The following is a 60,948-nucleotide window of genomic DNA, read 5'->3' as shown; positions in this document are numbered from 1 at the left end:
GATGCCCAGGTTATACCAGCATGCTCCATATCACTATATACAAGAAGATGTATAACTTATACCAGCTGTACATATATAATTATATACAGGAGATACCCAGGTTATACCAGCTGTACATATATAATTATATACAGGGGATACCCAGGTTATACCAGCATGCTCCATATCACTATATACAAGAAGATGTATAACTTATACCAGCTGTACATATATAATTATATACAGGAGATACCCAGGTTATACCAGCTGTACATATATAATTATATACAGGAGATACCCAGGTTATACCAGCATACTCCATATCACTATATACAGGAAGATGTATAACTTATACCAGCTGTACATATATAATTATATACAGGAGATGCCCAGGTTATACCAGCTGCACATATATAATTATATACAGGAGATACCCAGGTTATACCAGCATGCTCCATATCACTATATACAAGAAGATGTATAACTTATACCAGCTGTACATATATAATTATATACAGGAGATACCCAGGTTATACCAGCTGTACATATATAATTATATACAGGAGATACCCAGGTTATACCAGCATACTCCATATCACTATATACAGGAAGATGTATAACTTATACCAGCTGTACATATATAATTATATACAGGAGATGCCCAGGTTATACCAGCATGGTCCATATCAGTATATACAAGAAGATGTATAACTTATACCAGCATGGTCCATTGAAGATTTATAACTTATACATCTACTTGCATATAGTGATATGGACCATGCTGGTATAACCTGGGCATCTCCTGTATATAATTATATATGTACAGCTGGTATAAGTTATACATCTCCTGTATATAATTATATATGTACAGCTGGTATAACCTGGGTATCTCCTGTATATAATTATATATGTACAGCTGGTATAACCTGGGCATCTACTGCATATAATTATATACGTACAGCCGGTATAAGTTATACATCTTCTTGTATATAGTGATATGGACCATGCTGGTATAACCTGGGCATCTTCTGTATATAATTATATATGTACAGCTGGTATAACATGGGCATCTCCAGTATATAATTATATATGTACAGCTGGTATAAGTTGATTATTCTTAGTTCTGACCCAATTGGATGGGATAATGGTCTACTGTAGTGTTTCCCTACCAGGATGCCTCCAGCTATTGCAAAACTACATCTCCCAGCATGCCCTGACAGCCAAACGCTGTCTGGGCATGCTGAGAGTTGTAGTTCTGCAACAGATGGAGGCATCCTGGTTGGGAAAAGTTGGTCTACTGTGATAATATGAACAATGGGAGTTCTACAAAAGAGCTATTGTGGGGCAAAGTTAATATTCGTGTTTTAAAATGAATACTTTCCCCTTTTATAAACAAGTAAATAATGGCCCGATGCTGTGGTGTGCAACGTTTTCCAGGGCTGGTCTTTAACCCCAGTCCGGCCCTGTGCATACCAATAGTGAAAGTAAAGGTAGACGGCTCAGAAGATCATGGCCACCTCACGCGTTGTCCTCCTTCTCCTCCTTCTCCATTCAGGTATGTCTTATATTTTATCTTGTTCGCAGAGAGGAGATCATGGAGAATAGAACAGTATCACCGAGCTCAGCGCGACGCCAGAAATACTCGTCTGCAGCGCGGATGGTGACATGTAATAGACTGTACAGCGTGTCCCAGCCGGGATCCCGGCTTCTCCAGCTCCTTGTACGATGTCTCTCACTGCATTAACCCCGTGTGTGCGGTAACTCGCTTTGCTGTGACACAACCAGTGAACTGGAGGGATTTCTGTTTGTGCAGGAAAGAAAAAAAAAGTTTTTTTTCTAATCTCGTATAATGCATTTAACTCCTTGAGGTTGAGCGGCATAACAGTTCAGGACAGGCAGGAATCCTTAGTAAGATGTAGGTCCCATCTGTGAGAGGCGGACTGGGTCTATTACAGTCTGTCATTACTAAAAACATCCGAAGTCGATTCGCATAAAACTTAGTTCCAATACTGTACGGAGATCCCGCTCTGTACAGTATCAGAATGTATCGACTCCGATGAGCCGAAGTTATTACTTTGCGAAGTCTCGCAAGACTTTGCATAATAACTTAAGAAATTGATTTATACTGTAAAAACCATTTCCCGAACTCGTGTTCGGTTCCAAGACAACCAACCAGAGAAAACTCCAATCTCAGCCTTTTAAGCCTCATAATTAGAGATGAGCAAATTGAAGTTGACGAGTTTCCTCATGCTCCGTGGTAACGAATGGCATTTTTTCGGCTGCTGCACGTGTTAGGACATGGAGCAAAGAATTCTGGGAAAGAGGGATCACCCACAATGCCATGCATGCAGCCAATCAGCAGCCAGCCCCTGTGATGTCACAGCCCTATAAATAGTCTCAGTCATCTTGGATTCAGCCATTTTCCAGAGTACTTAGTGCAGGGAGAGGCATCAGCAGGCGCTAGGGACAGTGCTAGGAAAAACTAAATTGTGCTGAAAAAAAGATTTACAAGTTCAGGGAAATATTATTCAAGGTGTAGGGAAAGAATATCCACACTATAAAAGGAGAACAGGGTCCAATAGGAGAGTGTACAGCCTTGGTAATAGGAGCAATTCTGTTACACCTTGCTGCACTAATTGGGGAACCAAATTGGTGTTTTACTGCTGCTTTTAGGTTGTTTGCACTATATGATACATCAGTAATTGCAGAAAACCTTGCTTATAATTGGGATACAAGTTCTGTGATACAGCCATTTACGGGGAGTCATAATTGCCGTTCTGTGGTGAAGTTACATTGTACTACAGCCATTTACAGGGGGTATTAATAGGATAGATACGTACGTCCTATTAGCCTTTCTGCGGTGAATTGTGATTGTTCTATTTTTTTGGGGGGGATTTATTAATCAGAAAAAATATATATATGTATTATTGCAGTTCAGTGGTGAAGTTACATTGTACTACAGCCTTTTTTTGGGGGTATTATTTTAATTTATTCTATTATTATACAGTATGTCAGACAGACAGGTGACAGGCCCTTCAAAGGGAACGGGCAGTGGCCAAAATGTTTATGTCGCAGGCAGCAGGAGTCGCAGCGAGAGGCCTGATGTCACTACCAGAGCTTTGAGAAGTTCTCACAGCTCTGTGTCTCCACCCCTGCGATGATGTCACTTAGAGCTTGGAGGTGTTCTCACTGTTCTGTTTCTCCGCCCCTGTGATGAGGTCTTTACTCTCAGCTGTTTCTCCTGCAGTTGATTTTCCTGCCTTTAAATCACCCCTCCTCCTGTTGCAGGGCGTGGATTATATTTCTCATTTCAGTTGTAGCTCTGGCTTGAGTAACTTCACTTGTAAGCTATCAGTTCACTGGACCTGGTTTCTGCTGCAGCAAGCACTCCGGATATTGCCAGCTGTCCTTGGATCCGTCTTCTCTGCGGCTGCATCTCCTTCAGCTAAGTGTGCAGATATTGTTGTTTACCTGATTATTTTCTGACTGGATCTGAGGTGGCCACGGTTCCCTCCATATACTGAGTAGGGCACCGGTGGCCGTGCCCCTTCCACTATTGTAGGGGTTACAGTGGCCATCAGTCTGAGGTACGCGGGCATGCCTCCTTCCACCATTTGGATCCAGGCATGTGCTTTAGCAGCATAGGGAGAGCTTTGAGGGTCTGACAGGGGTCACCCCTTATCTTCCCTAGTTTGGGTCCGGTCAGTAGCTCTTTTCACTGTGTTTGCTCTTGTTACCCTCAAACAGCCGTGACATTATAATCCACCAAAACCGTCCTTTTTTGACATGGATCCGCTTTCTGGCCTGGTTGACCGCATGCAGGGTCTTTCTTTGGAAGTAGCGGATCTCCGTCAATCTATGACTCAGTTACAAGCATTAGGCTCTGCTCCGGCTCATGGAGTCTGTTGCGAGCCAAAGGTCTCACTTCCGGAGACGTTCTCCGGGGGCAGTGAGAATTTTGTTCGCTTCAGAGAGGCATGCAAACTCCATTTTTGCTTGTGTCCCCTTTCCTCTGGTAATGAGGAACAGAGGGTGAGGATTGTCATCTCCCTGCTCAGGGGCAATGCTCAGACTTGGGCTTTTTCGCTGCCATCAGGGGATCCCTCCCTTCGATCCGTGGAAAGATTTTTTGTGGCCCTGGGGCAAATATATGATGACCCGGATCGTGTTGCTCTGGCCGAATCGAACTTACGTGCTTTATGCCAGAACAAACTGTCTGCGGAGCTTTATTGTTCTGAATTTCGGAGATGGGCAGCTGATTCAGGTTGGAATGATGCTGCACTCCGGAGTCAGTTCTGTCATGGTCTCTCAGAGAGATTGAAAGATGCGTTTGCTTTCCATGAGAGACCAACGTCCTTAGAGTCTGCCATGTCATTGGCGGTACGCCTTGACAGACGTCTAAGAGAAAGAAACAAGACCTCTCTGTCCAGCCATTGTCAGTCTTGGGGCAATGGTGCGGACTCATTCAGTATGCAGGGGTCTCATCCTGTCTCGCTCCCCTCTGAGGAGGAGCCCATGCAGCTAGGCCGACTTGCCCCTGATAAAAGAGGGTTTAGTCCTCAGAATATGGTGTGTTTTTGTTGTGGGGGCATAGGTCATTTGGCAAATGTTTGTCCGTCTAGGAGATTCCTGAACTGTACTAAGAGCGATAATAAGAGAAAAACCTCAAGAGGTAGATCATCAAGTTCTACTTCATCTGCTACTTTGGGCAAACTTGATGTGGGAATTGATGCTTTTCCTCTGACCTGCAGTTCCCGTTTTCTCCTGTCTGCCAGGGTGGCGCTAGAGAGCAAAGTCATTTCTTGTGAGATTTTTGTCGATAGTGGAGCGGCCGTCAATCTTATTGACACTCAATTTGTAGCCATGCATGGTTTTCAGGTTTGTACATTAGAAAAGGATATACCTGTTTTTGCCATTGACTCTGCTCCACTCTCGCAGAGATCTCTGAAAGGCATTGTTCACAATATCCGGCTAGCTGTAGGTGACACTCATGTGGAGGAGATATCTTGTTTTGTCCTTAACGGATTGCCTTCTCCTCTAGTTTTGGGGTTACCCTGGCTCACTAGACATAACCCCACCATTGATTGGCAAGGAAGGCAAATAAATGAGTGGAGTGACTTTTGTAGAGAGAATTCTCACAGCGACTTTTGCAGAGGTGTCTACTAAAACTGTGCCATCATTTCTCTCTGATTTCTCGGACGTGTTTTCCGAGAGCGGTGTTCAGGAGCTACCTCCTCACCGGGAGTTTGACTGTCCCATTAACCTCATTCCCGGCGCCAAGCTGCCAAAAGCACGCCTCTACAATCTCTCACAACCGGAGAGACTCGCAATGCGAACCTATATCTCTGAGAGTCTCGAGAAGGGGCATATTCGTCCCTCAAAGTCACCTGTTGCCGCGGGTTTTTTTTTTGTTAAAAAAAAAGATGGCTCTCTGAGACCTTGCTTAGATTTTAGGGAGCTGAACCGTATCACGATTCGCGATCCCTATCCCCTTCCTCTGATCCCGGACCTCTTCAACCAAATTGTTGGAGCCAAGGTGTTTTCCAAATTGGATCTGAGAGGCGCGTACAACCTGGTCAGGGTCAGAGAGGGGGATGAATGGAAAACGGCTTTTAATACCCCTAACGGGCATTTCGAGAATCTCGTTATGCCTTTCGGCCTGATGAATGCTCCGGCCGTCTTTCAGCATTTTGTTAATAGTATTTTCTACCACTTAATGGGGAAATTTGTTTTGGTGTATCTTGACGATATTTTGATTTTTTCCCCTGATGTTCAGACCCATCAGGATCATCTTTTTCAGGTTCTGCAGATACTGCGGGAGAATAAACTGTATGCCAAGCTAGAGAAATGTCTTTTTATGGTATCGGAGATTCAATTTCTTGGTTTTCTCCTCTCTGCTTCTGGTTTTCGCATGGATCCTGAGAAGGTCCGTGCTGTACTTGAGTGGGAGCTTCCTGAGAATCAGAAGGCATTGATGCGCTTTCTGGGTTTTGCTAACTACTACAGAAAGTTCATTTTGAATTATTCCTCTGTTGTCAAACCCCTTACTGACATGACAAAAAAGGGGGCGGATTTTTCCTCTTGGTCGGAGGAGGCGCTTGCAGCCTTTTCTAAGATTAAAGAGAGTTTTGCGTCTGCTCCCATCTTGGTGCATCCCGATGTTTCCTTACCTTTTATTGTTGAGGTGGATGCTTCCGAGGTGGGTGTGGGTGCAGTTTTGTCCCAGGGCCCTTCTCCTGCCAAATGGCGACCCTGTGCCTTTTTCTCTAAAAAACTCTCCCCGGCAGAGAGAAACTATGATGTGGGAGATAGGGAGTTGTTGGCCATCAAGTTGGCTTTCGAGGAATGGCGTCATTGGTTGGAGGGGGCCAGGCACCCTGTCACCGTTTTTACCGACCATAAGAATCTGGCATACTTGGAGTCGGCCAGGCGTATGAATCCGAGACAGGCCAGATGGTCTCTGTTCTTCTCCAGATTCAATTTTGTCGTTACATTCCGCCCTGGGATCAAAAATGTGAAGGCTGATGCTCTCTCTCGCTGTTTTCCGGGAGGAGGAAACTCCGAGGACCCGGGTCCCATTTTGGCGGAGGGGGTAGTTGTTTCTGCTCTTTATTCCGATTTGGAGGCCGAGGTCCAGGCTGCCCAGACTGAGGCACCTGCCCGTTGTCCTTCCGGGAAGTTGTTTGTGCCTCCTGAGCTACGTCACAAACTCTTTAAGGAGCATCATGATACGGTTCTTGCTGGTCACCCCGGAAGTAGAGCCACGGTTGATCTCATTGCTCGGAGATTTTGGTGGCCGGCTCTTCGTAAGTCGGTGGAGGGTTTTGTGGCTGCTTGTGAGACGTGCGCTCGCGCTAAGGTCCCTCGTTCACGACCTTCAGGTTCCCTTCTCCCGTTACCCATACCTTCCCGTCCTTGGACACACCTGTCCATGGACTTTATCACGGATCTTCCTCGTTCCTCGGGGAAGTCGGTGATCCTGGTGGTCGTGGACCGTTTTAGCAAGATGGCTCATTTCGTTCCTTTCCCTGGTTTACCCAATGCTAAAACGTTGGCGCAAGCTTTTATCGACCATATTGTTAAATTGCATGGCATTCCCTCTGATATTGTTTCCGATAGAGGCTCGCAGTTTGTGTCCAGGTTCTGGAAGGCTTTCTGTTCTCGCCTGGGGGTTCGGCTGTCCTTCTCTTCTGCTTTTCACCCGCAGTCGAATGGTCAGACTGAGCGCCTCAATCAGAATCTGGAGACATATTTGCGCTGTTTTGTGGCAGAGAACCAGGAGGATTGGTGTTCTTTTCTCCCTCTTGCTGAGTTTGCTTTGAACAACCGTCGTCAGGAATCTTCTGATAAGTCACCATTCTTTGGTGCATATGGGTTCCATCCGCAGTTTGGGACATTCTCGGGAGGGGCTCTTTCGGGTTTACCTGAGGAGGAGAGATTTTCCTCGTCTTTGTCTACCATTTGGCAAAAGATTCAGAGTAATCTTAGAAAGATGAGTGAGAAGTATAAGCGTGTGGCTGATAAGAGACGTGTGCCTGGTCCGGACCTGAATGTGGGTGATCTGGTGTGGTTGTCTACTAAAAATATTAAACTGAAGGTTCCCTCCTGGAAATTGGGTCCCAAGTTTATTGGGCCTTATAAAATTTTGTCAGTCATCAATCCGGTTGCCTTCCGTCTTGATCTTCCACGGGTTTGGAAGATACATAATGTATTTCACAGATCTCTCTTAAAACCATATGTCTAGCCCCCGGTACCCTCCTCTTTGCCTCCTCCTCCGATTTTGGTTGATGGCAATCTGGAGTTTGAGGTTTCCAGAATTGTGGACTCTCGCATTGTCCGCGGTTCTCTTCAGTACCTCGTTCATTGGAAGGGTTATGGTCCTGAGGAGAGGATGTGGGTTCCGGTGTCGGACATTAAAGCCACTCGCCTCATCAGGGCATTTCATAGGGCTCATCCTGGGAAGGTGAGTCCTGGGTGTCCGGAGTCCACCCGTAGAGGGGGGGGTACTGTCACTACCAGAGCTTTGAGAAGTTCTCACAGCTCTGTGTCTCCACCCCTGCGATGATGTCACTTAGAGCTTGGAGGTGTTCTCACTGTTCTGTTTCTCCGCCCCTGTGATGAGGTCTTTACTCTCAGCTGTTTCTCCTGCAGTTGATTTTCCTGCCTTTAAATCACCCCTCCTCCTGTTGCAGGGCGTGGATTATATTTCTCATTTCAGTTGTAGCTCTGGCTTGAGTAACTTCACTTGTAAGCTATCAGTTCACTGGACCTGGTTTCTGCTGCAGCAAGCACTCCGGATATTGCCAGCTGTCCTTGGATCCGTCTTCTCTGCGGCTGCATCTCCTTCAGCTAAGTGTGCAGATATTGTTGTTTACCTGATTATTTTCTGACTGGATCTGAGGTGGCCACGGTTCCCTCCATATACTGAGTAGGGCACCGGTGGCCGTGCCCCTTCCACTATTGTAGGGGTTACAGTGGCCATCAGTCTGAGGTACGCGGGCATGCCCCCTTCCACCATTTGGATCCAGGCATGTGCTTTAGCAGCATAGGGAGAGCTTTGAGGGTCTGACAGGGGTCACCCCTTATCTTCTCTAGTTTGGGTCCGGTCAGTAGCTCTTTTCACTGTGTTTGCTCTTGTTACCCTCAAACAGCCGTGACACCTGAGCTCCCAGTGTCGTCTAGCGGTCATGTCTTGACCAGCAACCTAGCGGTGCTTGAATGGTTGACTCGGTCTTCGACTTTGTCGCAAGTGACATCAGACACCCTTAGCCAAGAGTCGGTGGGTTCCTTTGAGACGACGCTTAGTTGGCATGGCTATGGCCTGGGAGCAGGCCCTGTGCCCCACCTGTCCTGAACCTTTCTCTGTCATTTTCAGTTCCCCCAGCGCGAAAAGTATTATATGCCGTAGGCTTGGCTCCACTTTTTAGTGAGGACGAGCTACTAGAGGAAGTCAGCAGCTACTGCCCAGCCCAGATCTGGAGGAGACATCTGCCACTTCCTCCGGTAGACAGACCAGTGATGATGAGAGTCACGTGGGAGCAGGTGTTGCAAAAGGTCAGGCTCCTGGCCCTAAGACAGTTGAGGGGGACATCAGTAACGTGCAGACAGTAGCGGATGATGATGATGATGTAGCCGATCGCACTTGCGAGCTGGGTGAAGAAGGGGCTTCATCATCATCATCAGGAGAAGAGGGTGGCAGCTTGCGTGTGAGGCAGTGGCTGAGCCAGCAGGTTGGCAGCGTGGCTGTGAGTCAGCAGGGTGACAGCAGTGGGAGGTCGGGAGCCAAAACGTGCCCGGGGTAGACCACCAACTTTGCAGGAGCCTACTGGCCCGGAAGGTACAGGTGCAGGGATTCACAGAGGCAGCGGTAGCAGGCAGTCAGCGCAGAGTGTTGGGGGGGGAAAATGCCATACTCAGTGATGTGGCAATTTTTTGTTAGGCCGCCGGAGGAGGTGAACATGGCCATTTGCAGAATTTGTGGGCAGAAGGTGAAGCGTGACCAGGGTGCCAATGTTGGCACCACGGCCCTGCGTCAACACATAAAGCATCACCATAAAGTGGCCTGGGAGAACTGTGGCTCCGATGTGGTGGTCCAGCCTGCCGCAGCAACCACTGCTCACCCAGTGGCATGCACCCAATTTCATGCAGTAAAAGTTCCACCACCCCAGCCGAAGGGAGCTGTCTGTCCTTCCCATCATCTGCTGGTCCTGATGATCCTGCTCCTCGTCCTCCTACTCCTCGTCTGTCATTCCGTCAGCAATCGATCACCAAAGCGATTGCCAAGAGACAATAGTATGTGTGCACTCATCCAACGGCGCAGAAGCTAAACGTGCTCCTGGCCAAGTTGCTGGTGCTGCAGTCCCTCCCTTTCCAAGTGGTGAATTCTGCACCTTTCAGAGAATTGATGGCTTGTGCCGAGCCGAGGTGGAGAGTGCCAAGCCGTAATTTCTTTCCAAAAAAGGCAGTACCAGCCCTGCACACATATGAAGAACAGAAGGTGGGCCAGTCCTTGAGCCTGTCGGTGTCTGCCAAAGTGCACGGCAGCGCCGACGTGTGGAGCTGTAAATACAGTCAAGGACAATATATGTCCTTTACGGCCCACTGGGTGAATGTGGTTCCTGCAAAGCCACACCAGCAACTTGGTCAGATGAGGCCTCTTCCGCCTCCACGTTCTCACGCCATTGGTGCTGCGACAATATCCGCCTCTGCCTCCTCATGCTCCACTGTGTCCTCAGCCTCCACTGCAGGGACAATTCACAGTGCTCCTCCAGCATACCACATGTGCAGGGCACGGCAGTGTCACGTTGTTCTGCACCTAGTTTGCCTGGGCGAACTGAGTCACACAGGGGAGGGACTACTCTGCGTCCTTCCTCAAGAAATAGAATCCTGGCTTTCTCCTCGACAACTCAAAATCAGAACAATGGTGACCGACAACGGGAAGAACATGGTGTCGGTGCTGCGTCATGGAGGGCTGATCCATGCGCCTAGAGATGAGCGAATCAAAGCTGACGAAGTGGAATTTGATCCGTATTTCATGAAAAATTTGATTCACACCGAAGCCGAATTTCCTCGCGCTTCGTAGTAATGAATACATTTTTTTTCTAAAATGTCTGCTGCACTTGTGAGGACATGGAGAAAGGAACTCTGGGAAGGCGGGATCACCCATAATGCCATGCATGCAGCCAATCATCAGCCAGCCCTGTGATGTCACAGCCCTATAAATAGCGTCAGCCATCTTGGATTCTGCAATTTACCAATGTACTGTCATGGATGCGGTATGGGTGGGAAACTCCACACCGAGCACAGGAGGGAAGGGGAACGGAACGAGGCCTGGAAACTAGGGTACAGGAGAAGAGATTCTAAGAGCGATGCCTATCATATGCATGTCATACTGACTCACAGTATTATTTCCCTACCACAGCAGACTCCCTATGCGTGTTCCTGCAAGGCACAGTGTTGTACACCACTATGAAGGCTCTCTGCAGCCAGGAAATAGCCGTTTTCTAACACGATTAGCCGCGATTAAATTCGGATGAAACCAAATTTTTTCAAAAAATTTGGTGAAGCGGCCCAATCGAATTTTTTAAAAATTCGCTCATCTCTACGTGCGCCCTGCATGACGCACGTGTTTAATCTGGTTGTAAAGTGGTTCCTGAAGTCTTCACCCCATCTGCAAGACAGCCTGAAAATGGCCAGGAAACTTTGCCTGCACTTCAGCCACTCGTACACACCCTCCTTGAGCTGCAGGGGCAGAACGGCGTCCACCAACATAGGCTGATATGCAACATTTCCACCCGTTGGAATTCCACCCTCCATATGTTGGACCGATTATATGAACAGAGAAAGGCCATTTACGATTTCTTGATGATATAGGCGGACAGAGGTACTCTCCTGTGTACCTTCGATGTTAGCCAGTGGCAGCTCATGCGTGACACCTGCCATTTGCTCGGGGCCTTTGAGGAGGCCACTTTATTTGTCAGTCGCCAGGACTACAGGATGAACAACGTCATTCCACTGATTCATGTCCTGGAACAGATGCTGCTAAATCTGGCTGGCCAGGGGACAGGAGACGTGGCGACTACATCTTACAGCCACATGAGCCCTGTGGGGGCTGAACTAGAGGAGGAAGACATTTGAGCACAAGCAACGCGTAGAGAAATGGGTGGTTTTTCTATACGGGTGACAGGAGAGGAGGAGCAGGAGCAGCCAGAGGAGCTACATTGCGATGATGAACACAAGGTGGATTACTTAGACACACCGTGACACTATGCAGTGGAGCTGGAGGCAGGGATTTCCTCCGAGTCACTTGCGCAAATGGCACGATGCATGCTCAGTTGCTTGCGTAGTGACAGCTGAATTGTCACCATTCGGCAGAGGGATGACTACTGCCTCTCCACGATGTTAGACCCTCGCTACCTGTCCAAAATGGGGGCCTTTTTTTATACATCCACTGAGAGGGAGGGCAAACTGAACTACTATCGAGACATCCTATGTAGTCAGTTGGCCGCTGCCTATGTGCGCCCATCCTCATGCAGGTCTGACTGGGGGGCCCTCTGTGCTCATGTTCCACTACCATGGCTGCTTGGGTGGGTTGGGGTCCATCAGCAGCAACTTAAGTCTAGAGTCGCTTGTGAACAGTTTTCTACACCCACCTACTGAAGAAACTACTCACCAGCAGCAGCAGCTAGACATAGAGCAGAACCTGAACCAGAAGGTTGTGGCATACTTAGGGTACTTTCAAACTAGCGTTTACGTTTTCCGGTATTGAGTTCCGTCATAGGGGCTTAATACCAGAAAAAAACGCTTCAGTTTTGTCCCCATTCATTTTCAATGGGGACAAAACTGAACTGACCAGAACGGAGTGCTCCAGAATGCATTCCGTTCTGTTTAGTTGCATTCCCAGACTGGAGAGCAAACCACAACAGGTATTTTGCTTTCCGTCCTGGGATGCGGAGCAAGAGGGATCCAGCATTACCCCCAATGCAAGTCAATGGGAACGGATCCTTTTTCTCTGACACAATCTTCCACAATAGAAAACGGATCTGTCCCCCATTGACTTTCAATGGCGTTAATGACGCATCCGTCTTGGCAATGTTAAAGATATGTTAAAGATAATACAACCGCATCCATTCATAACGATGCAGATGGTTGTATTATCAGTAACGGAAGCGTTTTTGCTGGACCCTGCCAGATCCAGCAAAAACGCTAGTGTGAAAGGAGCCTTAGAGTGCACCCTGCCACCCCACATTGAAGATCCCCTAGACTACTGAGCAACCAAACTAAATTTGTGGCCGCAACTGGCTGAGTTTGCCCTGGAAAAGCTTTCCTGCCCGGCCAGCAGTGTGGCATCAGAGCGGGTGTTTAGTTCGATGGGGGCCATAGTTACCCCAAGGAGAACTCGCCTGTCCAGCCAAAATGTGGAGTAACTGACCTTTGTGAAGATTAATAAGGCGTGGATCAGCCAGGATTTTCACACACCAGTGCGTGATGCATCAGACTAGATCATCCATTGTGCCATACCTACACTTTGACAAAAGAGACCTGCTTCTTCGGGCTACATGCCTCAGCTACTATTCTGATGCTGCCACCTGCCTGATGCCACACCTGCTGCCAGGTGCTCCTACAGCCACCCACCATCTTCAGCTTGTACTGGTATTGCCCCCCACCTCCCCACTATGTCACTGGGCCACTCTGTGGTCTCCTCATGCTTCTGCCACCACACCACTATGTCACTGGGCCATTCTGAGGTCTCCTCATGCTGCTGCCACCTCAACACTATGTCACTGGGCCACTCTGTTGTCTCCTCATGCTGCTGACAGCTCACAACTATGTCACTGGGCCACTCTGTGGACTCCTCATTCTGCTGACACCTCACCACTCGGTGGTCTCCTCATGCTGCTGCCACCTCACCGCTCTGTGGTTTCCACATGCTGCCGCCACCTCACCACTATGTCACTGGGCCACTCTGTGGTCTCCTCATGCTGCTGCCACCTCACCACTATGTCATTGGGCCACTCTGTGGTCTCCTCATGCTGCTGCCACTTCACTACTATGTCACTGGGCAACTCTGTCATCTCCTCATGCTGCTGCCACCTCACCCCTCTCTGGTCTCCTCATGTTGCTGCCACATCACCACTCTGAGGTCTCCTCATGCTGCTGCCAGCTCACCACTCCTCATGCTGCTGCAACCTCACCACTCTGTGGTCTCTTCACGCTGCTGCCACCTCACCACTCTGTGGTCTTCTCATGCTGCTGCCACCTCACCACTCTGTCATTGGGCCACTTTGTGGACACCTAATGCTGCTGCTACCTCACCACTCTGTCACTGGGCCACTCTGTGGTCTCCTCATGCTGTTTCTACCCTCCCCACTTTATGACTGGGCCACTATTTTGCCTTTTTGGCCTGGTTGACATCATCATTTATTTGACCCTTCTGATCTGTCAGAATAAAGGAAAAATGAAACGCACAATGGATCCTGTCTATGTAGCAGCTGTAAGGCCTGTATGACATGGTCCCTATTTTGCATCAGAATTGGCTTATGATTTGGTAGCCAAAAGCAGGAGTGGGTACAAAACACAGAAGACATGCAAAGATTCCATTCACGTGTCATCTCTGTTTTGGATCCACTCCTGTTTTTTTGGGCTTTATCAATACTGATGGATTACTAACCAAATGCTGACCGAGTGAAGGCAGATGCTCAACAGACAGGATCCATTTTTTGCTGGTTATTGTTCTGACGGATCAGAGGAAGGGCAAAATAATCAGTGACATCAACACAAACTTACTGCTGACACCCTCTCTGCTCTGTCGGTGGGGCTCTACTTGTATAAGCGTTTAATAGAACAGGTTCTGTAAGACATCTATGTGGAATCAGCTGACGACGGTGTAAAAGGAGTGCGCTCTTGAGTTCACACTTGAGTTATTTGGTCAGTTTTGGCCCCGTAATTGACCAAATGAGTGAAGTGTGAAGTGATTCTAAGAGCGACGACTGTCATCTGCATGTCATACGGACTCACAGTATTATTTCACTACCACAGCAGACTCCCTATGCGTTTTACTGCATCACTTTACAGCCTCTCTGCAGCCAGGAAATAGCTGTTTTTTTTTACGCAATTCGGCACGAATAAACTCGGATCGAATCAAATCTTTTTGGAAAATTCGGCCAACCGATTGAATTTTTGAAAAATTCGCTCATCTCTACTCATAATGCCACACTTAGGCTACTTTCACAGTAGCGTTAGTCGGCTACAGCCCCATTCACTATAATGGGGATAGGCCAGAGGTCCGGCCACCGCACGGCAAACATGCCGAGAGGCGGCCGGACACAAAAAGTGCCATGTCCTTTAAAAGAGTCTGTCACCAGTTTTATGTCCTTTCTTAAGAAGCATATACTGGTGACAAATACCATGAGGAAAACGAAGGGCCACTTTCTAGAATTAGTAACATAGGTTTAGGAATTAATCCAACCTTTGTGCTCAAATCTGTACTTAGCAAGCCAAGTATTGGGGCTGTGCAATACACAGTGCACACCAGAGAGTCCTCAGATTCATGACCCCCCGGAGACCCTCTTCTGGAAATTTCTGATCTTTAGGCACCATGTCCAATCAGCGCGTTCCTTACACATTGTTATTCTTGTTTTCCATCAATGTTTTTCTATTTCTGTCTTGTTTTCCTCTTGCTTTCTTCTGCCTTTAGTAGACATCTTAGGGTACGGCCACATGGTCACACACGGGAGTAGTGGCAGTGGCACAGAGGGGGATTGTAGTCCTCACAGTTGCAATCCTGCTCCAGCATTTACTGACTCTAGCGTGAAGTGATGGCAGGGGGAACACTTCCTTTCCCTCTGGGCACACCCTGGTTTAGAGGCTCCTGCCTGGTGGTGGCTGGGGTGCCCTTGATGGTGGATGGATTTCAGGGTGCAGGGCAGGAAGAGGGGCCAGCGGCGGAGATGGTGGCAAATAAACAGGCCGGCTTGATTATAGCAAGTAGCAGTCTTTCTTTTACCGAGTGGATAATGGGTGGTGCAGTACAAACGCAGGTGATAGACACAGTTTTCAGATAGATCACAAGGGAGAATGGTCTCAAATGCTGTGTATAGCGGCTAGTAACTCTAACAGTCCTCTCTGAGTCTGTTTCACTAGCGGGGGGTCATTTACAAAGACAGGCTTTTATCGCTGGTCTTTATTTCGCCTCCGCTGTTGTAGCTTGCACCTAATTATGGCAAAGCGTGTGCCTCGTCATAAATCAGGTCTATCTCCGGCATTGTGCGCCTGTCAAGTAAAATGTCTTCCTAAATGGGGTAGTCTTACATCAACATTTACGCTAGCAGTTAGTAAATTTGTCAGGGTCCATTTCCCAGACCCTTGCACGCCCCCCTTCACCCAAATGTGGAATGTGGTGAAAACACGGGCATTAAAAAAGTTGCGAAACAGGGGTTTACAGCTTTTTATACACTTAAAACAGGCATAGCACGTGTCATAAATTACCCCCAATCTTCCCAAATGACCAAAGGTGTGCAATTTTCTCTCAGTCACATGTACTATAATGCTCAACTATGCAGTGTAGTCCTTTAACAGATGGCCGTCCATCTCAACAGTGTGGCAGGCGCCTGAAGCAATATACCCTGACACATGCAGTAAAGTATACAGCCATAAATATGTGTTACTGTCACTGTCCTTATCCATGCACTGTCCTTTTTATGATCCTCAACTTTCTGCAGAGGTTTAATGTTTCTCTCCCTCAGAAGTGAGCTTTGAGTACAGTTTTTTCTGGCAGCTTTTCACAGGAATGGTGTTTCCCTGGATAAGGATTCTCTGTTACCTCAAATGCTTGTACACATACGCAGGATGCTGCTCTCACACTGGTATCTGTTACACGGTCCTGTACACCAGCAACGACTATGCACAGCTTCTCTCTTGATAACTCGGCAGCAACTCACTAACCAGAGGGATGGGGTGAGCCCACCACCTGGCAACTGTCTTGAAAGTCTAGTAGTTAACTATTCCCTTCCCATATACAGTCATGTGAAAAAATTAGGACACCCTTTGAAAGCATGTGGTTTTTTGTAACATTTTTAATAAAAGGTTATTTCATCTCCGTTTCAACAATACAGAGAGATTAAAGTAATCCGACTAAACAAAGAAAACTGAAGAAAAGTCTTTTCAAGATCTTCTGTAAATGTCATTCTACAAAAATGCCTATTCTAACTGAGGAAAAAGATAGGACACCCTTGCCCCTAATAGCGAGTGTTACCTCCTTTGGCTGAAATAACTGCAGTGAGACGGTTCTTGTAGCCATCTACCAGTCTTCGACATCGGTCTGAGGAAATTTTACCCCACTCCTCAATGCAGAACTTTTTCAGCTGTGAGATGTTTGAGGGGTTTCTTGCACGTACAGCCCTTTTCAAGTCACCCCACAGCATCTCAATGGGATTCAAATCTGGACTTTGACTTGGCCATTCCAGGACTCTCCATTTCTTCTTTTTCAGCCAATCTTTGGTTGATTTACTAGTATGTTTTGGGTCATTGTCATGTTGCATGGTCCAGTTCCGCTTCAGCTTTAATTTTCTAACTGATGGTCTCACATGTTCTTCAAGCACCTTCTGATACACAGTAGAATTCATCGTGGATTCTATGATGGTGAGCTGACCAGGTCCTGCTGCAGCAAAGCAGCCCCAAACCATGACACTTCCACCTCCATGCTTCACAGTTGGTATGAGGTTCTTTTCTTGGAATGCTGTGTTTGGTTTACGCCAAACATGTCCTCTGCTGTTGTGTCCAAATAATTCAATTTTGGACTCATCTGTCCAAAGAACATTATTCCAGAAGTCCTGGTCTTTGTCAACTTTATCTCTGGCAAATGTCAGTCTGGCCTCGATGTTTCTCGTGGAAAGCAAAGGTTTCCTCCTTGCACACCTCCCATGCAAGTTAAACTTGTACAGTCTCTTTCTGATTGTAGAGGCATGTACTTCTACATCAACAGTAGCCAGAGCCTGCTGTAGTTCTCGAGATGACACTTTAGGGTTTTTGGAGACCTCTTTTAGCATCTTGCGGTCTGCTCTTGGGGTGAACTTGCTGGGGCGACCAGTCCTGGGCATGTTGGCAGTTGTTTTGAAAGCCCTCCACTTGTAGACTATCTTCCGGACAGTGGAATGGCTGATTTCAAAATCTTTTGAGATCTTTTTAAATCCCTTCCCAGACTCATAGGCTGCTACAATCTTTTTTCTGAAGTCCTCTGACAGCTCTTTTGCTCTCACCATGGTGCTCACTCTCACTTCAACAGTCAGGAGCACACCAAACTAAATGTCTGAGGTTTAAATAGGGCAAGCCTCATTCAACATGCAGAGTAACGATCTACTAATTATGTGCACCTGGTGTGATATACCTGTGTGAGATCTGAGCCAATTTAAGAGGGAATACATGTGAGGGTGTCCTATCTTTTTCCTCAGTTAGAATAGGCATTTTTGTAGAATGACATTTACAGAAGATCTTGAAAAGACTTTTCTTCAGTTTTCTTTGTTTAGTTGGATTACTTTAATCTCTCTGTATTGTTGAAACGGAGATGAAATAACCTTTTATTAAAAATGTTACAAAAAACCACATGCTTTCAAAGGGTGTCCTAATTTTTTCACATGACTGTACAGCCTTTTGAGATTCAAGTGCATAGATAAAGCCACATTAACCAATTTGTACTACTGAAAGTGCATACTTAGCAGTTCTGGCGCAGATTGTGGTACAACGGTTAGTTGCTCAGCAATCTGTGACTTTTCCCAGCTCGTGTCAGGTCTAAAATAGTGGACGTGATGGGGCGAGGACAGGCCGTCAGGCCCATCTCATTCATCATAACTTCGGCTGATCCACCGCCAGATATAGGGGTTATTAAGACCGGTGTTTAAAACACTGGTCTTAATAAATGACCCCCTTAGTTTCTGCAGGGAACAGCTGATCGGTGAGGGCGTCATTAATCCAGAAGTCTTGTTACACACATATACCCTGTATTCTGTGCCGTCCCGCGCTTTACCCAGTATTGGTCAATTATATTGTAGCATTCGTCTCATTTGTATCATACACAGGTGCAGCTTTGGAGATCCGGGGTCCTAGCACTCATCAGGCTACAGTCGGCTCCGCTGCTCTCATTCCCTGTCACTACACAGTACAGAAACCTCCAGTGGATCCCAAATTTTTTGCAGCGTTTTGGCACTTCCAGGGAAAAGAAATTCTGAGTTATGATGATGAAGTAAGAACAACGGATGCCAGATATTCTCTGAACTTAGAGAAAGCACTGAATGGAGAGGTGGATCTTTCTATATCGGAAATATTCCTATCAGACGCAGGGGTCTACACCTGTACAGTGATCTACAGCCCAGAGCGGGGGCAGAAGGACATCACACTGCACATCACAGGTAACTCAAACCTTGTCCGTGCCGTGTGTACAATATCATTCCTCTGAATCCCTCTCGGGCCTTTTTCACATGATACAGATGTATGAAACAGCAGGCATGGGTATCCGTCAGTACCGCATCATATTCATTAGTATTTAGTTTTGGGCAAAAACAGATCCTTTTTTGTCTAAATACTGAATGAATAGTACCAACAAAGGCAAATTCGGATGTAAAATTGCAAAACGTATACATCCATATGACTTAATAGGATGGAAGAACTTCCTCCGTCTGTTCCTGCAAACCTTTACCTTACAATAACCACACCGACACCTTCTTTCTTTGGAGAAAAATGACCATGACGGCCGAACTTTATTATTCATATACAATGATAATAATCACAATAATAATCACAATAATAACAACAGACACTTTAACACAACCTTCAACGTCATGACCCGCTACACCATAACAAGGATCCTGGAGGGCAACCCAAACAAGCGTCATCTTCCTCAACCGTCTCACCATATACTTCAAGGTTACCCCTGGCCGCACTCACCGACCCAAGAGCACCAAATCCTTGAAGTATCCACGCAACTCCTCCTGTAGGCCTTTTAGCCCAAACAGGAGCCCCATCCTCAGCATTGCCAAACCACATGAGATGCAGGCTCCAACATGTCCCGCATCTCTTAACCATTGTATTGCTCCCCAGGATCCCATATAACTCAGCCCCACAGTAAACACAACCCAAGAAACCCAGCTAAAAAGAGGGCGGGAGGGTGGGAAACGCGCTTGCCTTTCCTAAGACTGCCTAAGCCCCTCCTATACCCACATCTATATACTGCCCGCGAATCTGTCGACCCTCCTCTTCCTCCCTTAAACCGACCCCTAGCCATGATTATCCTTAACCCTTTCCCATCCTGCGGTCTTCCCCCTAAGTCAAGCCGCACTCCATTATGGCTGCGCCTCATTCCGTCGCTCTCATGACTTAATAGGATGGAAGAACTTCCTCCGTCTGTTCCTGCAAACCTTTACCTTACAATAACCACACCGACACCTTCTTTCTTTGGAGAAAAATGACCATGACGGCCGAACTTTATTATTCATATACAATGATAATAATCACAATAATAATCACAATAATAACAACAGACACTTTAACACAACCTTCAACGTCATGACCCGCTACACCATAACAAGGATCCTGGAGGGCAACCCAAACAAGCGTCATCTTCCTCAACCGTCTCACCATATACTTCAAGGTTACCCCTGGCCGCACTCACCGACCCAAGAGCACCAAATCCTTGAAGTATCCACGCAACTCCTCCTGTAGGCCTTTTAGCCCAAACAGGAGCCCCATCCTCAGCATTGCCAAACCACATGAGATGCAGGCTCCAACATGTCCCGCATCTCTTAACCATTGTATTGCTCCCCAGGATCCCATATAACTCAGCCACAGAAGACCACAGGCGACACCTCACCTGTGGGCGTCCTGCCACACCCTCAGGGCCGTCTCCAGACCCTCCTGAATGCCCAACGCCCACATGTCCATTCCAACATCATTAAGGTGCACTCCATCCGTTCTCAAGAACTGAGGCGACGCCGCCTCCAATTCCCTATGACGCACCACTATCCCACCTTGCCGGCGCACAAACCGTCCAACCTCCTTATTCAGTTTTGCCCGAGCCTTATTAATACGCTTCACCGACCTAGCAAACCGCCAGCTGCTCCTCGCCACCACCTCAGACCATACCAACAAAACATCCGGAAAATCCGCCAACAGCCGCAACACATCCAGCTTAATATCCCGAATGACGTCACGCGAACGACGTACCCCCAAATCATTCCCACCAACGTGCAAAACCAAAATATCCGGAGGCCGATCCAACTGCACATTCAAATGAAACTCGGGCAAAACCCGCCCCCACAGAAGACCCCGCAAACCAATCCACCTAATCTGCAGCACATCCGCCGAGAAGCCCAATTGACGTCCATTCCTCCGGACATCCGCTCGCAAGGCCCCCCAATGAACATACGAGTGCCCGAAAATCCAAGCCAAACAAGGCGCCGAACCTGCAATAAAACAAACACAATTAACCACAACCACCAACCAAACAACTCACATCAGCCCCACACCCCTCACAACAGATGAGGCCGAATATAAGAACGAAAACAATCAGACTCCCAGCGCCCAATACGCCGAATAACCTCCTCCCCCAGGCCCCACCTGGCCGCCTCGGTCGCAGCCCCAATCCTAAACGAGTGAGAGGCATACTCCATGGCAGGTAAACCCGCGGCCGCCAAACACTTCCGGAAAACAGCGACAAACTGAAAACGCGACAACCGCGAACCATCCCGATGAACCAACAACGTCCCCGAGCCACCGGGCCTAACCGCCAAGAAATTCCCTACACACCGCACAGGACAAAGCAAGGACCCCACCATCGGCCTCAGCCACAAAACCACCCCTTTACCCTCCTGATCGGTCTTAGACCTGCGAACATAACACCGCAAAACACCATCCACCTCTACTACGTCTTCCCATAACAAACCCCCGTCGCCCTTGCGACTAGCCGCCACCAATTCCGATATGCGAAAAGCCCCAAAAAAGGCCAACGTAAACGCCGCCCTAAACAGACACACCTCGAACGCCGACTCACAAATCGACCCCGCCGCTGTCCACAGCATCTGCAACACCGCCAAGGACACCGGCCTACGGGTGTCCTTCCGCACCCGTCCCCGGCGATAACCCTTCAACGCCTGCCTCACCATAAAACACCGAGACACATCAGCGATGCCCCGCAACCGCAACCAAAACGCCACCGCCGCCACCCTCTTCGACGCCACCGAAAAGGACAGACCATCAGCATAACACGTGCCCACCCAGAACACCAACAACGTCCTAAAATCCTCCAACGAGCTACAACCACCCACCTGCTCTATCAAAGCCTCCCACAACGACCACACAGAAGAGTAAGCCGACCACGTACCGCTACTAATCGACCTCCTAATCAAGTCCGCTGAAACCCCAAGGCCACGCTCCAGAGCCACTGGGGACAGGGCAACCCTCGGACCTCGGCACCCGGCGCCAGACCTCGAAAACGCTCCCACTGAAATCGAGAAAGGGAATCAGCAAGTGAGTTATCAACACCCGGAACATGAACTGCAACAAAACAGGCATTCAACTGCAACCCCCGTAACACCAGATGCCGCAGTAGATTCAACACCGGCGGAGAGTTGGCGGACTGACTGTTGATCGCCTGAACAACCCCCATATTGTCGCAGTAAAAGCGCACCCGCCGATTCCTAAGCCAGTCCCCCCACAATTCAGTAGCCAGAACAATCGGAAAAAGCTCCAACAACACCAAATTGGAAAGAAAACCAGCCCGTTCCCACTCCACCGGCCACGCCTCTGCACTCCACTGCCCCCTGCAAAAAACACCGTAACCACACGAACCAGACGCATCCGAAAACAAGTCCAAATCCACATTACTAACCCCCGCATCCATCCACACAGACCTGCCATTGTAAGTCGTCAAAAAAGACTCCCATACCGCCAGATCATCCTTCACAGTCCCCGGCAACCGCAAATAATGAAAAGGCACAGTAACACCCGCAGTCGCCAGAGCCAAACGACGGCAAAAAACCCGCCCCATCGGCAAAATGCGACAGGCAAAATTCAACTTACCCAAAACCGACTGAACCCGCTTGAGCTGAACCTTCCTAGCCCGCCTCAAAAACGCCACCTCCTGCAACAGATCCAACACCTTGTCGCCAGGCAGACGACATTCCATAGCCAAACTATCGATCTCAATCCCCAAAAACTTAATGACAGTGGACGGGCCTTCCGTCTTATCCACGGCCAACGGCACGCCAAAACGCGCCGCCACCCGCTCCATAGTATGCAGCAAGACAGCACATACCCTGGACCCGGCCGGGCCCAAAAACAAGAAATCATCCAGGTAGTGCAAAACAGAGCTCCACCCCGCCTCCTGCTTCACCACCCACTCAAGAAAACAACTAAACGACTCAAACAAAGAGCACGAGATCGAACACCCCATGGGCAAACAACAATCCACATAAAAACAACCATCCCACCGAAAACCAAGCAGATGGAAACTATCCGGGTGAATGGGCAGCAACCGAAAAGCCGCCTCGATATCAGTTTTAGCAAGCAGAGCGCCGTGCCCAAAACGCCGCACCCAACGCACCGCCTCGTCAAAAGACGTGTATGACACCGAGCACAACTCCTCCGCTATACCATCGTTCACCGACCCACCCACCGGAAAAGACAAGTGGTGAATGAGCCTGAATTTATTGGGCTCCTTCTTAGGGACCAAACCCAAAGGCGAAACCCACAAATCCGGCAAAGGAGACTCCGCAAAGGGGCCAACAACCCTACCGGCCGCAACCTCCTTCCCAATCTTCTCCCCTACCACTGCAGGAAAACGCAAGGCCGAAGACAAATTCCGGGGCGCAACCTGAGCCCCGACCAAACCACAAGGAATAACAAATCCCACCGTAAACCCCTCCAACAACAACCGAGCCGCCTCCCTATTTGGGTACGTCCTTAAATACGGCTCCATCTCTCCCACCCTCACCGGCGTCACCCCTTTTCTGCACAATCTCGGATCCCTTACCCTTCCCCCGCCGGAAGCACCGAGACAGGCTATGGGCCCCGCCGCAACCGGAGCACTCATGCTTATACCTGCAGTCGGACAAAAACCGGCAATGTCCCTCGTTGAACTGCCAACAACAACCCTTTCTAGCCCCCCCTGGAGGCTCCGCAGCCGAGGCACCCCCGGCCGCTCCACGAAAGGGCTGAGACCCCCCCCGGGGCGCCGCCATCAACCGCATCCAGAGACCAATATCCTTATGGTCCCAACGAATGCTGGGCCTGACCGCCTTCCGCTGCCGGAACTGCTCGTCATACCGCAGCCACGCCACACCCCCATACGTCCGATGAGCCTCCCCCACCGCATCCATATAGCAAAAAAGAGCCGAGCAGTGCTCAGGCGCCTTTTCCCCCACCACGCTAGCCAAAATCGCAAAGGCCTGCAGCCAATTCTGAAAAGTCCGCGGAATCAACCGATACCGCCTCCTTTCCTCCTCCTCCTTTCTACTCTCATCCGGCTTACCCCTGTCCAAGTTAAATTTCTCCAACGGAAGCAAGGAAAAAATCTCCACATATTCATCTCTCCATATCTTCTCTCTGACCTCCTGCTTCAAATGAGCCCCCAGCGGCCCCTCAAAACACACGTAAATCTCGCCTTTCGCAGCATCCGCCAACCTAACACCGTCGCCCACATCGCCCCTAGGCCCAGCCGCCACTCCGGAACCCGAGGCCACCACACCAGCCCCTGCGCCCACGTCACCCGCTCCCGACACACCCCGCGCCGCCCCTGGAACCAGCGCCACCTCCGGAGCAGAAGACCACACCGCCGCCGGCGACCCAGCAGAACCCGGACCCAACCGAGACAGCAACGCAAGCATACCAGACAACACATCCCGCACCAACACCTCAGAACCCCCCCCAGCATGCACTACATCACCCCCAACAGGAACCGGACACGAAGATCTCTCACCTGGCCGTCCCCGGAAAGAACCACCTACAGCCGCAAGCGTTCCTCCTGGCCCCACCGACGGGACGTCACTCCTGGATGGCTCAGCGTCTCCCCCGGAGGAGCCGGACAGACCACCAGCCGCAGAACCGTCTCCCGGGTCCACTTCACCGTCCTCCAGCGGCGACGACTCCCCCTCGGACTCAGCGCGCAGGAACCGGACATCCTCAACGCCCGTCGCAGCAGAGGCCCCCGCACCCGGCCGCAGATCCCTCTCCAATGCCAAATCCGGACTTCCAAGCTCCACAGCAGGGAAACTGTGAGCTGCAGTACCCCGGCCACCACCAGAGGGCGCTGTCCCCTCAACAGTCCTGGGCAAGGTGCCATGACGCCGACCCACCACTAGAGGTCGCGCCGCACTCCTCACCACAGCAGCAGAAGGACTCTGAGCCACGCTCCCTCCGCGATGAAGCCGCCGGTCAGAGGACCCCGACCGCGGCGCCTGCGACACGTCCCCGCCGACACTCTCAAGGCCCAGGCCAGCCGCAGACCCAGCCGTTCCGTCCCCGCCGACAGCAGGTAAGTCGTGACCCCGCGCTGCCCGCGGCCCCTCCAGCGGCGAGGCAGCCGCACTCCTCCTCTCACTCACCCTTGGAGACCGGGAGGCGGAACCCGGACCGGACCGTCCTTCCCCCGCCAGCCGACCGCATCGCGCCGCATTCCTCCCGCTGCGCCTGGGGAACGCATCAGCCCTCGCAGACCGCAGCGGAGGGTGCCTTGAAGGACTCCGGACCCGCCGGCGCACACGCGGTGTAAGCTCGGGGCTCAGGCGCTCCGGAGGGACCGACCGCCTAGCCCGGGCAGGCCGCACAGCTACATCCGACACAGGAGGGGGGTTCAGGGCAGCGAGCACAGACTCCTGCAGACGCTCAGCACCGTGTACCTGCACCGCAGCCCTAACCGCAGCCATCAACTCCTCCAGGGAAGACATCCTAAAACGCGCTTGCCTTTCCTAAGACTGCCTAAGCCCCTCCTATACCCACATCTATATACTGCCCGCGAATCTGTCGACCCTCCTCTTCCTCCCTTAAACCGACCCCTAGCCATGATTATCCTTAACCCTTTCCCATCCTGCGGTCTTCCCCCTAAGTCAAGCCGCACTCCATTATGGCTGCGCCTCATTCCGTCGCTCTCATTTTCAGAAAGAGTGAAAATCTGCTTCAGCTTTCCTGCAAGGTGTAATTTAAGGGAACAGCCACGAGGTGCATTCGCGTTGCGGTCATGCTGCGGTAAGGGAACAAATGCGGCTGCCCGCATGCGGTTGCCACACGCACAAGCATGATTTTAAAGGGGTTCTCTGGGAATTAAGAGAATACTTAAAGGGGTTCTGCACTTTCATTTAACTGATGATCTATCCTCTGGATAGATCATCAGCTTCTGATCGGCGGGGGTCCGACACCCGGGACCCCCGCCGATCAGCTGTTTGAGAAGGCAGCGGCGCTCCAGCAGCGCCACGGCCTTCTCACTGTTTACCGCCGGGCCGCCCGCCCACTGACGTCACGACTTGTATCAACTAGAGTGGGCGCGGCTAAGCTCTGTTCACTTGAATGGAGCTTAGCCGCGCCCACTCTAGTTGATACAAGTCGTGACGTCAGTGGGCGGGCGGCCCGGCGGTAAACAGTGAGAAGGCCGTGGCGCTGCTGGAGCGCCGCTGCCTTCTCAAACAGCTGATCGGCGGGGGTCCCGGTTGTCGGACCCCCGCCGATCAGAAGCTGATGATCTATCCAGAGGATAGATCATCAGTTAAATGAAAGTGAAGAACCCCTTTAAATATTACTTCATTATAAATATACAGTATTACCAAATACCTTTCATTAGTTATAATGGCTCGTTTTACTCTCTTACTTGTCAGGGATTATGATCCTGAATACAGACGATAAGATCTTCAGATGAATATCTGTAGGAATGGAGTTCATGAGGAGACATGAGGTATGAAGAGGAGGTGGGGATGTGGCTGATGAGCAGCAGCTCTTGTATGCAGTCCCCATTACCTCAGCCTCACATTACCTGTCTTGTCCGTCCTCTCTGCACTTCATGTCTCCTCGTGAACTCTATTCCTACAGAGATTCAGCTGAAGATCTTATCTGTATTCAGGATCATAATCCCTGACAAGCAGAGCAGAGAGAAGGATGAGGCAGCTCTTTAGCTCAGTGTTGTAAAGTAACTTCTCCTGCTGTGTGATTAGGACAGGTTTTGTGTGGACTAATAGGACGGCGGCCATTTTCTTTCTCCTAATGATTGCTCCCTAGACAAAATGAACCATTATAGCTAATGAAATGTATTTGGGAATATATTTATACTAAAGTAATATTTAAGTATTTTCATTTTCTTAATTCCCGGAGTACCCCTTTAAGGTGCGTTTTTTGCCTTCGATTGTTTATGAATTGTTGAACATTTTCATGGTTCTTTAGCATTTCTGATTAATTTAAATTTTAATTAGTGATCCATGTAGTAAGATATGTCACACATACACCAAAAGTGTCTGATCAGCACACACACTTGATTCTATGGAACCCTCATCGAGGTGTATTGCACTGTAAATTAATGTGGGTTTGCGGGACATTCTCCTCATGGACATAAGATGGCTGCTGACGTCTGCTATCTCCAGGTATCTAAAAAATACAGAATATTTTTTCAAAGCTACAATTGACATTTGCCTTCCTAATTATTTGAGACAGGTGAGGAATCGATGATTTCCAATTTTGTGCAATACGTTGGAGAGAGGCTGTTAAAGTATGACAGAGCGGACCGAGTACCTATCGATATCAAGTCTTAACAGAAAAGTGTCGGGGTTAAATGGTAGATTGATCTTAAGAGACGAGTAGATTATAAGTGCAGTATGCAGCCCTGAAGGGTGAGGCGAATGGTGAGGTCACAGGGGTAGTTACAAACCGAGGGTGGTTATAGTACTCACAGTCCTTTATATACCCTGGGCAGGCATACAGCAGTGATGGAGAGGCTGGCACAGGGGTCCTCTGGGGCACTCTCTGTGTATAGGGACCAGGCCTGATGGTAGGTGAGGTGCCCTGGATGGTGCAGGTTTAATGTGCCTGTGGCAAGATCCCTTTAAGTTCATGATGCCAGTGCCGGTAACGGTGGCACACCGATTTATGGTAGGAATAATTGAGGAACACGATGTTGTGGGGAAACAAAACTTCTGTTTACTGAAACAGTTAACTATATACAGTCTTTGCTCGGTTCCACACATAAAAGGTTGAATACAGGTAGGCTTTACAATAATGGCAGGCAATGTCTTTGCAAGATACTCAGAGGGTTAAACACTTACAGATTAGGCTGCACTTTCCTCAGAATCCTGTCTGTCTTTATCCCAAGGCCCGTATGCCCTATTGCTGGCTTTATCCTTGGTTAGGGAAAACTTCCTCAGGTATATGTCTCCTTGCTTTAAATAGATCCTTCTGCCCTTCAGCTCTCTGTTTGGCTGGGAATACACTTGGCTCTGCACTGCACCTTTAAGGGAACTTGGTTTTTCTCAGGAGGCAACTCTTCTCCTGGTTGGCAAGCTAGGAGCCTGGGTTATCTAGCTGCATGTCAGAAGCTCCACTTCAGCAGCTGCCTAGCTAAAGCCCACACTGACTTCTGACTCCACAAACCCTTTCCTGAACAGGACCTGACTATTTATACTAAGGGTTCCCTATCTCCCTCTACTGTCTAGGAGGAGGAACTACACCCTAACAGGCCTGATACACAGATAACAGGGAAAAATACACATAAAAGCATTATATAAAATACAGTGACCCTGTCCCGCAGGAGGTCGAACAACTTGGCCCAATTGACCCTTGTGTAGTGCCCACATTTACCTAGTGGGACACTACAGAAGGGCAGTTTCTTTCCAGAAGCCTGTAATAATTGGGCATTTCCAAAATGTATGTAGTAATGTGCCGACCTGATTACAGCCTCTCCAGCATAGACTGAGGGAATGGAGCCCATGGTCTACATCGAGGTACTTCTCATTATTAGACAGTTACATTAGGTTGTGATGTACACTTTTTCCTTTGCATAAGGGACCTAAATAGGTTTTCTACGTTCTCTCTAGTTATCTATCTTTTTGTTTATTTCTTCTCTATCTTCATCTACCAGTTTATGTTTTCTTCGACACTTTACAGTACACGATACCTCTTTGGCCACACGAGGCAAGAACCAACTAGAAGGTTCATTGCTTCATTGAAGCACAATAAAGAATAGGATGATGCTTTACATAAATAAGGAATGTTATCTGAATAATTGTATTATATCGGAACTTATATTCTCCTTTGATTACCTGATTATAATGGTATTCTGCTTGACACCGTAACAAACCAAACTGTAATGTACTTTTTTTAACCGTTTGAAATAATAAAAAACAAAATAATACAGAACATTTTTTTTTTCCATTTTTAGTTCAGACAGCTCGGCCGCAGATTGTGATCACTGAATATAATGTTACTATAGACAAGAAGAGCGTCCTGCGCTGCTCCGTCACTGGATTCCACCCTATGGACATTGATATTGAATGGTTCAGGGGCACGGAGCGGATGACTGATGTTACTATAGATAAGCCCTGGAGGAATTCAGACGGAACGTACAATGTGAACAGCACCGTGGTCATAATCCCCGCCGATGAGGAGAAGGAGCGGATCTTCTCATGTAGGGTCCGACATGAATCTCTACCAGAGCCTCTCCAGGAAGACTTCCAGCTGACATATGGAGGTAATGACGATCTGAAGGTAAACACCACCCCGGCTCCTGCAACACATAACTAAGGTTTTATCACCATTTTGAACTTTGTGCTTTTGATGTAGCTTTGCCTCGAAGGGCATTTGTCAGCAGAATCTACTCTACTAAACCAGTTAGACTGACCCTGCTGATGAAAAACATAGCTTTCTTCCTCTGATCCATGGCTGCATTAAAAATAAATGTTTTTAGAAGTAAGCAAGTAAGGCCCCTTTCATACGGGCAAGATTTCTGCGCGGGTGCAATGCGTGAGGTGAATGCATTGCACCCGCACTGAATCCGGACCCATTCATTTCTATGGGGCTGTGCGCATGAGCGGTGAGTTTCATGTATCACTTGTGCGTTGCGTGAAAATCGCAGCATGCTCCTCATAGAAGTGAATGGGGCTGCGTGAAAATCGCAAGCAAGTGCTGATGCGGTGCGATTTTCACGCATGGTTGCTAGGAGACGATCGGGATGGGGACCTGAGCTTTATTATTTTCCCTTATAACATGGTTATAAGGGAAAATAATAGCATTCCTAATACATAAAAAAATATTTAACTCACCTTAATCCACTTGCTTGCGCAGCCCAGCTTCTTCTTTGCTGTGCACAGTAAAAGGACCTGTGGTGACGTCACTCTGGTCATCACATGGTCCATCACATGATCCATCACCATGGTGATGGATCATGTGATGGACCATGTGATGAGCGCAGTGACGTCATCAAAGGTCCTATTCCTTAAAGATGAAGACAGAAGAGAAGCCGGGCTGCGCGAGCAAGTGGATTAAGGTGAGTTAAATAATTTGTATTTATTTTTTAACCCCTCCAGCGCTATTGTACTATGCATTATGTATTAGGAATGCTATTATTTTTCCCTTATAACCATGTTATAAGGGAAAATAATAAAATCTACAGAACACCGATCCCAAACTCGAACTTCTGTGAAGAAGTCCGGGTTCGGGTCTGGGTACCAAACATGCCGATTTTTCTCACGCGCATGCAAAATGCATTACAATGTTTTGCACTCGAGCGGAAAAATTGCGCATTTTCCCGCAACGCACCCGGGCCAAAAACATAACGCCCGTGTGAAAGAGGCCTTAGGGTTTAAGTGTAAGGGTGGGCCCGAGCGCAATTTAGCACCTGTGCTCTGTATCCACGGACGTTCCCCTCCTCACCTGGATCTGTCAATCAAGTGAATGGAGAGTGTCCAGGGCAGCAGAGTGGAGGAACCAGGGAGCACCGAGTGGCTACCGAGTGTACCCTAAGGCTACATTCACACGGCCGTTGTTTAGGTCCGCATCTGAGTCGCATTTTTTGTGGCTGCGATGCGGACCCATTCCCTTCAATGGGGCCGCAAAAGATGCGGACAGCTCTCCGTGTGCTATCGGCATCCATTGCTCCGTTATGTGACCACGCAAAATAATAAATAAATAGAACATGTCCTATTCTTGTCCTTTTTGCGGAAAAGAATAGGCATTTCTATAATGGGCAGCCCGTTCCATTCCGCAAATTGCGGAACGCGCACTGACGGCATCAGTGTTTTGCAGATCCGCAAAACACGGTGCAGTCGTGTGAATGTAGCCTTATATACATATTTTTAAAACATGTATTTCTTATATGGATCGGGATAATAAAGGTTAGTTTTTAATGAGCAGGGTCAGCCCTACAAGGCATAATGGCTGGCTGTATAGGGTTTATCCTGCTGACAGATTCTGATCTAATAAAGTCCATTAGGCTTCTGTATGGGGTGAAAGGACATAAGGCCACATCAGTTTCATGGCATTCACACCAGCCACGTTGAATATTGCAGGACATGTATATTTCTAACTAATCTACCTATAGTTCTATATTTTACAGATAAAAATGTGATGTCGCCGAATTATATCCTTCTTATCTCAATCGTGGCAGTTCTGGGGATTCTGATTCCAATTATTGCAGTTATAGTCGTATGCTGCATACGCAAAAAAATAAGTGAGTATCAGTGAGTACCCGCTGTATTCATGTGGCAGATCTGTGTTATTGGCTCGCAGCCTCCTATTAGGGCATGCTCACACGGGGCAGCCACGACGCAGATATTCTGTCCAGGTCTTACGGGCAGTTCCGTACCACCGAAGTGAATTAGATGTTAATTCTCATCTCCACGTTAGAAAACAAATCTGCATAGAATCCATTCAGAAATGGACCTGCGTTAAATCTGCAGCATGTCACATTAGGTCGCAGTTTTTTACCATTTGTAGTGCACCATATATTAATATGTAAGGCTTTACTGCATCCGGGTCAGGTATTCAGATTCCCCCCACCCCCCCGCGACTCAAATTTACATAAAGAGGGGGTAGTTAAGCAGCGAGCGCAATTTTTTTTTTACACTAAGCCACTCCTCTAGCTCCACCCAATGCATAACTGTACTCACCGATTCCCACCTAATAAAATCTATCATAGGGTATACGGCAGTACCAATACACCTTAAGATAAAAGAAAGACCAAACTGGTCCTACTTCATCCAGGGTGTCGCTGGCATCGGCGTGATGTCCTCTGGATCCGGATAAGGTCCCTGTGGTGATAGAGGAAAAATAATAATTACATAAGGAAGGGATGGTGACTGGTAAATACCTACGAGGGGCACTGTGCTGCCCTGCAAGACCGAGGCATCCCCATGTATAAGAGGGTAATCTAGGACATTTCCCCCTAGTGCTACCACACAGTACTAAGGCCTACATTGTGCCCCCTCACAGTAATTATGCCTACATTTTGGCCCCTTCACAATAGTTATGTTTTCCTTGTGGCCCCTCACTGTAGTTGTGCCCACCTTTGTACCCCCTCACTGTAGTTATGGCCACTTTTGTGCCCCCTCACAGAGTTACAGTTGCGAACCCTTTGGAATGATATGGATTTCTGCACAAATTGGTCATAAAATGTGATCTGATCTTCATCTAAGTCCCAACAATAGACAATCACAATCTGCTTAACTAATAACACACAAAGAATTAAATGTTACCATGTTTTTATTGAACACGCCATGTAAAAATTCACAGTGCAGGTGGAAAAAGTATGTGAACCCTTGGATTTAATAACTGGTTGAACCTCCTTTGGCAGCAATAACTTCACCCAATCGTTCCCTGTAGTTGCAGATCAGACGTGCACAACGGTCAGGAGTAATTCTTGACCATTCCTCTTTACAGAACTGTTTCAGTTCAGCAATATTCCTGGGATGTCTGGTGTGAATCGCTTTCTTGAGGTCATGCCACAGCATCTCAATCGGGTTGAGGTCAGGACTCTGACTGGGCCGCTCCAGAAGGCGGATTTTCTTCTGTTTAAGCCATTCTGTTGTTGATTCACTTCTATGCTTTGGGTCGTTGTCCTGTTGCAACACCCATCTTCTGTTGAGCTTCAGCTGGTGGACAGATGGCCTTAAGTTGTCCTGCAAAATGTCTTGATAAACTTGGGAATTCATTTTTCCTTCGATGATAGCAATCCGTCCAGGCCCTGATGCAGCAAAGCAGCCCCAAACCATGATGCCCCCACCACCATACTTCACAGTTGGGATGAGGTTTTGATGCTGCTGTGCCTCTTTTTCTCCACACATAGTGTTGTGTGTTTCTTCCAAACAACTCAACTTTGGTTTCATCTGTCCACAGAATATTTTGCCAGTACTGCTGTGGAACATCCAGGTGCTCTAGTGCAAACTGTAAACGTACAGCAATGTTTTTTTTTTTGGACAGCAGTGGCTTCCTCTGTGGTATCCTCCCATGAAATCCATTCTTGTTTAGTGTTTTAGGTATCGTAGATTCGCTAACAGGGATGTTAGCATATGCCAGAGACTTTTGTAAGTCTTTAGCTGACACTCTAGGATTCTTCTTCACCTCATTCAGCAGTCTGCGCTGTGCTCTTGCAGTCATCTTTACAGGACGGCCACTCCTAGGGAGAGTAGCAGCAGTGCTGAACTTTCTCCATTTATAGACAATTTGTCTTACCGTGGACTGATGAACAGCAAGGCTTTTGGAGATACTTTTATAACCCTTTCCAGCTTTATGCAAGTCAACAATTCTTAATCGTAGGTCTTCTGAGAGCTCTTTTTTGCAAGGCATCATTCACATCAGGCAATGCTTCTTGTGAAAAGCAAACCCAGAACTGGTGTGTGTTTTTTATGGGGCAGAGCAGCTGTAACCAACACCTCCAATCTCATCTCATTGATTGGACTCCAGTTGGCTGACACCTCACTCCAATTAGCTCTTGGAGATGTCATTAGTCTAGGGGTTCACATACTTTTTCCACCTGCACTGTGAATGTTTACATGGTGTGTTCAATAAAAACATGGTAACATTTAATTCTTTGTGTGTTATTAGTATAAGCAGACTGTGATTGTCTATTGTTGTGACTTAGATGAAGATCAGATCACATTTTATGACTAATTTGTGCAGAAATCCATATCATTCCAAAGGGTTCACATACTTTTTCTTGCAGTGCACTCTCCAGCTACATGAAAGAAAAAAAAACAAATACTTACCCATTTCCCTGACGACACACTCCCATACACACATCACGCTGCTGGTTGTGCAGGAGGCAGATTCCCGGGCTTTCAGTGCTCCTCACACAGCCAGATGTACGGCCTGAGGGGGGAGCGCCGGCAGAACAGTGAAGCAGGGAGCGGACGGCTCCCTGCTTCACTATGGATATGAACTGCCCGGGAGTGAAAGGAACTGCCGGCGGGTGCACCCCCCATCCACCGCCCACCCGGCCTCTTCTCCCAGGGCACGTGCCCCGTCTGCCCCCTCCCTTGTTACGCCCCTTCCTAACCAGTCCCTATCCGCTCTATGCACTGGCTACAAAGGCTTACAGGGAAGATTGCCAGCAATCAGACAATAACCCGTGGTATCACCTTGTCAAAATGTCGGCTCGGAAGGTCTAATGTCTGGAACAATCTTCCTTCTCTATACAATATACTTTCAATGCAATAACCTATTACAACGTGAAATGCGGGTACAAGAGACATTAGCGCAAGAAATGCAGTCTGTACTTGTAGGTTTGCACATGTGTCTGTATTCTGATGTATATGTACAGGAGCTCAGCCTGACCTGCAGAATCAGAACTGACGGTCACCGGACAGCACATTACAGAATCATCACTCCACACAATGCTAAGAAAAGAAGATGGAAACTGATGAGGCAAAGCGTAGGCTCGAAACGCAATTTCTACAATTGTCATCTGCATGGGATTCACTCAGAAACTGACCTGCGGATTTTAAATCTGCAGTATGTCGCATTATGTCACGCTTCACTATTTGTAAATCCGCTGCAAATGTGACAAGATCAGCATAGAAACATGGATTTTGCTGAGAATATGAATGAATATTTATCTACTGCAATGTAAAGGGGTTGTGCGGCCATCCTCAGGATAGGTCGTCAATGTCTGATTGGTTGGGTCCGACACCCGATCAGCTGTTCGAACAGGAGGTGGCGTTCCGTGTGAGCACTGCTTGGGTTGTCTCATTTTGGGACAAGACATATTTTTAAAATTGGCAATTCTCCGACAAGCCAAATTTTCAGTTTATTTTATCAATATTACTTTTAGCTAATGAGGAGATGTCCTGAGGAGGACGGCGGATGAGTAGTTACAAATACAGTAAGAACCTCCATGACGAGCCAAGTATTGCACCAAAGTCACTGAAATATCCAATGTATTCCTATGAGGCTACATGAAATAGCAATTGTGTAAATCTGATGTTCCAAATCATTATGTGCAATTTTCTACCCAACTGGAAGAAGCAATATTAAAGGGGTTATCCGAGAGTATAAAATGTCCCCCATGTGCCGGCCCCCCACATTTAACATACTAACCTTGGTCCTCGCTACCTGCACCGCCGCTGCTGCTTCTTTTCGTGCACGGATGGAAAGATCCAGTGTTGGGGGGGGGGGGGGGTTTGGTAGCAGCCAATGCCAGGAGGGGACGAGCTTCCCTAGCATTGCGGGTGACGCTAGGAAGGCTCGTCCCTGCCGGCCATTGGCTGCTCCCCCCGACACCAGATGTTTTCATCCATGCACGAGGAGAAGCAGCAGCGGCGGGGACCCAGGTAAGTATATTCAATGTGGGGGGCCCGGCATATGGGGGACATTTTTATACTCTCAGAAAACCCCTTTAAGTTATTTATCAAGAATTGAATTAAATATTTTTTTTGAAATTCACTCAAAATACCTACTGCATGTGGTAAGTCACCATGGAGCGCGCACTTCAGGTAGTAGAGAACAACATGGCAGAACGTGAGCAGTGGAATCTCATACAGCTATAGGGTTGTCAGGAAAGACAGTAAATGTCACCAGACGGCTGAGGCTACAACCAACACGTGGTCACAGAGAGATACGTGGCAGACAGGAATGTGTCTGATACTTTCCCGTATGTATGACTTTATTACTATTACATCGCCAGGAACGCCTCATCCACAGAGCGGTGCTGTTCCTCTAACCAGTCCAAATATATCTACCACGGGGAGTGACAAAAGCACGGGCTCGCCACCGGTGACAGGTGAGTACCAGTGAACGGTACACTGGAGGTCTGTGCTTACATATGCAACATGCCGGTCCGCAGGGGAGAACACGCGAGGTGCACGGTGGGTGGAAGTGTACAAACAGTTCATCGGGTACTCACGGTTTAGCAGTCGCCTCCCTGGGCCAGCAGTGCAGTGAAGGGGAGAACAGCACTGGATTCTCCGGGGCACACTCCATTACAGGGGACACCGGCCAGGTGGTGATCGAGGAGCCCTTGATGGTGATTGGGTTCCTGAGTGCTTGTGCGGCTGGGCCCCTGAATTAAGTAATGTCGTGACGCCAGCTCCTTGATGGTGCAAAATGCTGAGAGTAGTAGTAGTATGGAGTTAGAAGAATGAGGCAGGTTTCAATCCAACTGAGAACTTTACTATAACCAGGTTTACATCCAGTTATATAACAGCAGGTTGGATGTGATGAATCCCAGTAACAGGCTGTGCATGTAGTTATGTCTCAGGCTATAGTAGTTAGTTATGTAGTCACTGATACTCAGCTCTCGCCTTGCTTCAGTCTCAGTTGAGGTAGATCAAGTCTTTATCTTCTACACACAAGTGATGCAACAGAAACCTTATCTGTCCTTAGAATAAAGCCTGAACGCACACAACCGTTTTTCGGGTCCGCATCCGAGCCACAGTTTTTGCGGCTCGGGTGTGGACCCATTCACTTCAATGGGGCCGCAAAAGATGCTGACAGCACTCCGTGTGCTGTCCGCATCCGTTGCTCCGTTCCGTAGCCCCGCAAAAAATATATAACATGTCCTATTCTTGTCCGTTTTGCAGACAATAGGCATTTCTACAATGTGCTGCCAGTTCCGTTCCACAAATTGCAGAAGGCACACGGACGGCTTCCGTTTTTTGCAGATCCGCGGTTTGGGGACCGCAAAAAACAGAACGGTCGTGTGCATGAGGCCTAAGGGTGAGGCTGCTGGAAGCTAATAAATCCTTCACCTAGATACAAAGGAGCCTATAATAATGGCTTTGTCCTTCCTTTGTCTTTTCCACAATAAACTTGACAAAATCCACTTGCTACTCCGGAAGAGTGAATGGTAGAATACAGACTTCACCTCTGCCTATCTTCCTGGCTTGGCACTGAGATACAAGTTGGCTCCTCTGGGCCGAGGAGCCCAAGAGAAAGCTGAGCGGAGAGGGGACCTCTCCTTCCCCCTGCTCCTCACTCCATCTCCTTCTTCAACTCCAACACTCTGAACACCAACTCCTACATTTTACCAACTGACTAACTAGGCCTGAACTGAGCTATATATACTGTGGTGCTACCCCCATCTAGTGGTGGAATGTATGTAGTGCACCTGACAGCCTGGTAACAGGGATTTCACATCAGAAAGAAGTACAGCATGATATGTGACACAATAAGCTTTTGCAGTGCCCACGTACACTAGTGGGACGCTGCACATACTGGACATGAAATGATAAAACTCCATCACATAAAAGAACACAGTTAAAAGCAGGAAAGTGCGGGCACCACACAGATGAATAAGGCAATTGTGTAAATCAGATTTTCCAAATTATTATGTGCAATTTTCTACCCATCTGGATGAAGCAATATTAAAGGGGTTATCCGAGAGTATAAAATGTCCTCCCATGTGCCGGCCCCCCCACATTTAATATACTTACCTGGGTCCCCGCTACCTGCACTGCCGCTGCTGCTTCTTTTTCTTTTCGTGCACGGATGGAAAGATCCAGTGTTGGGGGGGGGGGGGGGTAGCAGCCAATGCCAGGAGGGGACGAGCTTCCCTAGCATTGCGGGTGACGCTAGGAAGGCTCGTCCCTGCCGGCCATTGGCTGCTCCCCCGACACCAGATGTTTTCATCCGTGCACGAGGAGAAGCAGCGGCGGCGGGGACCCAGGTAAGTATATTCAATGTGGGGGGCCCGGCACATGGGGGGACATTTTTATACTCTCAGAAAACCCCTTTAATTTATTTATAAAGAATTGAACTACATATTTATTTTTTTTTATTCACTCAAAACGATGATGACTGTACCTACTGCATGTGGTAAGTCACCATGGAGCGCTAACCTCAGGTAGTAGAGAACAACATGGCAGAAGGTGAGCAGTGGAATCTCATACAGCTATAGGGTTGTCAGGAAAGACAGTAAATGTCACCAGACGGCTGAGGCTACAACCAACACGTGGTCACAGAGAGATACGTGGCAGACAGGAATGTGTCTGATACTTTCCCGTATGTATGACTTTATTACTATTACATCGCCAGGAACGCCTCATCCACAGAGCGGTGCTGTTCCTCTAACCAGTCCAAATAGATTTACCACGGGGAGTGACAGAAGCACGGGCTCGCCACCGGTGACAGGTGAGTACCAGTGAACGGTACACTGGAGGTCTGTGCTTACATATGCAACGTGCCGGTCCGCAGGGGAGAACACGCGAGGTGCACGGTGGGTGGAAGTGTACAAACAGTTCATCGGGTACTCACGGTTTAGCAGTCGCCTCCCTGGGCCAGCAGTGCAGTGAAGGGGAGAACAGCACTGGATTCTCCGGGGCACACTCCATTACAGGGGACACCGGCCAGGTGGTGATCGAGGTGCCCTTGATGGTGATTGGGTTCCTGAGTGCTTGTACGGCTGGGCCCCTGACTTAGGTAGTGTCGTGACGCCAGCACCTTGATGGTGCAAAATGCTGAGAGTAGTAGTAGTAGTATGGAGTTAGAAGAATGAGGCAGGTTTAAATCCAACTGAGAACTTTACTATAACCAGGTTCTTGATAACAGTTTACATCCAGTTATATAACAGCAGGTTGGATGTGATGAATCCCAGTAACAGGCTGTACTGGTAGTTATGTCTCAGGCTATAGTAGTTAGTTATGTACTCACTAATACTCAGCTCTTTGCCTTGCTTCAGTCTCAGTTGAGGTAGATCAAGTCTTTATCTTCTACACAAGTGATGCAACAGAAATCTTATCTGTCCTTAGAATAACGGTGAGGCTGCCAGAAGCCGATAAATCCTTCACCTAGATACAAAGGCGCCTGGAGCCCAGAATAATGGCCTTGTCCTTCCTTTGTCTTTTCCACAATAACTTGCTACTCCGGAAGAGTGAATGGTAGAATACAGACTTCACCTCTGCCTATCTTCCTGGCTTGGCACTGAGATACAAGTTGGCTCCTCTGGGCCGAGGAGCCCAAGAGAAAGCTGAGCGGAGAGGGGACCTCTCCTTCCCCCTGCTCCTCACTCCATCTCCTTCTTCAACTCCCACACTCTGAACACCAACTCCTACATTTTACCAACTGACTAACTAGGCCTGAACTGAGCTATCTATACTGTGGTGCTACCCCCATCTAGTGGTGGAATGTGTGTAGTGCATCTGACAGCCTGGTAACAGGGACTTCACATAGTAACTAGGCCTGAACTGAGCTATATATACTGTGGTGCTACCCCCATCTAGTGGTGGAATGTGTGTAGTGCATCTGACAGCCTGGTAACAGGGACTTCACATAGTAACTAGGCCTGAACTGAGCTATATATACTGTGGTGCTTCCCCATCTAGTGGTGGAATGTGTGTAGTGCATCTGACAGCCTGGTAACAGGGATTTCACATCAGAAAGAAGTACAGCATGATATGTGACACAATAAGCTTTTGCAGTGCCCATGTGCACTAGTGGGACGCTGCACATACTGGACATGAAATGATAAAACTCCATCACATAAAAGAACACAGTTAAAAGCAGGAAAGTGCGGGCACCACACAGATGAATAAGGCAATTGTGTAAATCAGATTTTCCAAATTATTATGTGCAATTTTCTACCCATCCGGATGAAGCAATATTAAAGGGGTTATCCGAGAGTAAAAAAAGGTCCCCCATGTGCCGGCCCCCCCACATTTAATATACTTACCTGGGTCCCCGCTACCTGCACTGCCGCTGCTGCTTCTTTTCGTGCACGGATGGAAAGATCCAGTGTTGGGGGGGGGGGGGGGTTTGGTAGCAGCCAATGCCAGGAGGGGACGAGCTTCCCTAGCATTGCGGGTGACACTAGGAAGGCTCGTCCCTGCCGGCCATTGGCTGCTCCCCCGACACCAGATGTTTTCATCCGTGCACGAGGAGAAGCAGCGGCGGCGGGGACCCAGGTAAGTATATTCAATGTGGGGGGCCCGGCACATGGGGGGACATTTTTATACTCTCAGAAAACCCCTTTAATTTATTTATAAAGAATTGAACTACATATTTTTTTTTTTTTATTCACTCAAAACGATGATGACTGTACCTACTGCATGTGGTCACCATGGAGCGCTAACCTCAGGTAGTACAGAACAACATGGCAGAACGTGAGCAGTGGAATCTCATACAGCTATAGGGTTGTCAGGAAAGACAGTAAATGTCACCAGACGGCTGAGGCTACAACCAACACGTGGTCACGGTGAGATACGTGGCAGACAGGAATGTGTCTGATACTTTCCCGTATGTATGACTTTATTACTATTACATCGCCAGGAACGCCTCATCCACAGAGCGGTGCTGTTCCTCTAACCAGTCCAAATAGATTTACCACGGGGAGTGACAGAAGCACGGGCTCGCCACCGGTGACAGGTGAGTACCAGTGAACGGTACACTGGAGGTCTGTGCTTACATATGCAACGTGCCGGTCCGCAGGGGAGAACACGCGAGGTGCACGGTGGGTGGAAGTGTACATACAGTTCATCGGGTACTCACGGTTTAGCAGTCGCCTCCCTGGGCCAGCAGTGCAGTGAAGGGGAGAACAGCACTGGATTCTCCGGGGCACACTCCATTACAGGGGACACCGGCCAGGTGGTGATCGAGGTGCCCTTGATGGTGATTGGGTTCCTGAGTGCTTGTACGGCTGGGCCCCTGACTTAGGTAGTGTCGTGACGCCAGCACCTTGATGGTGCAAAATGCTGAGAGTAGTAGTAGTAGTATGGAGTTAGAAGAATGAGGCAGGTTTAAATCCAACTGAGAACTTTACTATAACCAGGTTCTTGATAACAGTTTACATCCAGTTATATAACAGCAGGTTGGATGTGATGAATCCCAGTAACAGGCTGTACTGGTAGTTATGTCTCAGGCTATAGTAGTTAGTTATGTACTCACTAATACTCAGCTCTTTGCCTTGCTTCAGTCTCAGTTGAGGTAGATCAAGTCTTTATCTTCTACACACAAGTGATGCAACAGAAATCTTATCTGTCCTTAGAATAACGGTGAGGCTGCCGGAAGCCGATAAATCCTTCACCTAGATACAAAGGCGCCTGGAGCCCAGAATAATGGCCTTGTCCTTCCTTTGTCTTTTCCACAATAACTTGCTACTCCGGAAGAGTGAATGGCAGAATACAGACTTCACCTCGGCCTATCTTCCTGGCTTGGCACTGAGATACAAGTTGGCTCCTCTGGGCCGTGGAGCCCAAGAGAGAGAGCTGAGCGGAGAGGGGGCCTCATCTTCCCCCTGCTCCTCACTCCATCTCCTTATTCAACTCCCACTCTCTGAACACCAACTCCTACATTTTACCAACTGACTAACTAGGCCTGAACTGAGCTATCTATACTGTGGTGCTTCCCCATCTAGTGGTGGAATGTATGTAGTGCACCTGACAGCCTGGTAACAGGGACTTCACATAGTAACTAGGCCTGAACTGAGCTATATATACTGTGGTGCTACCCCCATCTAGTGGTGGAATGTATGTAGTGCACCTGACAGCCTGGTAACAGGGACTTCACATAGTAACTAGGCCTGAACTGAGCTATATATACTGTGGTGCTACCCCCATCTAGTGGTGGAATGTATGTAGTGCACCTGACAGCCTGGTAACAGGGACTTCACATAGTAACTAGGCCTGAACTGAGCTATCTATACTGTGGTGCTACCCCCATCTAGTGGTGGAATGTATGTAGTGCACCTGACAGCCTGGTAACAGGGACTTCACATAGTAACTAGGCCTGAACTGAGCTATATATACTGTGGTGCTTCCCCATCTAGTGGTGGAATGTATGTAGTGCACCTGACAGCCTGGTAACAGGGACTTCACATAGTAACTAGGCCTGAACTGAGCTATATATACTGTGGTGCTTCCCCCATCTAGTGGTGGAATGTATGTAGTGCACCTGACAGCCTGGTAACAGGGACTTCACATAGTAACTAGGCCTGAACTGAGCTATATATACTGTGGTGCTACCCCCATCTAGTGGTGGAATGTATGTAGTGCACCTGACAGCCTGGTAACAGGGACTTCACATAGTAACTAGGCCTGAACTGAGCTATCTATACTGTGGTGCTACCTCCATCTAGTGGTGGAATGTGTGTAGTGCACCTGACAGCCTGGTAACAGGGACTTCACATAGGAAAGAAGTACAGCATGATATGTGACACAATAAGATTTTGCAGTGCCCACGTGCATTAGTGGGACGCTGCACATACTGTACATGAAATGGTAAAACTCCATCACATAAAGTAACACAGTTAAAAGCAGGAAAGTGCGGGCACCACACAGATGAATAAGGCAGCAGCCATTTTGCTCTACCTGCTCTTTGTCAAGCCTCCCATATTCACTCATAATGATGGGAGGCTTGACAAAGCGCAGGTTGCACGAAACGGCTGTGTGGAGCCCGCACTTTCCTGTTTTTAACCAGAATAAAGCTGCAAACAGAATTACATGGTGAGGGCCGCTGTTCATTTTTTCTTCATTTGTTGATTTTGCACGGCTAGTGAAGCAGAGCCCCACCGTACATCGCATGATAGTAGTGCAGGTGTGAGAACCGTGGGACATTTACCGCACTCAGCACTGCCGACCCCATTCTTTTGCATGGACATATAATTATTTTCTACCCTTTTCCCATTATTATACATTTGCTGTAAGAATTAAGGAGGAAGACAAAACATTTGTGAAATCACATCCTTATATACTGCTGTGTAAATCAACGCCTTCATTGCCCCGAGACCACCAGGAAAAATAATATGAACCATGTCACTGCCCTAGATCACACAGCATCCTGGCCACTAAGGATACAAATATTAACCCCATGACTGCCTTGGACCACCAGGGATTCAGACAATAACCTTCACTGTGTTAGTCCCGGAATGTTTTTTAATGCTATTTGCCTGGATGCTCTGTAGCCCTTTGCACCATAGATGAATATTTAAGGTCCCTAATAACGTTGAACGCGAATATTCAAATAGCGAATATTTATCGCGAATATCGCAACTTCGCTAATTCGCGAATATTTCGAATAAAATGCTATAGCGCTGAAAACATGATTCCTCCCTGCTTCTTTCTTGTGGGTCAATGAGTCATTGGCCCACAAGCAACTTAAGCAGGGAGGAATCATGTTTTTATATGGAAAAAAATGACGAATATTCTAAAAAAACGAATATATAGCAATATAGGGAATATATTCATTATTTTGAATATTTGCCTTTTTTTTTTCCAAACTGTACAGTTGTTTGCATACTCCTCCCCGACAAGCGTCCCCGTCACCATGGGAACGCCTGTGGGTTAGAAAATACCATCGGATCTGAGTTTTCCCTGTGATCGGGAAAACTCAGATCCGATGGTATATTCTAACCCACAGGCGTTCCCATGGTGACGGGGACGCTTGTCGGGGAGGAGTATGCCAAAGTGGAATAACAGTACAGATTTAAAAAAACAAAAAGTCGAATATTCTAAATAACGAAAATATTCCCTATATTGCTATATATTCGTTTTTTAGAATATTCGGCATATTGTAAAACAAGAATATATAGCAATATAGCGAATATTTGTAAAATACACATATAGACTGCAATTTAGCTAATATAGTGCTATAGTATTTTTTTTTATTAGTGTACATTTTTTCCAGATCTGAAGTTCAGAAGAGACAAAAATAAATTAGACTATAAAAATAAGATTATAGCCCTATATTAGCTAAAATGCAGTCTGTATGTGTATTTTACGAATATTCGCTATATTGCTATAACTTTGTTTTTTAGAATATTTGTCATATTCTAAAATAAGACTATATAGCAATATAGCAAATATTCGTAAAATGCACATATTAGCCAATAGCCATAGCCAACCAATAGGAAAGTTGCCTTATACAGTTAAAAGAAAATTGCAATACGAGAATAATTAAATCGCATATAATTCGCGATAAATAGAATAATGACGAATATTCGATTTCGACGAATATAAGGCAAATATTCAATTGAATATTCGCGAAATAGAATATGCCACCTCCTGCTCGTTACTAGTCCCTAACCGTTCTGTTCAGGGGTACAAAGGCTTAGAGGGAACGCTGCCGACAATCAGACAATATCCCTGTGTATCATCTCATCACAATATCAGCTCTGATATTACCGGGATGTATGCTTCTACAATATCATATGACAACGTGAAACGCGGGCACCAGAAATATTGAGAAGTACAAACTGTACCTGCAGCGTTGCCCATGGGTTTTCTTCACTGAATGCCTCCGTATTCTGTTGTATTTGCACAGGAACTCGGCCTGACCTCCAGATTGGAGAAATAACGGTACCGGAGCTGATACTGAATAAGAGAGCCACGATGGAGTGTGCACTACATAATTACGATAATGGCAAACACGACATAACATGGTATGAAAAGAAGCCCGAAACCGAGGAACCAATACCTGCAAATGATCAACGAAGGTTCCAAACCATAGGCCTCCAAGAAGAATCAGACCATGGCCTCACCTGTAAAGCCTATCTACATCTCACCTCAGTAAAATCATCAGATGATGGAGCAGAATATATCTGCAGAGTGACGCCCTCAAGGTCTGGGGAGATGATTGAGAGGAGAACAGGGAAACTGTCCGTGACTGGTAAGTAATCCATGTGACGTTAGTTACGTATATACGTCACACACATTACCAGTGAATACACACATTAAAATGAATGAGGACGTGTGCTGTCCGCGGAGAACACGTACAGCACGCGTCCGTGAAACACTGATGTGTGAATGAGGCTTGACTGAGAGCGAACAGAGCGCTTGGTTTCCTTCTTTTAATCCTTTCAGCTGCAGATCTGCCAAATCCCCGTCACCTGTTCTGTCGTCCAAGATGGTCAGACTACCTGCCGCATACTGCGCATTTGACAATCCCAGGCACTGCTGTCCAATCGGGTGGCAGGACTGGGCAAGTAGTAAGCGCCTCGGACTACAGAATGCACAGTGTACATCGGCCTGAGAGGCGGTGTGACCAGGAATCAGCAGACCGGCAACTAAAAAGGGGAAAATGAAGGACCCGAGTAAATGTCCTGTTCAGGCCCCAGTGACTGCGATTTTCTTCTTCTTGAACCCAGGTCACGTTAACGATCGCTGAGATGCAGGCTTTTGTAGTATGTAGTATCCCTCACAACGCCATGTGTATGTCACCATTGGTCCTGTGGAGTGTGGATGTGATTGACAGGCACGCATCTGCATGAACAGCCGGGACTGAAGAAAACTCTTAGGCCCCTTTCACACGGGCGAGATTTCCGCACTGGTGCAATGCTTGAGGTGAACGCATTGCACCCGCACTGAATCCGGACCCATTCATTTCTATGGGGCTGTGCACACGAGCGGTGATTTTCACGCATCACTTGTGCGTTCCATGAAATTCGCAGCATGCTCTATTTTGTGCGTTTTCCACGCAACTCAGGCCCCATAGAAGTAAATGGGGCTGCGTGAAAATGGCAAGCATCTCCAAGAAAGTGCGGATGCGGTGCGATTTTCACGCACGGTTGCTAGGAGACGATCGGGATGGAGACCCGATCATTATTATTTTCCCTTATAACATGGTTATAAGGGAAAATAATAGCATTCTTAATACAGAATATATAGTACAATAGCGCTGGAGGGGTTCAAAAAAATAATAATAATTTAACTCACCTTAATCCACTTGTTCACGCAGCCGGCATCTCTTCTGTCTTTATCTTTGCTGTGCAGCAGGAAAAGGACCTGTGGTGATGTCACTACGCTCATCACATGGTCCGTCACATGATCAATCACCATGGTAAAAGATCACGTGATGGACCAAGTGATGAGCGCAGTGACATCATCAAAGGTCCTATTCCTCAAAGAAGAAGACAGAAGCGAAGCCGGGCTGCGCAAACAAGTGGATTAAGGTTAATTAAATTATTATTATAAATTTTTTTAACCCCCTCCAGCGCTATTGTACTATGCATTCTGTATTAAAGATTGCTATTATTTTCCCTTATAACCATGTTATATAGGAAAATAATACAATCTACACAACACCTAATCAAAACCCGAACTTCTGTGAAGAAGTTCGGGTTTGGGTACCAAACAGGCCGATTTTTCTCACACGCGTGCAAAACGCATTACAACGCCCGTGTGAAACCAGCATTAGGATTCGGTCACACGTTCAGGTTTCTGATGCAGTCCTGGAGGCAGAAATCAGGAGTCTATCAGAAAAGGAGAGAAAGGACAGGAACACGTTTTCCTCTTTTTTCAATTCACTCCAAAACTGCCTGCAGAATCCTTACTGTGCGGCTGGACCCTTAAAGAATGACACCATAGCTTTTCTGTGGCGATTTGGGTTGGAGGTGCACTTGCATCATATGGCGGCCCTCTTCCCAGGGCATACCAGGAGCCATGAGGCAGAGTAAGATTTAGAGGGAGTCGGTCACCTCATTTTCACCAATATAACTAACAACACTGCCCCATAGAAAATTGCAAACACTTTCCAAGCATCCCTGTGTGCTCTATGTGTCTGTATTCCGTGTCCACAAAAAGCATTTATTCTGCTGGAAAACAGCTCCCAAGTGCCCAGCTGAAAGTGAAAGTAAAAACAGCTTTCACTCCTGACTTGATTTCTAATGGCTATATCTTCTGATACAGTGGATATAATGCTGTGGTTCTGGTATTGTTTGAAAGGTTAGAATGCCAGCTTTCAAACAAGGCGAAATTTCTAGCTGGTACCAATCCCAAAATATGAGCAGCTAAAGCAGCCCTCCCCTCTTCAGTCTGGTTTGCTTTTGGCAGTGGCGTACTAAGGGGGGTGGTCCGCCCCAGGTGCTGGCTTTCGGGGGGGGGGGGAGGTGCCAGAAGCAATGAGCGCTTCCATCAATACAGATGGAAGCGCTCATTTCTGGAGTGCAGGGAGCTGGGTCCTGTCACTCACCACTACGCTCTTCGCGCTCCTCCCCTCCTTGAAGCCGGCGGACCACAGAATGGTGAAGCAGGAAGACTTTTCCCTGCTCCACCATTCAGCCTGCAGTGGGCATTATTACTGAGAAGGAGCACAATGGGGACTTCTACTATTGAGGGGGCACAGATGGCATTACTTCTATAAAGGGAGCACAATGGGCATTATTACTATGAAGGGGGCACAGTGGGCATTATTACTATAAAGGGGGCAAAATTGGGATTATTACTATGAAGGGGGCACAATTGGGATTATTACTATAAAGGGGGCACAAAAAGGGAATTACAACTGTAAAAGGGGCACAGAGAGGGCATAACTACTGTGAGGGGGTCACAATGTGGGCATAACTACTGTGAGAGGGCACAATGTGGGCATAACTACTGTGAGGGTGTACAATTTTTTTTTAAGTATTGGGGGGAAGGGAGTGCCAAAGAAAGGACCCGCCATGGATGCCAAACACCCTAGGCACGCCACTGGCTTTGGACACTTGGGCGCTGTTTTCCAGCAGAATGCTTTCCTGGACATGGAATACAGACACACAGTGCACACAGGGATGTATGGGATGTGTCTGCAATCTTCTGTGGGGCAGTGCTCTGAGATATATTGGGGAAAATAAGGTGACAGACTCCCTTTAACAGTAATTTTCATGTCACTGTTGATTGTGAAAATATCTAGAAGACAGATACGGGATAAACATGCATGATACTGTCATTTCACCAAAAAGTCTACATTAAGCCTTAGCCTTACATGTTTGTCTGATGGTCCTGCTTCCAACTATTTCTAAATCAGAATGCTAATGATCTGCAAATAATAGTCCTGAAGTGGAGCATGGTGGCAATGTACACTGGAGATCATACATCATCTCCATTAGCCTGATACTTGTAATAACCACATACTGTATGTGTCTTTAGTATTAGCTCTGAACTAAGATTGTTCTATTTCATGCAGAACAAAGACCATCACACAATGATAAAAGTCCAGAAAAAGTCCCTTCCCCAAAGTTACCAGAAGATCAAGCAGAAGCATATGACCAGAGACAGACAACACATAACGAGACCGTAGAAGAGAGACATATACAGGAGCCGAGGTGGGAGGACAGAGAAGGCTTGTGTCCAGTCAATGGATCAATTCATGAAGAAGAGAAGCAGAAAATGCCGGCACCAGATCATAACGTGGAAAAAGAAAGTGATGAATTGGGGGAATACGATAACAGTGAAGGTACAAGGACAAATGGAAATATCAGAGCAGTGTGTCCAGCTAATGAAGCACCTGGAGAAGAAAGGACTGAAGGCCATTCACTACCCACCAATGAACTATCTCATGGAAAGAAGACTGATGACTTAGAGGAATGTTCTACCGGTGAAGACGAAGAAGAACTGGACCAGAAGAAAGAGAAGGAAGAAACATCACATCTCCTCAATAAACCAATTGATGAGGAAGAATTATCATCATTATCAGAGGAGGAGGACAATGAAGAGACTTCACTAATGAACACCAAACTTGACACTGGATTAGATAAGAGTTCATATTAAAAAAAGAGTAAAAATGAATAGTGATGGAGTCTACATAGACAATCGGTTGAAGATGAGACTAAGCTGCTAAACAATACAAAATCTGATTAACCACTTCATTACGGACCAAATGTGTCACTGAGCATGCGCTGAGTACCGCGGACGGCCTGCGCGAGATTTCACCGAGCGGACGCAAGGAATCTGTGGGAGTAGTTACATCCAAATAATCATATAGCGGAGGGGGGGGGGGGGGGCGGCTGTGGCACAGAGATCGGGTGTCGGCAGTTACTTACGCTGGAAGAGGCGTGCTTGGGCTCTAAAGGAAGGCGGGCTGGGCACTGTACGGGGGAGTTCCTGGGCTCCAGATTAGGATAATAACGCCCCTCTGGGCACCTTGGACACTCAGTTGCATAACATAAAAAGTGGATTTTATCGCTAATGAAACCATGAAACAAAAAATAAAGACTACAGCAAGAAATAAGGTATTTTATTGTACATGGCAGTAGTAACACCTTAATATGCTCAAACCAGGTGACAGATTCCCTTTAAGAGGGCAAGGTGCAGTGGTGGTCACTGGTAAGGGGCCGGGCCTCTGTGGAGATCACTGGTAAGGGGGTGGGCTGCTGTGGTGGTCAATGTTAAGGGGCCGGGCCTCTGTGGAGATCACTGGTAAGGGGGTGGGCTGCTGTGGTGGTCAATGTTAAGGGGCCGGGCCTCTGTGGAGATCATTGGTAAGGGGGTGGACCGCTGTGGTGGTCAATGTTAAGGTAGAGGGGTGCTGTAGAAGTCACTATTATGGGGGACACTGTCGATGTCTTTTAACCTCACACAAAGATTAAATTAAACAGTCGAAATATACCTGTGCGGAGCCGGGTCACCCTGCTAGTAACCTATATTTATATAGCACCAGCCTATTGAGAGGATACAATCTACTTTAATTGAATAAAAATATATTAGATGGCTTTTAGATTTAGATCTTGTTTGAGCAGTAGTCTCCTCCAACCATCTCTATGTTTTGACTTGATAATCCTTTTTAATATGTTTAATGTTTAGGTGATGATCAATATGTAAAATGTGCTGGTTAGCTTCTGGTAAGCGCTTTCATTTAGTGCTGAGCTATTCCATGATAATGCAGCGTGTAGCTGGCCAGCTAGGACCTGTCCTAGGTTGCTCGTATAGCTTATATGTGAATACAGCTACACCTGCCAATAGCCTTAATACAGTTCCTATGTTTATGTGTTAAAGACAAAAGCAGAGTTATTTACTGTGACATCATGTTTTGGATGTCATATTACTGTTATATTTTGTGTTCACAGAAGCAGATACAGATAATATGCCTTTAAGATTCATTTTGTAATGTAAGGTAAGCTCAGTGACACAGCAGAAACAACAGAAAGCATAGAGTTAATCTGTTGTTGCTGGGCAGAAGTCTAGACCAATCACAGCCAGCTTCTCACACAGCAAGAGTTTTCACCAATCACAGACAGCTTCTCATACAGCCCGTTGGGAATTCCCCCAGCTCCTGCTGCTAGAATCATTATTCACCAGAGACAGGAGCTGAAGAGACATTCACTCCACTGAGAGCTGAGTTTTATGGGAACAAGAGGCCAATATAGGTATTTAAAACAGTTATATAATGTTCATATTGTTAGTATTGTGTTTAGAACTGTATACTGAGCTAGATATATATGTGTTTACTTACAGTTCCACCAATTGCAACCATACTGAGCCATACAATCCATACAAATTGCAAAAGCAATCTGCAGTAGAACTATTAGACCTCAGATATACCTCTCAGAGAGATCATAAAGTGCTTAAATAACTAAAGTGAGAGTACAGATACTCAAGAGAGAAATATATCCACCATTTTATGTTGAATGACAAGATTGAACAGTTGAACCACCATCTTATGCATACCGCCATTTTGTGATATCTTTCCAACACGTGTTTTGTACATGGACTATCTGCTGCGGAGGCGGCAGTGTTATATATGAAGAAAAGTTGAAGTTAATAAAGAAGTTATTTCTAGCATTTGGTGTGCTCGTTACACCTACTGTTTCTATAGAACGGCGCCAGAGGAATTACAGCGTAATGGACAGTCTGGTTAGACTAAAAGTCAGAGATTTTAAAATTCTTCTAATGCCACAGCGCAAAATGCACTTCATAGTGCTGCGCCGGCCATACAGTGTAATCTGCAGGCGGCATGTTATAGAGCAGGAGGAGCTGAGCAGATAAATATATAAATTTATGGGAAAGGATTCAGTATAAGGGTCCATTCACATGTCCGTAGTGTATTGCGGATCCGCAATACACCTGGCCGGCAACACCATAGAACTGCCTATTCTTGTCCGCAATTGCTCTATATCATGCGGCCTTCAGATCAGAGACCACGTTCAACATGACAGGTTCCCTTTAAGCATGTAGTAAACCTATGCACTATAAGTTGCATGAAGTGCACACTAATATGTATTCATGTGTGTTACAATCCATTAGTATAGGTAATATTTTTGGACAAGTTGATGGTAATTGCAACTATTCATTCGCCTGACTCTACAAAACGGTGGGTTCTGCAATGTTTTCTGTCACATGACTATAAAAATCAGCAAGGAACCAGAGGGCAGTAATATTGCACCACTGGAGGCTTTCTTGCCTTCCTCTCCCCTGATACTTTGGACAAGAGAGGGGCTCATGTGAAGGTTATCTATAGAAGAAGCAGCGATCTCCAGTTACAAGGTGCTCAAATTCTGTGGTTTACAGTTATGTGTCCCTGAAAACCATGGGTGGGTTGGCAGACATAGATGAGGGAGGAGATATAGAGTGGTGGGTGCATCATGGAGGGGAGCTCTGCGGGTGAGAATGAGTACTTTAAAACTAATTCTATAGTGAATGGGCAGGACATACAAAGGATGGCACAGAGAGGGGGCAGCAGTGTAGTGACTGGCACAGGGTAGAGCAGGGATCAGCAACATTCGGCAATCCAGGTGTGGTGAAACGACTCCCAGCATGCCACTTACTCAGCTGTTCACAGAACTCCCATAGAAGTGAATGGAGCATGCTGGAAGTTGTAGTTTTTACAACGGCTGGAGTATAGGAGGTTGCTGACCACCCTGGAGGTATTAGTGTAGTGACTGGCACAGGGTAGAGGTATTAGTGTAGTGCAGTGAGTAGACAAGGTGGAGGTATTAGTGTAGTGACTGGCACAGGGTGGAGGTATTAGTGTAGTGACTGGCACAGGGTAGAGGTATCAGTGTAGTGACTGGCACAGGGTGGAGGTATCAGTGTAGTAACTGGCACAGGGTGGAGGTATCAGTGTAGTGACTGGCACAGGGTGGAGGTATTAGTGTAGTGACTGGCACAGGGTGGAGGTATTAGTGTAGTGACTGGCACAAGGTGGAGGTATTAGTGTAGTGACTGGCACAAGGTAGAGGTATCAGTGTAGTGACTGGCACAGGGTGGAGGCATCGTCACAGTCACTGGCACAGGGTGGAGGCATCGTCACTGACACAGGGTAGAGGTATTAGTGTAGTGACTGGCACAGGGTGGAGGTATTAGTGTAGTGACTGGCACAGGGTGGAGGTATTAGTGTAGTGACTGGCACAGGGTGGAGGCATCAGTGTAGGGACTGGCACAAGGTAGAGGTTTTAGTGTAGTGACTGGCACAAGGTGGAGGTATTAGTGTAGTGACTGGCACAGGGTGGAGGTATTAGTGTAGTGACTGGCACAAGGTGGAGGTATTAGTCTAGTGACTGGCACAGGGTGGAGGTATTAGAGTAGTGACTGGCACAGGGTGGAGGTATTAGTGTAGTGACTGGCACAGGGTGGAGGCATCAGTGTAGTGACTGGCACAGGGTGGAGGCATCAGTGTAGTGACTGGCACAAGGTAGAGGTATCAGTGTAGTGACTGGCACAGGGTGGAGGCATCGTCACTGGCACAGGGTGGAGGCATCGTCACTGGCACAGGGTAGAGGTATTAGTGTAGTGACTGGCACAGGGTGGAGGTAATAGTGTAGTGACTGGCACAGGGTGGAGGTAATAGTGTAGTGACTGGCACAGGGTAGAGGTATTAGTGTAGTGACTGGCACAGGGTGGAGGTATTAGTGTAGTGACTGGCACAGGGTGGAGGTATTAGTCTAGTGACTGGCACAGGGTAGAGGTATTAGTGTAGTGACTGGCACAAGGTGGAGGTATTAGTGTAGTGACTGGCACAGGGTAGAGGTATTAGTGTAGTGACTGGCACAGGGTGGAGGTAATAGTGTAGTGACTGGCACAGGGTGGAGGTAATAGTGTAGTGACTGGCACAGGGTGGAGGTAATAGTGTAGTGACTGGCACAGGGTGGAGGTATTAGTGTAGTGACTGGCACAAGGTGGAGGTATCAGTGTAGTGACTGGCACAGGGTGGAGGTATTAGTGTAGTGACTGGCACAAGGTGGAGGTATTAGTGTAGTGACTGGCACAGGGTAGAGGTATTAGTGTAGTGACTGGCACAGGGTGGAGGTAATAGTGTAGTGACTGGCACAGGGTGGAGGTAATAGTGTAGTGACTGGCACAGGGTGGAGGTAATAGTGTAGTGACTGGCACAGGGTGGAGGTATTAGTGTAGTGACTGGCACAAGGTGGAGGTATCAGTGTAGTGACTGGCACAGGGTGGAGGTATCAGTGTAGTGACTGGCACAAGGTGGAGGTATCAGTGTAGTGACTGGCACAGGGTAGAGGTATTAGTGTAGTGACTGGCACAGGGTGGAGGTAATAGTGTAGTGACTGGCACAGGGTGGAGGTAATAGTGTAGTGACTGGCACAGGGTGGAGGTAATAGTGTAGTGACTGGCACAGGGTGGAGGTATTAGTGTAGTGACTGGCACAAGGTGGAGGTATCAGTGTAGTGACTGGCACAGGGTGGAGGTATTAGTGTAGTGACTGGCACAAGGTGGAGGTATTAGTGTAGTGACTGGCACAGGGTAGAGGTATTAGTGTAGTGACTGGCACAGGGTGGAGGTAATAGTGTAGTGACTGGCACAGGGTGGAGGTAATAGTGTAGTGACTGGCACAGGGTGGAGGTAATAGTGTAGTGACTGGCACAGGGTGGAGGTATTAGTGTAGTGACTGGCACAAGGTGGAGGTATCAGTGTAGTGACTGGCACAGGGTGGAGGTATCAGTGTAGTGACTGGCACAAGTTGGAGGTATTAGTGTAGTGACTGGCACAGGGTAGAGGTATTAGTGTAGTGACTGGCACAGGGTGGAGGTAATAGTGTAGTGACTGGCACAGGGTGGAGGTAATAGTGTAGTGACTGGCACAGGGTGGAGGTAATAGTGTAGTGACTGGCACAGGGTGGAGGTATTAGTGTAGTGACTGGCACAAGGTGGAGGTATCAGTGTAGTGACTGGCACAGGGTGGAGGTATTAGTGTAGTGACTGGCACATGGTGGAGGTATTAGTGTAGTGACTGGCACAGGGTAGAGGTATTAGTGTAGTGACTGGCACAGGGTGGAGGTAATAGTGTAGTGACTGGCACAGGGTGGAGGTAATAGTGTAGTGACTGGCACAGGGTGGAGGTAATAGTGTAGTGACTGGCACAGGGTGGAGGTATTAGTGTAGTGACTGGCACAAGGTGGAGGTATCAGTGTAGTGACTGGCACAGGGTGGAGGTATCAGTGTAGTGACTGGCACAAGGTGGAGGTATTAGTGTAGTGACTGGCACAGGGTAGAGGTATTAGTGTAGTGACTGGTACAGGGTGGAGGTAATAGTGTAGTGACTGGTACAGGGTGGAGGTAATAGTGTAGTGACTGGCACAGGGTGGCGGTAATAGTGTAGTGACTGGAACAGGGTGGAGGTATTAGTGTAGTGACTGGCACAAGGTGGAGGTATCAGTGTAGTGACTGGCACAGGGTGGAGGTATTAGTGTAGTGACTGGCACAGGGTGGAGGTATTAGTGTAGTGACTGGCACAGGGTGGAGGTATTAGTGTAGTGACTGGCACAGGGTAGAGGTATTAGTGTAGTGACTGGCACAGGGTGGAGGTAATAGTGTAGTGACTGGCACAGGGTGGAGGTAATAGTGTAGTGACTGGCACAGGGTGGAGGTAATAGTGTAGTGACTGGCACAGGGTGGAGGTATTAGTGTAGTGACTGGCACAAGGTGGAGGTATCAGTGTAGTGACTGGCACAGGGTGGAGGTATCAGTGTAGTGACTGGCACAAGGTGGAGGTATTAGTGTAGTGACTGGCACAGGGTAGAGGTATTAGTGTAGTGACTGGCACAGGGTGGAGGTAATAGTGTAGTGACTGGCACAGGGTGGAGGTAATAGTGTAGTGACTGGCACAGGGTGGAGGTAATAGTGTAGTGACTGGCACAGGGTGGAGGTATCAGTGTAGGGGCTGGCACAGGGTGGAGGTATCAGTGTAGTGACTGGCACAGGGTGGAGGTATTAGTGTAGTGACTGGCACAGGGTGGAGGTATCAGTGTAGTGACTGGCACAGGGTGGAGGTATCAGTGTAGTGACTGGCACAGGGTGGAGGTATCAGTGTAGTGACTGGCACAGGATGGAGGTATCAGTGTAGTGACTGGCACAGGGTGGAGGTATCAGTGTAGTGACTGGCACAGGATGGAGGTATCAGTGTAGTGACTGGCACAGGGTAGAGGTATTAGTGTAGTCACTGGCACAGGATGGAGGTATCAGTGTAGTGACTGGCACAGGATGGAGGTATTAGTGTAGTGACTGGCACAGGATGGAGGTATCAGTGTAGTGACTGGCACAGGGTAGAGGTATTAGTGTAGTGACTGGCACAGGATGGAGGTATCAGTGTAGTGACTGGCACAGGGTGGAGGTATTAGTGTAGTGACTGGCACAGGGTGGAGGCATCGTCACTGGCACAGGGTGGAGACACTTGTGGAGCAGGTGGACAGATGGAGGACACCGGCTGCTGCATCCAAGACAGATTGGAGCGGGGAGAGTTTGTGAGGGGAAGATGATCAGAAGATGCAACTAACGGGTTTTTACTGTTGTCACAGAGGGCGGATTCTAGAGACGTTATTGAGGCGCAGGAAACATAAGCGGGAAAGCAATTTATTGTAAGAAGTAAAGGAAAGATGTGAGCTGAGCACAAGCTGAAGATAGAGGACATGAAGCCCAGGAGTTATAATAGTGCCCCGCGAGTTTAGGTAGGTTAGTAGAGGGCAGAAAAACAAGACATTTACATTATGGAAGATTGGGTGTCAGACAGAAGACACAATCACTATGCAACGGCAAATGCATTCAGTATTGGGTTTTTTTAGGACCCATTCACCAATGTAGCTGCACCGAGACCATGTCATAAACTGCTCCAAAATTTAGTGCGAAGTGGCTCATCTAGTTTTAGAAAATTCTACTGTACCTTCTTCACCAAGAAGTGTGGATTACCAGTAAAAAGATGTGGCTTAAGATGCTACATTTTACACCAAAATGATGCCTAAAGTTTGTCACAAAGTAAACCGACCAATAGTTGTAAAAATAAAGTTATAAAGTTACAGAAAAGCCTCGGTCCCTGCAGCAGACGTCACCCAGTCACTGGGATAACATCTGTAACATCTGTACACTGCTTTATGCTGCCTCATACGGCCAATTGGAAACGTTTTACTGAATTCAATAAAAAAAAATGTAGAGCTCAATCAAAACTTTTGGCACCAATAGAAAAATGAAAATCCCTAATGCACACGATATAAATAAAAACAAACATCGTACTCCACTTTCTTGTTTCATACACATTCACACGTCACTACGCTCATCACATGGTCCATCACATGATCTTTTACCATGGTGATGGATCATGTGATGACCGGAATGACGTCACCACAGGTCCTTTTCCTGCACACAGCAAAGAAGAGAAGCCGGGCTGCGCGAGCAAGTGGATTAAGGTGAGTTAAATGATTTTTTATTTTATTTTAACCCCTCCAGCGCTATTGTACTATGCAGTCTGTATTCAGAATGCTATTATTTTCCCTTATAACCATGTTATAAGGGAAAATAATAAAGATCGGGTCCCCATCCCGATCGTCACCTAGCAACCGTGCGTGAAAATCGCACCGCATCCGCACTTGCTTGCGGTTTTCACGCAGCCCCATTCACTTCTATGGGGCCTGCGTTGCGCGAAAAACACACACAATAGAGCATGCTGCGATTTTCACGCAACGCACAAGTGATACGTGAAAATCCCCGCTCATGTGAACAGCCCCATAGAAATGAATGGGTCGGGATTCAGTGCGGGTGCAATGCGTTCAACTCACGCATCGCACCCGCGCGGAATACTCGCCCGTGTGAAAGGGGCCTTAGACTTGTAGTACAGACCGCACACACAGCTCTGCTAAGCATCATCAGTCACCACTTCAACACAAATACGACCTAAACCCGCACCCACTCACATTCCACTGAATGATTATGACTCTCAGCTACACAGCTTTTCTGGAAACAGATACGCACATCACACCCAGAATTGCTGAATTACTAAATTATTAGATAATATTTCTATGTCTTGTAAAAAGTTATTGCATCACTTACTAAACACATTCTAGACCCTATTTGTCTTACTCCTCACCCCCCCCCCCTCCTTTTTTCATAGTCTCTTTTGCATTGAGCAGAATCCAAACTCCCAAATCAAAGGAATGTTTGGATTTAGCAAACTACAGTATATGTCTCTTAACAAGTCTTTTCTCTTAAGGCTGGGGTCCGCACACTGCAGCCCTCAGCCCCTCTTCCCTCACTTCAGCAAAAGCAGAGCTATACAATCAGACCATAAAATACCGCTATCTGTGTGAGTCCATAGCCTTGAGCAGCCCAGAGACTCCAACCCTTATTCAGAGGTAGGGCGTTCTTCAAGGACACATTTCTTCTCTAACTTTATTCAACTTATTACATTTACCAGACAAGCAGAGATATTTTCCGAACACTTTCATATTCTTAGTGCCAGTCACACATCTATTGGCACACACTAGGTACAATACTTACAGTTGCAAGAAAAAGTATGTGAACCCTTTGGAATGATATGGATTTCTGCACAAATTGGTCCTAAAATGTGATCTGATCTTCATCTAAGTCCCAACAATAGACAATCACAGTCTGCTTAACCTAATAACACAAAGAATGAAATGTTACCATGTTTTTATTGAACACACCATGTAAACATTCACAGTGCAGGTGGAAAAAGTATGTGAACCCTTGGATTAAATAACTGGTTGGCCCTCCTTTGGCAGCAATAACTTCCACCAAACGTTTCCTGTAGTTGCAGATCAGACGTGTACAACGGTCAGGAGTGATTCTTGACCATTCCTCTTTACAGAACTGTTTCAGTTCAGCAATATTCTTGGGATGTCTGGTGTGAATCGCTTTCTTGAGGTCCTGCCACAGCATCTCACTCGGGTTGAGGTCAGGACTCTGACTGGGCCACTCCAGAAGGCGTATTTTCTTCTGTTTAAGCCATTCTGTTGTTGATTTACTTCTATGCTTTGGGTCGTTGTCCTGTTGCAACACCCATCTTCTGTTGAGCTTCAGCTGGTGGACAGATGGCCTTAAGTTCTCCTGCAAAATGTCTTGATAAACTTGGCAATTCATTTTTCCTTCGATGATAGCAATCCGTCCAGGCCCTGACGCAGCAAAGCAGCCCCAAACCATGATGCCCCCACCACCATACTTCACAGTTGGGATGAGGTTTTGAGGTTGGTGTGCTGTGCCTCTTTTTCTCCACACATAGTGTTGTGTGTTTCTTCCAAACAACTCAACTTTGGTTTCATCTGTCCACAGAATATTTTGCCAGTACTGCTGTGGAACATCCAGGGGCTCTTGTGCAAACTGTAAAAACGTGCAGCAATGTTTTTTTTGGACAGCAGTGGCTTCCTCTGTGGTATCCTCCCATGAAATCCATTCTTGTTTAGTGTTTTACATATCGTAGATTCACTAACAGGGATGTTAGCATATGCCAGAGACTTTTGTAAGTCTTTAGCTGACACTCTAGGATTCTTCTTCACCTCATTGAGCAGTCTGCGCTGTGCTCTTGCAGTCATCTTTACAGGACGGCCACTCCTAGGGAGAGTAGCAGCAGTGCTGAACTTTCTCCATTTATAGACAATTTGTCTTACCGTGGACTGATGAACAGCAAGGCTTTTGGAGATACTTTTATAACCCTTTCCAACTTTATGCAAGTCAACAATTCTTAATCATAGGTCTTCTGAGAGCTCTTTTGTGTGAGGCTTCATTCACATCAGGCAATGCTTCTTGTGAAAAGCAAACCCAGAACTGGTGTGTGTTTTTTTATAGGGCAGGGCAGCTGTAACCAGTGGCGACTCTAGGAACAATATATAGGGGGGGCACAAAGATACCACAGTCAAAAATGGGGGGGCAAAAACAAAATAAGTATATAGAAATAAGATTACAAAATACGAGAGAGTTGCGGTCTGCAGGGATACAGTTATAATAAAACAATTTACTTACAAAAGAAGCTATTGAGTCATCTGCTGTGCCGTCCTCTGCTTGCTTCCACGGATTCTTTCCCCTTCTTTCTGTCTCTCGTCAGTGCACAGGCGCACTGTTATGGTGGATCTGTGGAAGACACACTGTTATGGGGGCATCTGTGGATGACACACTGTTATGGTGGATCTGTGGAAGACACACTGTTATGGGGGATCTGTGGATGACACATTATGCCTCTCATTAGCCCTCATTATGCCTCTCATCACTCCCATATCAGCCCCATATCAGCCCTTATGCCTCATTAGCCCCCATTATAAGCCCTTATGCCTCATTAGCCCCCATTATTCTTCTTATTAGCCCCATTAGCCCCCATTATGCCTCATTAGCCCACATTATGCCTCATTAGCCCACATTATGCCTCTAATTAGCCCCCATTATGCCTCTTATTAGCCCCATATGCCTCCAATTAGCTCCATATGCCTCCAATTAGCCCCCATATGCCTTCAATTAGCCCCCATATGCCTCCTATTAGCCCCCATATGCCTCCTATTAGCCCCCAATTAGCCCCCATATGCCTCCAATTAACCCCATATGCCTCCAATTAGCCCCATAGACCCCATATGCCTCCAATTAGCCCCCTTATGCCTCCAATTAGCCCCATATGCCTCCAATTAGCCCCCATATGCCTCCAATTAGCCCTCCTATTAGCCCCCAATTAGCCCCTATATGCCTCCAATTAGCCCCCATATGCCTCCTATTAGCCCCCATATGCCTCCTATTAGCCCCCATATGCCTCCTATTAGCCCCATATGCCTCCAATTAGCCCCATATGCCTCCAATTAGCCCCCGTATGCCTCCAATTAGCCCCCAATTAGCCCCCATATGCCTCCTATTAGCCCCCAATTAGCCCCCATATGCCTTAAATTAACCCCATATGCCTCCAATTAGCCCCATAGACCCCATATGCCTCCAATTAGCCCCCATATGCCTTCAATTAGCCCCCATATGCCTTCAATTAGCCCCATAGACGCCATATGCCTCCAATTAGCCCCCATATGCCTCCAATTAGCCCCCATATGCCTCCAATTAGCCCCATATGCCTATTAGCCCCCATATGCCTCCAATTAGCCCCATATGCCTCCTATTAGCCCCCAAATATGCCTCCAATTAGCCCCCAAATATGCCTCCAATTAGCCCCCAAATATGCCTCCAATTAGCCGCCATATGCCTCCAAATGCCCCCATATGCCTCCAATTAGCCCCATATGCCTCCAAATGCCCCCATATGCCTCCTATTAGCCCCATATGCCTCCAATTAGCCCCCATAATGCCTCCAATTAGCCCCCATATGCCTTCAATTAGCCCCATAGACCCCATATGCCTCCAATTAGCCCCCATATGCCTCCAATTAGCCCCCATATGCCTCCTATTAGCCCCATATGCCTATTAGCCCCCATATGCCTCCAATTAGCCCCATATGCCTCCTATTAGCCCCCAAATATGCCTCCAATTAGCCCCCAAATATGCCTCCAATTAGCCCCCAAATATGCCTCCAATTAGCCCCCATATGCCTCCAAATGCCCCCATATGCCTCCAATTAGCCCCCAAATATGCCTCCAATTAGCCCCCAAATATGCCTCCAATTAGCCCCCAAATATGCCTCCAAATGCCCCCATATGCCTCCTATTAGCCCCATATGCCTCCAATTAGCCCCCGTATGCCTCCAATTAGCCCCCAATTAGCCCCCATATGCCTCCTATTAGCCCCCAATTAGCCCCCATATGCCTTAAATTAACCCCATATGCCTCCAATTAGCCCCATAGACCCCATATGCCTCCAATTAGCCCCCATATGCCTTCAATTAGCCCCATAGACCCCATATGCCTCCAATTAGCCCCCATATGCCTCCAATTAGCCCCCATATGCCTCCTATTAGCCCCATATGCCTATTAGCTCCCATATGCCTCCAATTAGCCCCATATGCCTCCTATTAGCCCCATATGCCTCCTATTAGCCCCCAAATATGCCTCCAATTAGCCCCCAAATATGCCTCCAATTAGCCCCCAAATATGCCTCCAATTAGCCCCCATATGCCTCCAAATGCCCCCATATGCCTCCAATTAGCCCCCAAATATGCCTCCAATTAGCCCCCAAATATGCCTC

General features: G+C 47.5%; 1 protein-coding gene across 1 annotated transcript; it reads left to right on the top strand.

Annotated features, from left to right (window-relative positions):
* The first annotated feature begins 1,480 nt into the window (after window positions 1-1,480).
* On the top strand, window positions 1,481-48,779 carry LOC122945117. Its single transcript, XM_044303998.1, has 9 exons — window positions 1,481-1,534; window positions 18,552-18,881; window positions 28,877-29,185; window positions 31,049-31,162; window positions 35,612-35,707; window positions 37,960-38,055; window positions 40,189-40,284; window positions 44,176-44,520; window positions 47,794-48,779. Exons 1-9 carry the CDS (start codon window positions 1,489-1,491, stop codon window positions 48,375-48,377), a joined length of 2,016 nt encoding a protein of 671 aa, XP_044159933.1. The 5' UTR covers window positions 1,481-1,488; the 3' UTR covers window positions 48,378-48,779.
* The last annotated feature ends 12,169 nt before the right edge of the window (window positions 48,780-60,948 follow it).

Source organism: Bufo gargarizans, chromosome 8, assembly GCF_014858855.1.
Source record: "Bufo gargarizans isolate SCDJY-AF-19 chromosome 8, ASM1485885v1, whole genome shotgun sequence".
NCBI classification, from domain to species: Eukaryota; Metazoa; Chordata; class Amphibia; order Anura; family Bufonidae; genus Bufo; species Bufo gargarizans.
The sequence above is the reverse complement of the archived record's forward strand: the minus strand, read 5'-3'. Positions and strand labels throughout refer to the sequence as shown.

What these genes read in the sequence shown, in the direction of transcription:
- LOC122945117 (XM_044303998.1), top strand. Translation starts at nt 1,489, where the DNA reads ATGGCCACCTCACGCGTTGTCCTCCTTCTCCTCCTTCTCCATTCAG. An exon ending in CTTCCAGCTGACATATGGAG is followed by an intron (nt 29,186 to 31,048) that starts GTAATGACGATC and finishes TATATTTTACAG; the next exon opens with ATAAAAATGTGATGTCGCCG. An exon ending in GGGCTCGCCACCGGTGACAG is followed by an intron (nt 40,285 to 44,175) that starts GTGAGTACCAGT and finishes GTATTTGCACAG; the next exon opens with GAACTCGGCCTGACCTCCAG.